The 72089-nt window shown below is 45.1% G+C and overlaps 2 protein-coding genes across 2 annotated transcripts; both read right to left on the reverse strand.

The window, feature by feature from the left end:
• Positions 1-1655: 1655 nt before the first annotated feature.
• On the reverse strand, positions 1656-27291 carry LOC121585940 (eukaryotic translation initiation factor 3 subunit H). Its single transcript, XM_041902292.2, has 8 exons — positions 27144-27291; positions 20944-21100; positions 17669-17836; positions 12394-12493; positions 11024-11173; positions 6191-6311; positions 2580-2712; positions 1656-2096 (listed from the first exon to the last, which is right to left on the reverse strand). The coding sequence occupies exons 1-8, from the start codon at positions 27249-27251 to the stop codon at positions 1999-2001; spliced, it is 1035 nt and encodes a 344-aa protein (XP_041758226.1). The 5' UTR covers positions 27252-27291; the 3' UTR covers positions 1656-1998.
• Positions 27292-29068: 1777 nt separating this feature from the next.
• Positions 29069-42913, reverse strand: LOC121585942 (double-strand-break repair protein rad21 homolog A). The gene is made up of 14 exons (XM_041902293.2): positions 42777-42913; positions 41845-42034; positions 41154-41283; positions 40747-40846; positions 40381-40487; positions 38267-38461; positions 37945-38070; positions 37470-37595; positions 35811-36034; positions 35403-35553; positions 34619-34764; positions 32818-33000; positions 31829-31909; positions 29069-30161 (listed from the first exon to the last, which is right to left on the reverse strand). The coding sequence occupies exons 2-14, from the start codon at positions 41986-41988 to the stop codon at positions 29970-29972; spliced, it is 1905 nt and encodes a 634-aa protein (XP_041758227.2). The 5' UTR covers positions 41989-42034; positions 42777-42913; the 3' UTR covers positions 29069-29969.
• Positions 42914-72089: the final 29176 nt, after the last annotated feature.

The following is a 72089-nucleotide window of genomic DNA, read 5'->3' on the forward strand; positions in this document are numbered from 1 at the left end:
AAAATATTTATTGACTCTCCAGTCAGACAATCAATTTTCTTTAATACACCAAGTTACTTGAACAAGACTAGATATCCAAAGTGCCATGCCAATAAAACAACACGTCTACTAAGTGCAGGTACAGACAACGTGTCAGGCTACCATCCAAGAACACTAAACTTAGTAAATGAGTATTTCCAAACTGTGCCCATCAGAGTTCCTGTCAAGGTCTAAAGAAAACTGACTTATGAAGAGAGGGTCTGTTTTTCAATTACACCAGTTCAGTAGCTGACTGGTAACTACTGTTCAACTCCTGCAGCGCTTCACACACACACATACAGTCAAGAACACAAGCCACACACACATACAGTCAAGAACACAAGACACACACACACACACAGTCAAGAACACAAGCCACACACACAGTCAAGAACAAGTCACACACACACACACACACACACACAGTCAAGAACATAAGCCACACACACACACACACAGTCAAGAACAAGTCACACACACATAGTCAAGAACACAAGCCACACACAGTCAAGAACACAAGTCACACACACATACACAGTCAAGAACACAAGTCACACACACACAGTCAAGAACACAAGACACACACACACACACAGTCAAGAACACAAGCCACACACACACACACAGTCAAGAACACAAGTCACACACAAACACACAGTCAAGAACACAAGCCACACACACATACAGTCAAGAACACAAGTCACACACACACACACAGTCAAGAACACAAGTCACACACACACAGTCAAGAACACAAGTCACACACACATAGTCAAGAACACAAGCCACACACAGTCAAGAACACAAGTCACACACACATACACAGTCAAGAACACAAGTCACACACACACACAGTCAAGAACACAAGTCACACACACATACGCAAACAGTCAACACAAGTCACACACACATACACACACAGTCAAGAACACAAGTCACACACATACGCAAACAGTCAAGAACACAAGTCACACATACACAAACAGTCAAGAACACAAGTCACACACACACAGTCAAGAACACAAGTCACACATAAGCTGAGTTATTGTCTCCACAACATATGACAAGTCCTACCTTTACTGCTGTGCCTCAGCTGGTGGTCAGTGTGTGTCGAATGTCAGCCTCTGTCGGAGTTGTGTAACACGGATTGTAACATTACAATATTCCAGCGGTTGGTGCTTTCGCAGTGCAGATAGTGTAGGTAGATAATTATTTAATGATCAACACGGCCTGACAGCTTCATTAAAACTGGGATCTATGTCCCAAACGGCACGCACTACGTTTGACCACAGTCCTGTGCACTACACAGTCATGTCCTGTTGCTTTGTAACCATCAGGACCAGGGTGTGATGTATTGGGTGATCAGTTAGCACCCCCTATCCCAGGAACAGAAAGAGGAGGAGGCTGCAGCTTCATAAACAGAAGGACATACCAGCATAATACTGTACAGGGAGGAAACATTGGTGTTATTGTAGTCAGCGTAGGCACCGTTATTCTATTGGACACACATACACTTATGGGCAGTTTCCCGGACACAGATGATGCCTAATACTGGACTTTGGAGAATCTCCATTGTAAGTGTGTTTCAGTCCGGGACAAGGCTTAATCTACATGGATAGACATACAGAGAGTCAAAATAATGGGGGGAGATGCAAAGCTTTTATTAAGTTACAATAATATTCAAACTCAAAATCTTTCTCTGGAGAACCTGGAATATGCTTTCTTAATAATGAATAATAATAATGTTGTTTTAAAAAAAACATGCAGGTTTTTTAACGTTTTTTTTTAAATCTCGCATCATCACATCAATCCTCCAGTCATAGGATGCGTCCCAAATGGCACCCTATTCCCTACATAGTGCACTAGTTTTGACTAGTAGTGCACCATAAATGGAATAGGGTACCATTTAGAACACAGGCCTATATTGATCATTCTGATTGGGTGGGAGGGGCATCTCCATCTCCTCCTCTTCCTCCTCTTCTAGCTGTTGTGTCCCTGAAGGGCCTCAGCCATGAAGAGCTTGCCAAGGTTCTGAGAGGTGAACTCCTTCACATTCTGGCAGTAATTGTTAATTTGCCCTGTTTGGTGGAAACACACACACAACAAATGAGTATGAATCACAGTAGGAGCACATCAGCAGTACTGCAGGTAAATTAGTTGAATGTTGTGACAACGGTCGTGTCCAAAAAAGTCATCATATCCCCTAAATAGTACACTACTTTTGACCAGAGCCCTATGGGTTTCCCTATGGACCGTAGTCAAAAGTAGTGCACTATAAAGTGAATAGGGTGCCATTTGGGACGTAACCAACCATCAGAGAGACAGCAGGCAGGCAGGGATGTTAGATGAAGTCTATAAAGATCAATGGAACTCTAACATAATGGAGAGATGAGGGAACAGAACAGAGGAGGGGATAGATACCTACCAGGGAGAGAACAGAACAGAGGAGGGGATAGATACCTACCAGGGAGAGAACAGAACAGAGGAGGGGATAGGTATCTGCTAGGAGGAGGGAAGGTGTGTGGGTGCGATTCTACAAAGTGAAGTGTGTGTGTGTGTACCTGCGATGAGGAGAGTGTCCATGCGAGGAGGGGGCTGGGGAGGTTTGAACATCTTGGTGACATCTTCCTCCGGTAGAGGAGTCTCTCCTCTGGTCTGTCTCTGTGCATTCTCCTGCTGGCGCCGCTGGGTATACTGGGGGGAGATAGAGAGAGAGAGAGAGAGAGAGGGGAGGAGAGAGAAGAGAGAGAGAAAGAGAGAGAGAGAGAGAGAACAGCTATAAAAATCTAACAGACAGGGATGGAGTGATTTGTGTTGGTATACGACAGTGTAAATCAGTGATGTGCTGCGTGTCAGAACCTAAAAGCCTTTTTAATTTGGGGAGGCAGAGCAGAGGACACAGGTTGGTGGTGGGGTGTAGATGGTAGGAATCTACAAGTACCTGGATACACATACAAAGCCTGTCAAGCCTGCCAGAAACTAACATCACAATATTCATGTATAACTAGGTTGACATATGAGAAATTACTTCTAGTTTGACATGAGAAATGACTTCTAGGTTGATATGAGAAATGACTTCTAGGTTGACATGAGCAATGACTTCTAGGTTGATATGAGCAATGACTTCTAGGTTGATATGAGCAATGACTTCTAGGTTGATATAATTTCAAATATTTTACTGAGTTACAGTTCATATATAGAAATCAGTCAATTGAAATAAATTCATTAGGCCCTAATCTATGGATTTCACATGACTGGGCATAGGCCCACCGACTTGGGAGCCAGGCCCACCCATTGGGGAACCAAGCACAGCCAATCAGAATACGTTTTTCCCCATAAAAGGGATTCATTACAGACAGAAACACTTTTCAGTTTCATCAGCTGTCAGGGTGGCTGGTCTTCTACGATTCCGCAGGAGAAGAAGCAGGATTTGGAGGTCCTGGGCTGGTGTGGTTACACGTGGTCTGCGGATGTGAGGCCGGTTGGACATACTGCCAAATTCTCTAAAATGACGTTGAGGCGGCTTATGGTAGAGAAATGAACATTCAATTCTCAAGCAACAGATCTGGTGGACATTCCTGCAGTCAGCATGCCAATTGCACGCTCCCTCATCTTGAGACATCAGTGGCATTGTGTTGTGGGACAAAACTGTACACTTTAGAGTGGCCTTTCACTGATCCCAGCACAAGGTGTACCTGTGTAATGATCATACTATTTAATCAGCTTCTTGATATGCCCCACATGTCAGGTGGATGGATTATCTTGGCAAAGGAGAAATCCTCACTAACAGGGATGTAAACAAATTTGTGCACAACATTTTAGAGAAATACACTTTGTGCATATGGACAATTTCTGGAATATTTTATTTCACTTGACATGTTGCGTTTATATTTTTCTTCAGTGTATATGAGAAATGACTTCTAGGTTGCTATGAGAAATGACTTCTAGGTTGCTATGAGAAATGTCTTCTAGGTTGCTATAAGAAATGTCTTCTAGGTTGATATGAGATATGCAAACTGGTGTTTAGTGCTCCATCACAAAAGGCACCATTCCATGCTCCAGCCACCTCTATATTGGGACCCTCACATTACATTGTATTCAGTAGCAGTAGCTAGTACCAAGCCTCCATCTCCCTGGTATAGTGGATAAATCAACAGTTATATTATATAGTAGCAAGCCTCCATCTCCCTGGTATAGTGGATAAATCAACAGTTATATTATATAGTAGCAAGCCTCCATCTCCCTGGTATAGTGGATAAATCAACAGTTATATTATATAGTAGCAAGCCTCCATCTCCCTGGTATAGTGGATAAATCAACAGTTATATTATATAGTAGCAAGCCTCCATCTCCATGGTATAGTGGATAAATCAACAGTTATATTATATAGTACCAAGCCTCCATCTCCCTGGTATAGTGGATAAATCAACAGTTATATTATATAGTACCAAGCCTCCATCTCCCTGGTATAGTGGATAAATCAACAGTTATATTATTTAGTACCAAGCCTCTGCCTCCCTGGTATAGTGGATAAATCAACAGTTATATTATATAGTACCAAGCCTCCATCTCCCTGGTATAGTGGATAAATCAACAGTTATATTATATAGTAGCAAGCCTCTGCCTCCCTGGTATAGTGGATAAATCAACAGTTATATTATATAGTAGCAAGCCTCCATCTCCCTGGTATAGTGGATAAATCAACAGTTATATTATATAGTAGCAAGCCTCTGCCTCCCTGGTATAGTGGATAAATCAACAGTTATATTATATAGTAGCAAGCCTCCATCTCCCTGGTATAGTGGATAAATCAACAGTTATATTATATAGTACCAAGCCTCCATCTCCCTGGTATAGTGGATAAATCAACAGTTATATTATATAGTACCAAGCCTCCATCTCCCTGGTATAGTGGATAAATCAACAGTTATATTATATAGTACCAAGCCTCCATCTCCCTGGTATAGTGGATAAATCAACAGTTATATTATATAGTACCAAGCCTCCATCTCCCTGGTATAGTGGATAAATCAACAGTTATATTATATAGTATCAAGCCTCCATCTCCCTGGTATAGTGGATCAATCAACAGTTATATTATATAGTAGCAAGCCTCCATCTCCCTGGTATAGTGGATAAATCAACAGTTATATTATATAGTACCAAGCCTCCATCTCCCTGGTATAGTGGATCAATCAACAGTTATATTATATAGTAGCAAGCCTCCATCTCCCTGGTATAGTGGATAAATCAACAGTTATATTATATAGTACCAAGCCTCCATCTCCCTGGTATAGTGGATCAATCAACAGTTATATTATATAGTAGCAAGCCTCCATCTCCCTGGTATAGTTGATAAATCAACAGTTATATTATATAGTACCAAGCCTCCATCTCCCTGGTATAGTGGATCAATCAACAGTTATATTATATAGTACCAAGCCTCCATCTCCCTGGTATAGTGGATCAATCAACAGTTATATTATATAGTAGCAAGCCTCCATCTCCCTGGTATAGTGGATAAATCAACAGTTATATGATATAGTAGCAAGCCTCCATCTCCCTGGTATAGTGGATAAATCAACAGTTATATTATATAGTAGCAAGCCTCCATCTCCCTGGTATAGTGGATAAATCAACAGTTATATTATATAGTAGCAAGCCTCTGTCTCCCTGGTATAGTGGATTTGGCCAGCAGCTTCCCTGCAGGACAGTCAGGACGAGTCCCAAATGACACCCCATCTCCTAAATAGAGCACTACTTTTGATCAAAACTCAATAGTCCTGGTCAAAAGTAGTGCACTACATAGGGAACAGGGTGCCATTTGGGACGCAGCCTCAGTCACAGAAGGCCTGGTTAGGGTGGTTCAGCAGAGAGGAGTGAGAGACTGGGGAGAGGGGGGAGCTAGGAGAACATGATGGATCATGGAAGTAACAGCAGGAAAGTTTAGAGGTGATGTTAGTGGCTCCCTCTCCTTTCATTCACCCTCCCTCTCTCCCTCCCTCTCTGGAGGAGAAGAGGATGAAAGGAGAGGACTCCCTGTGGACGCCCCTCTAATAGAATCACTGTGAATCACTGTATATTATCTCATTATCAACTACAATGTGTTGATTACATTCTCATCATGATAACAGAGATAATGTGTGTGTGTGTGTGTGTGTGTGTGTGTTACCTGGTGTTTCTGCTGCTGCTGCTTGCTGAGGTTACGGCTGTAGGTGTTGTACTTGACGATGTCCTGACTCATATCATCCACTCTGTCCATCAGGAGCTGAAGAGACTTCTCCAGGTGGTTACTGAGGGGAGATGGACAACACATGAGATTACATTCTCCAGGTGGTTACTGAGGGGAGATGGACAACACATGAGATTACATTCTCCAGGTGGTTACTGAGGGGAGATGGACAACACATGAGATTACATTCTCCAGGTGGTTACTGAGGGGAGATGGACAACACATGAGATTACATTCTCCAGGTGGTTACTGAGGGGAGATGGACAACACATGAGATTACATTCTCCAGGTGGTTACTGAGGGGAGAAGGACAACACATGAGATTACATTCTCCAGGTGGTTACTGAGGGGAGATGGACAACACATGAGATTACATTCTCCAGGCGATAACTGAGGGGAGAAGGACAACACATGAGATTACATTCTCCAGGTGGTTACTGAGGGGAGATAGACAACACATGAGATTAGTGGTTCTGTCCCAAATGGTACCCTATCCCCTATATAGTGCACTACTTTTTGACCAGAGCCCTATGGGGAATAGGTTGTAATTTGGGATACAACCCTTGTCATGTTCCCCAGTTGAACACTTTAACATGAACACGACAGGGGGAGACCATTGTTCATAACGCACTCGGTCTTCTGCATGTTTAATGAGGGACCACTGTCAATCAATAATGAAATATATACCGAGCATTCGTTCCAAATGGCACCCTGTTCCCTAGATAGGGCTCTCTGGTCAAAAGTAGTGCGCTATATAGGGAACAGGGTGCCATTTGGGACGCAGACAGCTCTAAATGGATCAAAGCACCTCAGGGGAATCTCCATTATCACAGTTAGAGAGGGAGTAGTGAGGGAAAATAGCTTTTTTTAAACACAGAAGTGCCTAGGAGTAGGGGGCAGGGAAGTGGTCCATTAGGGGTTCACTAAGTGGACTAAAACAAACATGGTTGGTAGTTTATCTACAAAGTGATCAGGAGGTAGTGCCAGTGTTTTCCATTAGCTACTTTTTCCACTTAAATTAACTAGGCAACTTTTCAATTCGCTAGCCAGAAAAAAGTCTGCAGAGCCCTCTCCCGCTAGAATGAACGATTTGCATCTTCTAGCGATCTATTGACAGGACAGGCGCCTGTCAGCCACAAAGTGAGCGATGACAGTCTGCCGTCTGTCCCGCCTCTCAGTACCTGGGTGCTCTGTGGTTGGTCAGATTTCTTCACACTGAGGGAGAAAGCATGACGCTCCATCGTCTCAGTGAATTTGCACGTCTCATTTAATGTGGTGACGATTAGTCTAAATCCTCTTATTGTTTTTCTGGATCATTCATTTATTTTCTTCCACGTGTTTCATATGCAGCCGCGAAAGCGTTGGCGTTATGAAGCGTTGGCGTTATGCTGTTTACTGTGCTTTGATTGATGAACAGCAAGCTTGACTAGTTTATTAAAAAGGTGTGGAACTGACTGAATAAAGTCGATCTCATATCCTTGCCATCCATAAATCACACAACGTAGTTACAGTATATATGTGTTCATGATATCGCAACGAGACAGTCAGCTAAAGATCTTGTTTGTATTTTCCATATGAAGTCCGTCAGGACTTAAAGTGAGTGACTGGTCAGTAACCGAATTGCATCGGTGAGAGAGACGTTCATTTGGCTCCCTAATTTTCTTACTGGTAGGCTTTTTGGCGATTATCTGCAGATAAATTATGAAAACATTCGATAAAGATGGTGAATCCTCCTCACTGCAGGAACAATACGTAGGCCTAGTGAAGAGAGCTTCGCTCTGGTCCAAAATATGATAAAATAAAACTGATTAAATCAATAGGCCTATATCAATATCTTTGAAAATACCATATAAGTATCATTAGCTTTTAAAATATTTTAATCTAACTTTTGACAATGGAACAGTCAACTGCTGCTTTCTGTGTAGCAAAGCCCATGTTAACATCTGTTTTATTCTTCAATCATACTTGTATTACAGATAGCTGAGAAAATGCCTCTTAAAAGTTAGTTTGAAGCCTGTGGAAGTCAGCAGACTCTTACATGATTCTTTAAGAATAAATCTGTGGGTCAGTTGCTAAACAAGTATTTTCTTTAAATAAATGACATACTGCAATTCAAAGAGTTGCAAACACGTGTTGAAATTCTTTCAGTAATTTAACTTCTCTTAACACATACAGTGCCTTGCAAAAGTATTCATCCTCCTTGGCGTTTTTCCTATTTTGTTGCATTACAACCTGTAATTTAAATGGATTTTTATTTGGATTTCATGTAATGGACATACACAAAATAGTCCAAATTTGTGAAGTGAAATGAAAAAAATAACTTGTTTCAAAAAATTCTAAAAAATAAATAACGGAAAAGTGGTGTGTGCATATGTATTCACCCCCTTTGCTATGAAGCCCCTAAATAAGATCTGGTGCAACCAATTACCTTCAGAAGTCACATAATTAGTTAAATAAAGTCCACCTGCGTGCTATCTAAGTGTCACATGATCTGTCACATGATCTCAGTATATATACACCTGTTCTGAAAGGCCCCAGAGTCTGCAACACCACTAAGCAAGGGGCACCACCAAGCAAGCGGCACCATGAAGACCAAGGAGCTCTCCAAATAGGTCAGGGACAAAGTTGTGGAGAAGTACAGATCAGGGTTGGGTTATAAAAAAATATCTGAAACTTTGAACATCCCACGGAGCACCATTGAATCCATTATTAAAAAATTGAAAGAATATGGCACCACAACAAACCTGCCAAGAGAGGGCCGCCCACCAAAACTCACAGACCAGGCAAGGAGGGCATTAATCAGAGGCGACAAAGAGACCAAAGATAACCCTGAAGGAGCTGCAAAGCTCCACAGCGGAGATTGGAGTATCTATCCATAGGACCACTTTAAGCCGTACACTCCACAGAGATGGGCTTTACGGAAGAGTGGCCAGAAAAAAGCCATTGCTTAAAGAAAAAAATAAGCAAACACGTTTGGTGTTCACCAAAAGGCATGTGGGAGACTCCCCAAACATATGGAAGAAGGTACTCTGGTCAGATAAGACTAAACTTGAGCTTTTTGGCCATCAAGGAAAACGCTATGTCTGGCACAAACCCAACACCTCTCATCACCCTGAGAACACCATCCCCACAGTGAAGCATGGTGGTGGCAGCATCATGCTGTGGGGATGTTTTTCCATCGGCAGGGACTGGGAAACTGGTCAGATTTGAAGGAATGATGGATGGCGCTAAATAAAGGGAAATTCTTGAGGGAAAACTGTTTCAGTCTTCCAGAGATTTGAGACTGGGACGGAGCTTCACCTTCCAGCAGGACAATGACCCTAAGCATACTGCTAAAGCAACACTTGAGTGGTTTAAGGGGAAATATTTAAATGTCTTGGAATGGCCTAGTCAAAGCCCAGACCTCAATGCAATTGAGAATCTGTGGTATGACTTAAAGATGGCTGTACACCAGCGGAACCCATCCAACTTAAAGGAGTTGGAGCAGCTTTGCCTTGAAGAAAGGGTAAAAATCCCAGTGGCTAGATGTGCCAAGCTTATAGAGACATACCCCAAGAGACTTGCAGCTGTAATTGCTGCAAAAGGTGGCTCTACAAAGTATTGACTTTGGGGGGGTGAACAGTTATGCACGCTCAAGTTCTGTTTTTTTGTCTCATTTCTTGTTTGTTTCACAATAAAAAATATTTGGCATCTTCAAAGTGGTAGGCATGTTGTGTAAATCAAATGATACAAACCCCCACAAAAATCCATTTTAATTCCAGGTTGTAAGGCAACAAAATAGGAAAAATGCCAAGGGGGGTGAATACTTTGGCAAGCCACAGTATGGACCCAGAACATACTTCAGCATCTGTTCTGTGTATTTTAGAGACCCATTTAGTCATTTAAAAAATGTGTTTGATTTAAAATGTTACCTTTAAGAAAATGTTTCTGTTTTTATAAAATACATATTTGAAGAACAAACAATTGTGGCAATTCATATCTTGCAGTAAAGTAATTAACCTTGAGAAGACACGGTTAAATGTTCAACCTTTTTTTAATGTTCTTACTTTGAAAATAGTCCTGAACAAATAGTCCTACGCGATATCCAAAACTACTAACAATACACCGAATTCATACATTTTCAGTCATTTTAATTGTAGACACAATACCACAACTATTTTTTCCAATCCGGGAGGTAAACTCAAAAGTATTCAATAATTTAGCTGTGTATTTCAGATGGAATCAAGGCATTAGAATGTACCAGAGGCCACCAAAATAGAGGTTGTTCGGTAAAAAGCCTGGCTGGCTATTTTTTATATTTGGCTGGCTACTCCATGTGCTTGTGGAAAACACTTGAGTGTAGGGGGGTCGAGTGTAGGGACTTTGGGTCAATTTGGGATTCAGAAGTGGACTAAGATGGACATGGTTGGTTAGATAATAGACAGTATGAGACAGCCAGAGCACAGCACCACGCCTTTACCTGCTGGACAATAAGACACTGACAGAAACAACGTTCACGTAGACTTCATAATTAACCCCTAGACACTAACCCCTACATATTTCCTAGAACTAGAAAACAAGCAAATCGACAGTGCCACCACTGACCTGCTGGACAATAAAAGTATGACGACCACAACGTTCAGACAGCTCTGTACTGACCGGCTGGAGAGGTTGAGCAGCTCGTGTTTGTCAAGTACAGTAGACTTCTCTAGCTCCCACATCAACCCCTAGCTCCTACCCCCTACCTTCTAGGGCACTAGGATAGACGGCTCCAGCACCAAGTCACGTACGTACCTGCTGGAGAGGTTGAGCAGCTCGTGTTTGTCGGCCACAGTTGACTTCTCCTCTAGCTCCCACATCAGAACGTTGATCAGATGGGAGTTCTTGATCACAATGGGAACCTCCTCAAACATGTGCTCAAAACCAATCATGGCCTTCTTCAATCTGGGGAGAGAAAATAATCAGTTCAGTTCAATTCAAAAGTCAATTACATTCAATTAAGTTCAATTCAATTCGATTTGATTGCCAGCTCTGAAATAAATTAGTTTAATGTACTAAATTTGCCATGTGCGTTTATAAAGCTGGATCCTGTTGACAGCAGTCGTGGTAAACTGAAGGTAGAGACAATTCAACAGGAAGTAGTGCCAGTCTCTCTTCCTGACTTTCATTTAAAGATCACAAAACACCAGCTTATAAAACATCAAATACCGCCACATGAAAGACACCATCATGGAAAAGTGAAGCACTTCTTTGAAATAATATATTATTCAGATTCTCCCCATAATAATGGTGGTGAAATGAGTCTTCAATAGGGGTGATATTGTCCTCCTGGCCTTTCAATCAGTAGCGTATTGAGAGACACTGATGAGGTAGGTAGGTAGGGGTGGGTGTGTGTGTGGGTGGTTAGGTAGGGGTGGGTGTTTAGGTAAGAGGGTGTGTGTGTGTGTAATTATCTTTGAAAGACAGGGTTGTTTATTTTTTGGCTGAGTTTATTTTATTTTAAAATCCTAAAGCTGTTATTTTCTGGTCAATTTAATACCAGTCTGCTGTGATTCCTTTTTATAAACTCAGATTGTGGGAACTCAGATCTTTTTCAAATGGCTCTCATTACGCATTATTCAGATGCAATTTAAAATCAATGGCCAACAGCCTGAGGGTCAAAGCCAGCCAGGCAGTGGATAAACACTGCAGTATAGTTGTTTGGCAGCCCCAACACACACTAGTAATAAACCACTATCACATCACTAACAGCTTCTGATGAGGCTCTCCTTGCCCATGGGGAAAATAACATCATGCATTTGAATCTTTTGAAGGGAGTTTCAAAAGCACAGCATTGATGCTGAATTCTTATTCGGAAAAGGTGCAGTTGGTATTTGTGCCTGTGTGTGTGTCTATGTGGTATGTGTGTGTGTCTGTGTGGTGTGTGGTATTGATGGCTTTTGGCAATTCTCATCCAGCTTCTGAAGTGGAGCCTGGTGCCTGTGTGTGTGCGTCTCAGTCGCTTCTCCAGGTGTGTGTGTGTGTGTCTGTCTCCGTGTGTGTTGGTGCATGTGTGTGCCACTGTGAATCCTCCTACCGTGTGTGTGTGTGTGTGTGTGTGTGTGTGTGTGTGTGTGTGTGTGTGTGTGTGTGTGTCTCTCTCGGTCTGTGGTGCCTGGGCTCACCCCTCAGCTGAGAAGTCCTTCTCTTTGCAGATCTCCATCAGTTTGGGTGTTAACCTGTAAGCCTTCAGGGACAGGGAGCCCTGGGCTGTCTTAATGGGATCTAGTGGGGGGGGGAGAGAGAGACAGAGAGAGAGAAGAGAGAGAGAAGCGAGAAAGAGAGAGAGAGAGAGATGTTAAGATTAAAACAAAGGTCTTTAACATTCTATCAATTCGGAACACCACACAATAAGACTTAACACATACACAACGTATAGGATCTAGAGAGGAGAGAAACACAACGTATAGGATCTAGAGAGGAGAGAAAAACAACGTATAGGATCTAGAGAGAGGAGAGAAACACAACGTATAGGATCTAGAGAGAGGAAAGAAACAATGTATAGGATCTAAAGAGAGGAGAGAAACAACGTATAGGATCTAGAGAGGAGAGAAACACAACGTATAGGATCTAGAGAGGAGAGAAAAACAACGTATAGGATCTAGAGAGAGGAGAGAAACACAACGTATAGGATCTAGAGAGAGGAGAGAAACACAACGTATAGGATCTAGAGAGGAGAGAAAAACAACGTATAGGATCTAGAGAGAGGAGAGAAACACAACGTATAGGATCTAGAGAGAGGAGAGAAACACAACGTATAGGATCTAGAGAGAGGAGAGAAACACAACGTATAGGATCTAGAGAGGAGAGAAAAACAACGTATAGGATCTAGAGAGAGGAGAGAAACACAACGTATAGGATCTAGAGAGGAGAGAAACACAACGTATAGGATCTAGAGAGATGACATAAACAACGTATAGGATCTAGAGAGAGGAGAGAAACAACGTATAGGATCTAGAGAGGAGAGAAAAACAACGTATAGGATCTAGAGGAGAGAAACAACGAGAGAGGAAAAACAACGTATAGGATCTAGAGAGGAGAGAGAAACACAACGTATAGGATCTAGAGAGAGGAGAGAGAAACACAACGTATAGGATCTAGAGAGATGACATAAACAACGTATAGGATCTAGAGGAGAGAAACAACGTATAGGATCTAGAGAGAGGAGAGAAACACAACGTATAGGATCTATAGAGGAGAGAAACAAAACGTATAGGATCTAGAGAGGAGAGAAACAAAACGTATAGGATCTAGAGAGATGACAAACAATGTATAGGATTCTAAAGAGAAACACAACGTATACGATCTAGAGAGGAGAGAAACACAACGTATAGGATCTAGAGAGAGGAGAGAAACACAACGTATAGGATCTAGAGAGAGGAGAGAAACACAACGTATAGGATCTAGAGAGAGGAGAGAAACAATGTATAGGATCTAGAGAGAGGAGAGAGAAACACAACATATAGGATCTAGAGAGAGGAGAGAAACAACATATAGGATTCTAAAGAGAAACACAACGTATAGGATCTAGAGAGGAGAGAAACACAACGTACAGGATCTAGAGAGGAGAGAGAAACACAACGTATAGGATCTAGAGAGGAGAGAAACACAACGTATAGGATCTAGAGAGAGGAGAGAGAAACAACATATAGGATCTAGAGAGAGGAGAGAGAAACACAACATATAGGATCTAGAGAGAGGAGAGAAACACAACGTATAGGATCTAGAGAGAGGAGAGAAACACAACGTATAGGATCTAGAGAGAGGAGAGAGAAACACAACGTATAGGATCTAGAGAGAGGAGAGAGAAACACAACGTATAGGATCTAGAGAGGAGAGAAACACAACGTATAGGATCTAGAGAGGAGAGAAACAACGTATAGGATCTAGAGAGAGGAGAGAGAAACACAACGTATAGGATCTAGAGAGAGGAGAGAGAAACACAACGTATAGGATCTAGAGAGGAGAGAAACAACGTATAGGATGCAACGTTCCACCCAGGGCTGCTGGCTGGCTAGTGGCTATTGCTACTGACTTTGTAACACCTTTTGCTTAGTTGTTTCGGTGGGCTGGCCCTCATCTGCTCTGTAAACAAAGTATTCCCATAGTTCGCATCTGGAACCAGTTATGTCAACTGGAGGTATGATGTTTCCGTTTGAAGAAGCCATGCTGCGGGAATTCTCTCTTCTTGTGCTGTCTCAGCTACATGAGCAAGGCCAAGTAGCCTGGCGAGCTCACTACTGCCGCTTTGAAGATGCATACAAACTACTAGACAGACTCCATCCTCTCAATCCTTATAGGACATAAGACACAAGTACCGAAAGTAACAAAAATGATAGTACCGAACCGTTTTTCATGTTCTAGTATTGAAAAAGGACAGAAGTTTTGGTATACCGTGCAACACTACTGACAAGTAAACAGAAACATTGTTTGTTTACTTCACCTCTGGGAAAGATCTAAGTTGACTTTGATTCATACATGTCAATGAACCCATTTGATTCATACACGTCAATGAACCAGTTTGAGTCATACATGTTAATGAACCAGGCGTTTAAAAAGCCTTTATCCCTCACTACTCCCTCTCTAACTGTGATAATGGAGATTCCCCTGAGGTGCTTTGATCCATTTAGAGCTGTCTGCGTCCCAAATGGCACCCTGTTCCCTATACAGCGCACTACTTTTGACCAGAGAGCCCTATATAGGGAACAGGGTGCCATTTGGAACGAATGCTCGGTATATACTTCATTATTGATTAACAGTGGTCCCTCATTAAACATGCAGAAGACCGAGTGAGTTACGAACTGCTGGCCTTCCTGACACAAAGGCAGGGAACATTAGTCTCTCCTGTCATGTTAAAGTGTTCAACTGTTAAACTGAGGAACATTTCCCCATAGAGCTCTGGTCAAACGTAGTGCACTATATCAGGAATAGGTTACCATTTGGGACAGAACCACGGTCATCCCTGAAGATGTCTGTGGACAGGGGACTAATGGAGGAAGATCTGTCAGAGCAATATCATGAGGATGTAATGTTCAAGTCTATCGTATTTAGACCATCATGAAGACTTCCTGAATCACAGCTCCTGACAGAGGAGCAGAGTACATGGCCTGGGTCATGTGATCAAACCTAATTGATGTACAGTGCCTTCACAACCCTTTACTTTATCCACATTTTGTTGTGTTACAGCTTGATGTTTTGTCAATGGCCTACACACAATACCCCCATAATGTCAAAGTGGAATGATCTTTTCTACACATTTTGCATGGATGTCTGTTACTTGAACTCTGTGAAGCATTTATTTGGGCTGTAATCTGATGTGCAGTTAACTCTAATTAACTTATCCTGTGTAGCAGAGGTAACTCTGGGTCTTCCTTTCCTGTAGCGGTCCTCATGAGAGCCAGTTTCATCATAGCGCTTGATCATTTTTGCGACTGCATTTGAAGAATATCAAATTTCTTGAAATGTTCCGGATTGACTGACCTTCTTGTCTTAAAGTAATGATGGACTGTCGTTTCTCTTTGCTTATTTGAGCTGTTCTTGCCATAATATGGACTTGGTCTTTTACCAAATAGGGCTATCTTCTGTATACCCCCCTACCTTGTCACAATACAACTGATTGGTTCAAACGCATTAAGATGGAAAGAAATTCCACAAATTAACTTTGAACAAGGCACACCTGTTAATTGAAATGCATTCCAGGTGACTACCTCATGAAACTGGTTGAGACAATGCCAAGAGTGTGCAAAGCTGTCAAGGCTACTTTGAAAAATCTCAAATATAGAGGAAAACTTGTCTCAGTCTGCTTTCCAACAGACACTGGGAGATGAATTCACCTTTCAGCACTAACACCTTGCTGCATCTTAACAGCAGTATCACTAACAACTTGCTGCATCTTAACAGCAGAATCACTAACACCTTGCTGCATCTTAACAGCAGTATCACTAACAACTTGCTGCATCTTAACAGCAGAATCACTAACACCTTGCTGCACCTTAACAGCAGAATCACTAACACCTTGCTGCATCTTAACAGCAGTATCACTAACACCTTGCTGCACCTTAACAGCAGAGACAACAGTATCACTAACACCTTGCTGCACCTTAACAGCAGAATCACTAACACCTTGCTGCATCTTAACAGAGACAGCAGTATCACTAACACCTTGCTGCACCTTAACAGCAGTATCACTAACACCTTGCTGCACCTTAACAGACACAGTATCACTAACACCTTGCTGCACCTTAACAGCAGAGACAAAAGATCACTAACACCTTGCTGCATCTTAACAGCAGAATCACTAACACCTTGCTGCATCTTAACAGCAGAATCACTAACACCTTGCTGCACCTTAACAGCAGTATCACTAACACCTTGCTGCACCTTAACAGCAGAATCACTAACACCTTGCTGCACCTTAACAGCAGTATCACTAACACCTTGCTGCATCTTAACAGCAGAATCACTAACACCTTGCTGCATCTTAACAGCAGTATCACTAACACCTTGCTGCACCTTAACAGCAGAGACAACAGTATCACTAACACCTTGCTGCACCTTAACAGCAGAATCACTAACACCTTGCTGCACCTTAACAGCAGAGACAACAGTATCACTAACACCTTGCTGCATCTTAACAGCAGTATCACTAACACCTTGCTGCACCTTAACAGCAGAGACAACAGTATCACTAACACCTTGCTGCACCTTAACAGCAGAGACAACAGTATCACTAACACCTTGCTGCACCTTAACAGCAGTATCACTAACACCTTGCTGCATCTTAACAGCAGAATCACTAACACCTTGCTGCACCTTAACAGCAGTATCACTAACACCTTGCTGCATCTTAACAGCAGAATCACTAACACCTTGCTGCATCTTAACAGCAGTATCACTAACACCTTGCTGCATCTTAACAGCAGAATCACTAACACCTTGCTGCACCTTAACAGCAGTATCACTAACACCTTTCTGCACCTTAACAGCAGTATCACTAACACCTTGCTGCATCTTAACAGCAGTATCACTAACACCTTGCTGCACCTTAACAGCAGTATCACTAACACCTTGCTGCACCTTAACAGCAGAATCACTAACACCTTGCTGCACCTTAACAGCAGTATCACTAACACCTTGCTGCATCTTAACAGCAGAGACAGGAGTATCGTGTGTGTCAGGGTGGATATGTCAGCTATGTGTGTCAGGACTGTGTGTGTGCGTCTCTCTGTGTGTGTGTGTGTGCGCGTGTGTCAGGTTGGATATGTCAGCTGTGTGTGTCAGGACTGTGTGTGTGTGTGTGTGTGTGTCAGAGGTGTGTGTGTGTGTGTGTCAGAGGTGTGTGTGTCAGAGGTGTGTGTGTGTGAGAGGTGTGTGTGTGTGTGTGACAGATGGATTACTTACCGTAAATGAGCACAACAGACTCCTCGATGGCGTGCTGGTAGCTGAACTGAGAGTCTAGCAGGGCCCGGCTGACAAATGATCCATAATAGGTTGACTGGTACCAGCCCACATGAAGATGGTCAATGTTCACATGACGTAGAGAACGCATCATCTCCATCTGGTACTGGACTAAAGGAGGAGAGGAGAGAGGGTGTGGGTGAGAAGGGGAGGTGGAGAGAGAGGGGAGGGAGGGAGAGATGGAGAGAGATGAGCTTGATCACCGGTCTGATGCAGCATAGTAGCTACATGGATGAAGCATGGTGGCTCCATAGCTGAAGCATTGTCACCTGTCTGATGCAGCATGGTGGCTCCATGGCTGAAGCATGGTGGCTCCATGGCTGAAGCATGGTCACCTGTCTGATGCAGCATGGTGGCTCCATGGCTGAAGCATGGTGGCTACATGGCTGAAGCATGGTGGCTACATGGCTGAAGCATGGTGGCTACATGGCTGAAGGATGGTCACCTGTCTGATGCAGCATGGTGGCTCCATGGCTGAAGCATGGTCACCTGTAGGATGCAGCATGGTGGCTACATCAATGAAGCACGATCACCTGCCATGGCTGAAGCATGATCACCTGTCTGATGCAGCATGGTGGCTACATGGCTGAAGCACGGTCACCTGTCTGATGCAGCATGGTGGCTACATGGCTGAAGCACGGTCACCTGTCTGATGCAGCATGGTGGCTACATGGCTGATGCACGGTCACCTGTCTGATGCAGCATGGTGGCTCCATGGCTGAAGCGTGGGGTTTCTCCTCTGCATTGTGAGCTAATGAGCTAATCATTAGCTAGATCCAGTGCTTCATTTGAGCCAGAGCCTGCCGGAACAGGATCCGGCATCTCTCAGTTTTGGACTTTCGTTCCGGAACCTATTTGCCAGGACCCAGTACCTCTCGTCGGTGAAACTGGAAAGCTTATTTAGGACTATAATTTCCTCATAAATTCGTCAGTTATTCTGCGCTCTGGCACACTCAGATGAGAGTGCTCTGAAATCGGAGTAGATAGCCAGAGCGAATTTACGACCGCACCCGTAGTATAAACCAGCCTTCAGCCTTGAAATGGTTGTTTAGTACATAGCCTCACATGTGAATCCTTAAAGAGATGGGTGGGGCTAAAGCTTAAGAGGGTGTGAACGATGCTGAATGGGTGTTGACAAAGAAGAGCTCTCCAGTATGTACCAAAACATTCAAGGGCCATTCTCTCAAAAGTGAGTTTACAAGTTTATAAACTTTCAAAGCAGAATTACTTTCCCATTGTTCCTCAACTGTAGTGTATGATATATCATTTACTTTTATCCAATGTAAAAAACACAATTTCAAATTTTGCTACATAAGACCGAATCGAGCCAGTCGGTCACATATACCAAAGAAAAAACGCCACCTGCTGGAGAAGACAGATTTTGGGGCCAGATATCCGGTCATGGCTAGAAGGGATCTAGCTTTTGTCAAATTAACATCAGATTTGACATTTCGTAGCAGGTTAGATGAATTTACGCAGCAGGTTAGAATTAACGTGGCATGTTAGGATAATTAGGTTAAGGTTAGGAAAAGGGTTAGGGTTAGCTTAAACGCAAAAACCATCAACTTCTCACATTAATTTGACAAAAGCTAGAACCTTTCTAGCCATCTCCCAGTTATCCCTCCCGCTGTGCCTCTTCCTCTCTGGTGTGACTCACACATTTCAGTTCATTACTAACGCGCCGCCCTTGGGCAAATCAGTTTCATTTAGTAAATGCCAGATCTCTATGGCAAGACGCATCATTCACCCAAGTTGCGTCAAAATTGGAGACCGATCCACAGTCCCCCTCCCCGATTTCATCGCAGGGGACAGTAATGCTGTAAGAGCTATCCTTGATTGTGGTTAGTGCTAACCGGGATCCTTGGTACGTCTCTACCCTAAATCCTAACCTTAACCCATATAAAGGTCAACTTCAAATGGGGTAATGTCAGAGTTGGGACATCCCAAGGATTCCGGATAGCAAGGACCTCGATTTTGTACCCTGTTGTGATTCACACCAAATATGTTGTCTTCTCACACTATTCAAACCCCACAATCAAATAAACAGCTTATTAAACTCTTAGCCTATAGATCACATATTGCAAACAAATAATCTGAACATCATGTCAGTACAAAACTCCACACATATTATGGCATTTATGTGCATCCTTGACAATCGCTAATCAATATCCAAAAATACCACGTTTTTTTCCAAGAACCTAAACATCATCATCTTCTCTCTATTGTGGCACCAATGTGAGGCTTTATGTCAGGGGAAACAGTGTTGCAGTAGTCTAGTGTGTGGGGTTATGGCAGGTGAAACAGTGTTGCAGTAGTCTAGTGTGAGGGGTTATGTCAGGGGAAACAGTGTTGCAGTAGTCTAGTGTGTGGGGTTATGGCAGGGGAAACAGTGTTGCAGTAGTCTAGTGTGTGGGGTTATGGCAGGGGAAACAGTGTTGCAGTAGTCTAGTGTGTGGGGTTATGGCAGGGGAAACAGTGTTGCAGTAGTCTAGTGTGTGGTGTAGGAATAACGACAAGCAAACCTGGGGTTTTGTGTTCACATTGTCCTCACAAAACTGGTCTGAAAGGACCAAGTATGAAAACACCTTAATAGTATGTCAAACTATTTGGTCTGTAGTGTACCAGTATGTCTTAGTGGAAGCATATCTAGCCAAGATGATATCAGAATACTGACACAGGGTTTCCCGGGGTCTGCTGCAGGGGAACCCCATAGGGGCCTTATTAACTAAGGGGAGTGGCAGAGACCAAATCCTACCAGATACCTCTGGATCACTGCTATACACTCACTAGTAGTCACTACCACACAGCCATTACTCCCTAGACAGCCCTACCAGATATCCCAGGGTCACTGTTCTACAGTCACTACTACTGACAGCCCTTTAATTGACTCCCTACCTACAATACATCCTTACCCCGATACTAACGACCTTCAGCAACCTTTCATGCTTTGGTATTTCCCAGAATTCAGGACAGTAGCTTGTTAGTGAGAGCCACGATTGGAGACTTCTCCCTTCCTATAGTCAGGCTACGCTGTCAGTCAGGTGAAGCAGCAGGGGCTCCGGTCAGAGGAATGCTCTCTGATGAGGTACTGACTGACACACAGACCTGACAGACAGGAGACATACTGAGAAACACTTGAACATTCAGAACACACACTCTAAGAAGAGCAGTAGGTTACCAATTCAAAGCACAAACACAAGGTCCTCTAGACCACGTACCTTCATCAAAGTCAGCGTCGTCCTCGGTGTGTTGAGGGAAGGGGAAACAGTTGGTGATCTCTAGCCGGTCCTCCACCACCAGGCCCAGTAGCACACCCTGAACCACCTCACTGCCCTGGCCCTCCTCCTGGTAATGCTTGATCATCTTCAGGACCACCTGTAGGAGGGGGGGGTGAGATGATTTCAGAAAGGGCAAGACAAAGTATTTCTAAGAAACCAGCCACTGTAGTGGATTATTGGTTTTCACTGGACTCAGAGAATCATTCTGACTGTGCTGCTACTAACACAACATGGACACGTTATCCCCAGCCTTGCATGGCTTCTCTGGAAGAGTTGGACAAAGAGCCAAATGAGAGATGCCCTTTTTGATGGAGTGCCAGATTTCAGCTCTCATACTGAATCAGAGACACCATGGATGGATGGCAGGGCAGAGGCCTGCTGCTATGTTGTTCCAGAGAGAACACACTGGGGATGAGGAAGATCAAGTGAAAAGTAAGGACAACAGTGTGAATAAACAAGAGTAACAAGCTGAAAACAACAAGTCAGGGAGTTTGTCAAGCATTGGAAGTAGCTAACTGAGGCTTCTACCCAGATTACCTGTTAATCTGGTGTAACGCTAAATAGAACTGTTGGTAGTGGCCTCCATGCAGGGCTGGGCCACACGGCCTCCATGCAGGGCTGGGCCACACGGCCTCCATGCAGGGCTGGGCCACACGGCCTCCATGCAGGGCTGGGCCACACGGCCTCCATGCAGGGCTGGGCCACACGGCCTCCATGCAGGGCTGGGCCACACGGCCTCCATGCAGGGCTGGGCCACACGGCCTCCATGCAGGGCTGGGCCACACGGCCTCCATGCAGGGCTGGGCCACACGGCCAAAATAATCATAGCTCAATTTTTTCTAATTCATGGGCGATTCACGAAATGCAAAAAAAAAACTGAACAAAAATATAAACGCAACATGTAAAATGTTGGTCCCATGTTTCATGAGCTGAAATCCCAGAAATGTTCCATACGCACAAAAAGCTTATTTCTCTCAAATTTTGTGCACAAATTTGTTGACATCCCTGTTCGTGAGCATTTCTCCTTTACCAAGATAATCCATCCACTTGACAGGTGTGGCATATCAAGAAGCTGATTAAACAGCATGATCATTATACAGGTGCACCTTGTGCTGGGGACAATAAAAGGCCACTAAAATGTGCAGTTGTGTCACAACACAATGCCACAGATGTCTCAAGTTTTGAAGGAGCGGGAAATTGGCATTCTGACTGCAGGAATGTCCACCAGAGCTGTTGCCAGAGAATTGAATGTTAATTTCTCTACCATAAGCTGCCTCCAAAGCCGCTTTAGAGAATTTGGCAGTACGTCCAACCGGCCTCACCACCGCAGACCAAGTGTAACCACGCCAGCCCAGGACCTCCACATCGGGCTTCTTCATGGGATTGTCTCAGACCAGCCACCCAGACAGCTGATGAAACTGAGCAGTATTTCTGTCTTTAATAGTCCTTTTGTGGGGAAAAACTCAGTCTGATTGGCTGGGCCTGGCTCCCCAGTGGGTGTGCCCCTGCCAAGTCATGTCAAATCCATAGATTAGGGCATCATTTATTTATATGAGCGTTTATGTCCGCTTGTTCTCATGTTGTATTTTTGGTCTCGTCTCCTTCGCTCCTTCTGTGCTGTGCACCTTCCCATTTACACCAGAGATCTGTATATAATGAAGAGATGCACCTCCCCATTTACACCAGAGATCTCTATATAATGAAGAGATGCACGTCTCCGCCCTAACAATGGGAGTCGTTGCCCCAAAGGCAGGCGACAAGCTTAGGTCCAAAATAAGCCCATAGAAACACATTGGCCTTATTTTGGACAGATTTTAGCGAGAGTAAAGCCTCTTGCTTCGCCTCTTCCTCTATGGTTTACACACACCAAGCCCCTCCCCCTGCCTCTCACGCCAACAAAGTTGAGAGATCACATCTTCGTCTCTGACGAGCGGTTTCAACTCGCTACTTGCATTTGAGGTTTGGTCCAACAGAAAATCTGTGATATGGACACCAAAACACAGAGACATTATTTTACTGTAATAGAGAAGTCAACATTTATAACGATACACTTTTTATGTCTCAACTGCTCAAATTGAGCACAGATCAGACACTACCAAAACGAAAGTATCAATGAACATTGATTCTGGGAAATTAATGCTCAGTTTGTCATACACAGCATTGGGGTACCACTAGCAGCATTTTAGCCAAAGACTGTTAAACTAGCTGTCTAGTCTGTGTTTTATAAATGTGCAATAAGCATAAAACAATTATTAGGAATTGGCAACTCGTTCTCATTCTGAGAAATAAGGTAGGCCACTTGATTTCAACATCTCAACAAAGTGGACAGGCTAACACGCTTTTCAAACAGTTGGAGACCGATTGATGGGTGTGTTCATAACAATTCAACTGTTTAACATTGTTTGCCAGCAAATACAGTGCATTGGGAAAGTATTCAGACACCTTGACTTTTACCTCTTTGTTACGTTACAGTCTTATTCTAAAATGGATTAAAGAAAAAAAAATTCCTCACCAATCTACACACAATACCCCATTATGACAAAGCGAAAAGAGGTTGTTATAAATTTTTGCACATTTATAAAATAAAATAAAAATACCTTATTTACATAAGTATTCAGACCCTTTGCTATGAGACTCAAAATTGAGCTCAGGTGTATCCTGTTTCCATTGATCATCCTTGAGATGTTACTACAACTTGATTGGAGTCCACCTGTGGTAAATTAAATTAATTGGACATGATTTGGTAAGGCACACACCTGTCTATATAAGGTCCCACAGTTTACAGTGCATGTCAGAGCGAAAACCAAGCCTTGAGGTCGAAGGAATTGTCCGTAGAGCTCCGACACAGGATTGTGTCAGGGCACAGATCTGGGGAAGGGTACCAAAAAATTTCTGCAGCATTGAGGTTCCCCAAGAACACAGTGGCCTCAATCATTCTTAAACGGAAGAAGTTTGGAAACACCAAGACTCTTCCTAGAGCTGGTCACCCGGCCAAACTGAGCAATCGGGGGAGAAGGGCCTTGGTCAGGGAGGTGACCAAGAACCAGATGGTCACTCTGACAGAGCTCTAGAGTTCCTCTGTGGAGATGGGAGAATCTTCCAGAAGGACAACCATCTCTGCAGCACTCCACCAATCAGGCCTTTATGGAAGAGTGGCCAGACAGAAGCCACTCCTCAGTAAAAGGCACATGACACGCTTGGAGTTTGCCAAAAGGCACCTAAGGGACTCTCAGACCATGAGAAACAAGATTCTCTGGTGTGATGAAACCAAAATTGAACTCTTTGGCCTGAATGCCAAGCGTCACGTCTGGATTAAACCTGGCACCATCCATAAGGTGAAGCATGGTGGTGGCAGCATCATGCGGTGGGGATGTTTTTCAGCGGCAGCTACTGGGAGACTAGTCAGGATTGAGGGAAAGATGAACGGAGCAAAGTACTGAGAGAACCTTGATGAAAACCTGCTTCAGAGCGCTCAGGACCTCAGACTGGGGCGAAGGTTCACCTTCCAACAGGACAACGACCCTAAGCACACAGCCAAGACAACGCAGGAGTGGCTTCGGGACAAGGTTCTGAATGTCCTTGAGTGGGCCAGCCAGAACCCAATCAAACACTTCTGGAGACCTGAAAATAGCTGTGCAGCGACGCTCCCCATCCAATCTGACAGAGCGGATCTGCAGAGAAGAATGGGAGAAACTCCCCAAATACAGGTGTGCCAAGCTTGTAGCGTCATACCCAAGAAGACTTGAGGCTGTAATCGCTGCCAAAGGTCCTTCAACAAAATACTGTGTAAAGGGTCTGAATACTTATGCCAAAAAACAATTTTTTATACATTTGCAAAAAAATCTAAAAACCTGTTTTTGCTTTGTCATTATGGGGTATTTTGTGTAGATTGATGAGGGGGGAAAACGATTTAATCCATTTTAGAATAAGGCTGTAATGTAACAAAATGTGGAAAAAGCCAAGGGTGAAGGGCGTGACATGCTGGATGCTTCTATGAAAATGTTGTTGATCAGTAGGCTAATATAAGTCCCACATGGAAGGCAAACAGATTGTCATCTGTAGCACCATAGACTCCACTGACCAGCCAAAATAACCTCAATAACTCAATGCATGACACACACTCCTATTGAATATGCATTCACCTGTATTGTGAGTAGGCCTACGCCATCTTAATTTACCCAGTTTATGAAGTGATTTACCATTCAAATAACATTATTACCATTATGTTGTTATGTACTTAGATTGGTACAAACAAAGTCACATGTGTTGTTTGGTTTTAAAATGGATGCATTAATGCATAACATGGCTGTCTCTGGGAAATGATGTCAAACATTTTCAAATGTATTGATGCTGAATATTGGCCATCGGCCTCTTTAACCCCCAAAAATCAATAGTTCTCTACTTATCTCCCTCACAGCAGTCAAGCAACGCATTCCACCAAGAGTCCTTCACAATATAGTTTGGTTGGACCACGACTAGACCTCGTTTCAAATGTATGAAGAGATATGAAAAATGTATGCACTCACTAAGAGCCAAACGTCCCATCACTACTCTGCGTCTGCACACTTTGTCAGACCCCCCACCTACACGATTAAAGTAGTTGACCTATTTTGAGATCAAAGTGGCAAATATCACCGAAAAGTTAAGTGTGAGCTTTTTTTGTTTGAGTAATGTGTGTTTTGTTCTGTGGACACAGTAGGGGCCACTTCTGGCACTGACTGTCAGTCGTGTGTTCTGTGTGATGCCTGGACATGAATGTGCCTCAAATTGACAGACATGGCAACATCTCTCTTTGAACTATGCATGTGTTCCCATGGCTACAGACTAGCTACATACAATGACCAGACCGCCTACAGGGAGGAGGTGAGGGCTCTGGGAGTGTGGTGCCAGGAAAATAACCTCTCACTCAATGTCAACAAAACAAAGGAGATGATCGTGGACTTCAGGAAACAGCAGAGGGTGCACCCCCCTATCCACATCGACGGGACCGCAGTGGAGAAGGTGGAAAGCTTCAAGTTCCTTGGCGTACGCATCACCAACAAACTGAAATGGTCCACACACGCAGACAGTGTGGTGAAGAATGCTCAACAGAGCCTCTTCAACCCCAGGAGGCTGAAGAAATTTGGCTTAGCACCTAAAACCCTCAAACTTTTACAGATGCACAATTGAGAGCATCCTGTCGGGCTGTATCACCGCCTGGTATGGCAACTGCACCGCCCACAACCGCAGGGCTCTCCAGAGGGTGGTGCGGTCTGCCGAACACATTACAGGGGGCAAACTACCCGCCCACCAAGACACCTACAGCACCAGATGTCACAGGAAGGCCAAAAATATCATCAAGGACATCAACCACCCGAGCCACTGCCTGTTCACCCCGCTATCATCCAGAAGGCGAGGTCAGTACAGGTGCATCAAAGCTGGGACCAAGAGAATGAAAAACAGCTTCTATCTCAAGGCCATCAGACTGTTAAATAGCCATCACTAGCACATTAGAGGCTGCTGCTGCCTATTGAAATCACTGGCCACTTTAAAAAATGGAACACTAGTCACTTTAATAATGTTTACATATCTTGCACTACTCATCTCATATGTATTTACTGTATTCTATAATATTCTACTGTATCTTAGTCCATGCCGCTCTGTCATTGCTTGTCCATATATGTATATATTCTTAAATTCCATTCCTACAGTTGTGTGTGTATTGGGTGTATGTTGTGTAATTGTTAGATATTACTGCACTGTCGGAGCTAGAAGCACAAGCTTTTCGCTACACCCGCTATAACATCTGCTAAAACACGTGTATGTGACAAATACAATTTGATTTGATTTGGTTTGAGATGGATATTCTGCCATATGGAAGGAGTCACATCACTTCTCCATCATTTTCTAGAGAAAATGGCTAACTACCTAACGTTAGCTACAAGACCGTGGTCATTGTCTGGCAATCGGGTTTTTGTCACAACAACAAATGTAGACAGTGATACTATCCAACCACATTTTACAGTTAGGACACATTCCATCCACCGCGCTTTTGTGTCCGCCATGATGCTAAAGCTAGCTAGACTAGCCAGACTTTCGAGCCTGCCTACCCTGTCCCACAGCCTCCAAAACAGAAAGAATGAACCTCCTAATTAACTCACCAGACCCTCGATCTGAATTTGCTTCACAGGAGAATCCAAAGTTGCTCCCGGAGACGTGGAAGCCATCGGGGCAGTTGGTGTCGAAGTTGATTCCTTGCGAGTAGCCATTCTAAAACACGCGAAAGGAGGGAAGAAAGAGCGGGTGGGACAGAGTGCACCGCCTTTCTACGCTTGGGTAAATGGCTACATAATAAATAGTTCCGAGAGGAGAGACATTATTCAGAGAGTAGATACAGTCTGATCTACATACAGTATTTCAAGATAGATACAAACTCCTTGTCAATGCTTTATTGCTGCCATCACATAACAATTAATTTCATAAGGAAAAGTTGTTCAACCTCTCTCTTTTCCATACCTATCAACAATAAGTTATCTTGAGGAGAAGAATTTGATGCCAAGTGCCCACTCCTCATCAGAGCCAGCCTTAGCCTTTCCCCCCCACCATGTGAGCAAAACATTTTAGCGGCCACCCTCTTTTTATTTATTTTACCTTTATTTAACTAGGCAAGTCAGTTAAGAACACATTTTTTTTACAATGATGGCCTACACCGGCCAAACCCGGAAGACGCTGCGCCGCCCTATGGGACTGCGAATCATGGCCGGTTGTGATATAGCCTGGAATCGAACCAGGGGGTCTGTCGTGACGCCTCAAGCACTGAGATGCAGTGCCTTAGACCGCTGTGCCACTCGGGAGCCCTCTTGACAGCTGAGAGGGAAAAAATCATACCATAGGGCAGTGAAAATGTTGCAGTTTTAAAGTTTGCTGTAAATCTACACATTTGCAGGAGAGATTATTTTTCAATTTTATAACTAATTTCTTGTAATTCTACTAATTTTGCCATGGGGCGGAGAGAAAAATTTGCAGTTTTACAGCTAATTCTACATGGTTTGCCATAGGGTGGAGAGATATGTTTGCCGTTTTTAATATACTGTATCTGAGTGAGAGTGACTAACAAAATGAATGCCCCCCCCGCCGGTAATTCGACCATGATTACTACAAGTTTAGATAGCTGGCCACTAGACTAATTTACCAATCTAAAAAACGTTTAGCTTACATGGGCTGATTGAGTGACTGTCAGTGACTAACATAAAAACTGTTGATGCACAACCAAATTTCTAAATTGCACCTTGTGTACTCTACTATTCTAACTCTCAACAGGAAGTTGTCTTTAGAAATTGATCCGCTGGACTACATTACAAGCCGCCAGTTGCCCATCCCTGCTCTAGACAGACGGGTTGCCTCCCACAATGTTCCAGGAGCACTGTTGCCTTAGGTCTGGGATTTCTGAGACTACTTGAGGAAGGTCTGATGCGCTTTAGGTAAAGATGAAGTAACTGTGCTTTAAGTGTATTCAGTGAATGCAGTATATTCACATGACTGATTCTAAGAACGTAGCCCATTTCGACCTCATACTTTGCTACAACAATAACCTCAGGAGTGTGAACTGGTGTTGTATAACAAGGTATTCCAGAAAGTAGGATTATTAAAGGGATACTTCGAGATTTTGGCAATGAAGGAGTTTAACTCGTGGATACCATTTTTATGTCTCAGACTGTGTCCAGTATGAAGGAAGCATGCTAGCTGTTCCCATAGACTTCCAGTCAATGCTCTAACGCTAGTTAACAACTTCCTTCAAACTGCACACAGAGACATAAACATGGTATCCACGAGTTCATAAGACTCTGGGGAAGAAGATAAACGGCTTCATTGCCAAAATCTTGAAGAATCCCTTTAAGTTAGCCATCTAACTTTGATTAACAGCCACAACTTGTTGTCGAGACAATTATTTTCAGTCCACATTTCTCAAAAAGATTAAATAATTTCAAGCAATTTTGGGCAGTTAGCTGGCAAACTCATTGATCCTGCTTTCTGGAACAGGCGCTTGATGTTATTTCACCCGACTGAATGGCTCAGAGCTAGTGTGTAACCAAGTAATTAAAACACTTTTATTTCAAATTCTTTACAGAAGTATCACAACAGCTAGTTAACCATTGACTAAAAACATGGGATCATCAACTTTCTTTGAAACATGTACAAGCATCTAGTTACTTTATGCAAAAAAAATAATAGCCGTAGAGGTACAAAATAAACGTGATGCACCATGAATAAATTGCCATTATTATACACCTAAAAAATACAATTCAATGCTAGTTGCAATGTAGCCAATTTATCAACAGAAATAACAACCTATAAAACAAAAATGGTTTTCATGAAAACCAGGATTTTATGTCAAGTGCAATGAGGAAGAACTTGAGGTGAAGAGCGCGTATTCAATTTCTCTCATGATATAACAATACCTGCAAACAGCATGTATGTAAATGTTCTTTAAAATTTGGGGAATTCTTGATCGGAGACTAAAATTTGTGGTGTTATCTTTTGATGAATTGTACCATTACAGAACACTGGGAAATGTATTGTTACAAATAAACAAAAATAAAACTAGTGTGGTTGAAAAGCTTTAAAAAATGAAAAAGAACTTGACCGGAAATATAAATACACTGAATATATATGCATTCCTCACTTAAAAACAACAATACTGCATGATTCCGTTGTGGTAGATACAGTACAATCCTTTTTAAAAGTTAGCATTTAGTCGCCCCCCCCCCAAAAAACGGCCAAAAATAACCACAAAAAAAACAGGCCAACAAAAACAGAAAAATAGATAAAATTGTGAAAAAGCCATTTCCAATGAGCCCGTCCCAAATGGCACCCTAGTTTCTATATAGTGCACTACTTTTGACCAGAGCACTAGGGTCTCATAGGGCTCTAGTCAAAAGTAGTGTGCTATATAGAAACTAGGGTGCCATTTGGACCTCAAGCAGTGTCTAAACGAGGTGGAATCTTGGTCCGGCTGTAGCAATAATGTCACTGTAAGGCTCGGTCTGGTTGAGCTCAATAGCCTGCTGTTTCTTCAGTACCAGGAAACTGTAGAACTTGGCGGCTGCCTGCTTCTTGTTGTTGTCTCGGCACAGCTCCAACAGGCTCACCTGTTCGGCTCCCGTCTTGGCCATGACGCGCTGTAGAGAGGAGAGAACAGAGAGAGGCACCTTACTGATCAATGGTCTGTTCAAATACAAAGCAGACTGACCCAGGGGAAAGGGGGTCGTCCAAATAGAAAGCAGACTGACCCAGGGGAAAGGGGGTCGTCCAAATAGAAAGCAGACTGACCCAGGGGAAAGGGGGTCGTCCAAATAGAAAGCAGACTGACCCAGGGGAAAGGGAGTCGTCCAAATAGAAAGCACACTGACCCAGGGGAAAGGGGGTCGTCCAAATACAAAGCAGACTGACCCAGGGGAAAGGGGGTCGTCCAAATAGAAAGCAGACTGACCCAGGGGAAAGGGAGTCGTCCAAATAGAAAGCAGACTGACCCAGGGGAAAGGGGGTCGTCCAAATAGAAAGCACACTGACCCAGGGGGAAAGGGGGTCGTCCAAATAGAAAGCAGACTGACCCAGGGGGAAAGGAGGTCGTCCAAATAGAAACAGACTGACCCAGGGGAAAGGGGGTCGTCCAAATAGAAAGCAGACTGACCCAGGGGAAAGGGGATCGTCCAAATAGAAAGCAGACTGACCCAGGGGGAAAGGGGGTCGTCCAAATAGAAAGCAGACTGACCCAGGGGAAAGGGGGTCGTCCAAATAGAAAGCAGACTGACCCAGGGGAAAGGGGGTCGTCCAAATAGAAAGCAGACTGACCCAGGGGAAAGGGGGTCGTCCAAATAGAAAGCAGACTGACCCAGGGGAAAGGGGGTCGTCCAAATAGAAAGCACACTGACCCAGGGGAAAGGGGATCGTCCAAATAGAAAGCAGACTGACCCAGGGGAAAGGGGGTCGTCCAAATAGAAAGCAGACTGACCCAGGGGAAAGGGGGTCGTCCAAATAGAAAGCAGACTGACCCAGGGGAAAGGGGATCGTCCAAATAGAAAGCAGACTGACCCAGGGGAAAGGGGATCGTCCAAATAGAAAGCAGACTGACCAAGGGGGTCATCCAAATAGAAACAGACTGACCCAGGGGAAAGGGGGTCGTCCAAATAGAAAGCAGACTGACCAAGGGGAAAGGGGGTCGTCCAAATAGAAAGCAGACTGACCCAGGGGGAAAGGGGGTCGTCCAAATAGAAACAGACTGACCAAGGGGGAAAGGGGGTCGTCCAAATAGAAACAGACTGACCAAGGGGAAAGGGGGTCGTCCAAATAGAAAGCAGACTGACCCAGGGGAAAGGGGGTCGTCCAAATAGAAAGCAGACTGACCCAGGGGAAAGGGAGTCGTCCAAATAGAAAGCAGACTGACCCAGGGGAAAGGGAGTCGTCCAAATAGAAAGCAGACTGACCCAGGGGAAAGGGGGTTGTCCAAATAGAAAGCAGACTGACCAAGGGGAAAGGGGGTCGTCCAAATAGAAACAGACTGACCAAGGGGAAAGGGGGTCGTCCAAATAGAAACAGACTGATCCAAGGGGAAAGGGGGTCGTCCAAATAAGAGATCATGGAATGACTGCTAAGGATGCTATGATATAAAGTGAGTCCGTCGCCACAGGACAACCAGATGAGGATGAAAACCCATTATCAGAATACTGCAACGGCACCGTTTTCCATTATAGCAATTTTCCACATGGCAATTTATTTGTGTAATATTCTGTACCTCTACTAATTTCAAACAGAACAGAATATTAGCATAGTTTGTTGTATTGTTTACCTGAAGGCCATGCAGCATCTGCTGGGTCCTCTTGTTCCATCTCTTCTCCTCCTGGTCCTGGGTTGGATCACCCTCCTCCTCCTGCAGACAGAAACACACTCACTCTGAAAACATGCAGGACCCCAAGGTGACTGGACACGACACAGTCCATTACAATCTACAAAAGGTAGTATAGATGTGTAGTACCCACAAATGTTACGTTTTCAGAGGTCCAATATGCAGGCAAGTTGAGGTGAAATTGTTGATGTGTTTATCAAGCTACGTGTCAAGTTAACCCCAAGTGTGACTACATTTAAAAAAAACACATCCTTTACACATCTTCTGAACTTAATTTCTAATCAGTTACATCCCTTAATTAAAACTGTCTCTTATTGTCACTATGACAACAGATAGATCCTGTGGCTTAATGCACCTAACCACCACCACCTGTCTCTACACTCCTCCTCCCCTATAAGCCCTCCCTGATGATAACTTGACACCACTCCCCTATAAGCCCTCCCTGATGATAACTTGACACCAATCCTCCTCTCCTATAAGCCCTCCCTGATGATAACTTGACACCACTCCTCCCTATAAGCCCTCCCCTGATGATAACTTGACACCACTCCCCTCCCCTATAAGCCCTCCCTGATGATAACTTGACACCAATCCTCCTCTCCTATAAGCCCTCCCTGATGATAACTTGACACCAATCCTCCTCTCCTATAAACCCTCCCTGATGATAACTTGACACCACTCCCCTATAAGCCCTCCCTGATGATAACTTGACACCACTCCCCTCCCCTATAAGCCCTCCCTGATGATAACTTGACACCACTCCCCTCCCCAATAAGCCCTCCCTGATGATAACTTGACACCAATCCTCCTCTCCTATAAACCCTCCCTGATGATAACTTGACACCACTCCCCTATAAGCCCTCCCTGATGATAACTTGACACCACTCCCCTCCCCTATAAACCCTCCCTGATGATAACTTGACACCACTCACCTCCTCATCACTGTCGTCCTTGTCCTTCTTCTCCTTGTCCAGCAGGTCCAGTTCAGGCACCAGCTGTGTGAGGTTGAGGCTCTCCTCTGGGGGCAGGTCTACCTGAGCCATGGAGAGGACTGACTGATCAGCCTGAGCCAACGAGAGGACTGAGTGATCAGCCTGAGGCTCCTGGGCTCCCATCTAATGGACAGGACGAGACAAGAGGGTTAGACGCTCATACAACTGGTCAGAGGTGGACAAAACCTTAACAATTTCATTGCTGGTTGTTGAATACATTTATATACCCTGCTGTTATTATTGGGTTTTTACACACATCGTTTTACATGTAGCAGACGCTCTGATCCAGAGACTTAAACTAGGTGCATTCAACTATAGTAGGTAAGACAACTGGTCACAGGAGATGGACAAAGCATGAATGATTCCATTGCTGGTTGTTCCATGTCCATTTTGATAGTGTTTTTACTAGGAGAGCTCGTGTGATTAAGACTTCAATGCACTATATTCATCACACATGGCAAATCAACTAACAGCTGTCGAGAAAAGGCTGATATCCCAATCAACTGTAACAGCTGTCGAGAAAAGGCTGATATCCCAATCAACTGTAACAGCTGTAGAGTTTGTGCTGTGGTGGAGACCTCTGTGGGCTATACTCGGCCTTGTCTCAGGATTGTAAGTTGGTGGTTGAGGATATCCCTCTAGTGGTGCGGGGGCTGTGCTTTGGCAGAGTGGGTGGGGTTATATCCTTCCTGTTTGGCCCTGTCCGGGGGTTTCTTCGGATGGGGCCACAGTGTCTCCGGACCGCTCCTGTCTCAGCCTCCAGTATTTATGCTGCAGTAGTTTATGTGTCGGGGGGCTGGGGTTAGTTGGTTATACCTGGAGTACTTCTCCTGTCTTATCCAGTGTCCTGTGTGAATTTAAGTATGCTCTCTCTAATTCTCTCGTTCTCTCTTTCTCTCTGAGAACCTGAGCCCTAGGACCATACGTCAGGACTACCGGGCATGCTGACACCTTGCTGTCCCCAGTCCGCCTGGCCTTGCTGCTATTCCAGTTTCAACTGTTCTGCCTGCGGTTACTGAAACCCCTACCTGTCCCAGACCTGCTGTTTTCAACTCTTAATGATCGGCTATGAAAAGCCAACTGAGAGACCTGAGCCCTAGGACCATACGTCGGGACTACCGGCCGTGGTGACTCCTTGCTGTCCCCAGTCCGCCTGGCCTTGCTGCTATTCCAGTTTCAACTGTTCTGCCTGCGGTTATGGAACCCCTACCTGTCCCAGACCTGCTGTTTTCAACTCTTAATGATCGGCTATGAAAAGCCAACTGAGATTTATTCCTGATTATTATTTGACCATGCTTGTCACTTATGAACATTTTTGAACATCTTGGCATGGTTCTGTTATAATCTCCACCCGGCACAGCCAGAAGAGGACTGGCCACCCCTCATAGCCTGGTTCCTCTCTAGGTTTCTTCCTAGGTTTTGGCCTTTCTAGGGAGTTTTTCCTAGCCACCGTGCTTCTACACCTGCATTACTAGCTGTTTGGGGTTTTAGGCTGGGTTTCTGTACAGCACTTCGAGATATTAGCTGATGTAAGAAGGGCTATATAAAATAAAATTGATTGAAAATTGATTGATAGAGAAAAGGCTGATATCCCAATCAACTGTAACAGCTGTGGAGAAAAGGCTGATATCCCAATCAACTGTAACAGCTGTAGAGAAAAGGCTGATATCCCAATCAACTGTAGCAGCTGTAGAGAAAAGGCTGATACCCCAGTCTCCTGAATGAAAGCAGTAGTACTCACAGGCAGGCCAGCCTCCTTGTCGTGGGCCTTGTGTTTGACTCCGTGTGGGGTGGATGGTGGTGGCATGACAGACTCATCCAGGGTGGTCCTACTGCCCTCCATGGCGGAGGCTTGCAGCATGCTGGGCTCCTCCATGATGGTCTGGTCTGAGGGGAGAGAGAGAGAGACACACACAGGGTTGGTTTGATAATGACAGAGGAATAACAAGATCATGGATATTACTCAGTTGTTTTCAATTCCTCACGTTCTCTCTCCTGGCCTCAATCTCAGAACGTATTGAAGGAGCGTCCGATGGGAGGGCATGAGGTAATCGAGGAGGAGCCATTGAGAAATAGATGGATGTTTGGGGAACGACATGTATCATATGAATAACTGTATGGTGGTCATGTGGGGTGAAACACTGAGGGGTGAGACAGGGAGAAAGCCTTCTCTAGGATTAGTATGTGAGAAATCCCTCTCTAGGGTTAGTATGTGTGGGGTGAGACAGGGAGAAAGCCTTCTCTAAGTTAATATGTGTGGGGTGACACAGGGAGAAAGCCTTCTCTAGGGTTAGTATGTGAGAAATCCCTCTCTAGGGTTAGTATGTGTGGGGTGAGACAGGGAGAAAGCCCTCTCTAGGGTTAGTATGTGTGGGGTGAGACCGGGAGAAAGCCTTCTCTAGGGTTAGTATGTGTGGGGTGAGACCGGGAGAAAGCCTTCTCTAGGGTTAGTATGTGTGGGGTGAGACAGGGAGAAAGCCTTCTCTAGGGTTAGTATGTGCGTGGTGAGAGTGAAGGTAACTTACCGATAACGTCTCTGCCAGACAGAGCCTCCTCTCTGGGTACCTCAGGGTTCTCCAGGTCCTTGAGGAACTCATCCAGGCTGTCTGCCTCACCTCCCTTCCTCCTCTTCCTCATCTCATCCGGCACCAGAGGGGTCAGGCAGCGTGTGAACATCTGACAACACAGGACATATTTCAGTCAATTCCATAAACTTCGGTCATCCCAGAGGGGCAGTTATTGCAGAGGGGCAGTTATTGAGACCTCTGTAACACGATCCCTAGCTCCAGACCAAAGCTTATTCAGAAGTCAAGACTCATCTATACCTAGTGAGATACAGTTAAAAAGGAAAATCGTTTCATTCATCTTATTTCAGTAGCTAAAATCGTCAAAGGCCATTGTTCTGAGTGTGTGTTGACGTCTGTCGCTCTCACCTTCAGCAGCTTGCTGTTCCAGAGAGGCTGTGCGGGGAGAGAGAACAGTTTCTCCACTCCCCCAGTCTCTTTCCACATCATCAGCTTCTTGGTGGGAGGGGCCAGGTCCAGCGTGGTCACGATGTCAGAGTAGTCGCTGAGCTGGGCGCGGATCGACTTACTGTCCAGCTCTTTCAGGTTGTCAACAATCAGCTTCCTCTTCCTCTTTGCCTTGGTCTCTTTCACTAGACAGAAGTGTGGATGTCATTTCCTTTCACTAGACAGAAGTGTGGATGTCATTTCCTTTCACTAGACAGAAGTGTGGATGTCATTTCCTTTCACTAGACAGAAGTGTGGATGTCATTTCCTTTCACTAGACAGAAGTGTGGATGTCATTTCCTTTCACTAGACAGAAGTGTGGATGTCATTTCCTTTCACTAGACAGAAGTGTGGATTTCATTTCCTTTCACTAGACAGAAGTGTGGATTTCATTTCCTTTCACTAGACAGAAGGGTGGATGTCATTTTCCCACTCATGACCGACAAATCACTATTTCTTTCACCATTTGGTTTCTTTCACCACAGACCGAGAAGGTTGATAGGTTAGCTGAAACATTAGCAGAATAGATAGAGGATTCTTTGCCAGCAGTGTGCAGGTGTACATTTCCATTATCATATGCAGCCATTCATAGAAAAAGCTATTCTTCAAAGCTCAAGTCCCTGTGGTGTCAATGTTCAACAATTTCATCAGCTTTGTGTCAGCATTTCATTCCAGAGGCAACTCAAGTTATTCTATTAGTTTCAGACAAGCTGAGACAAAAAGTATTTCCCCCCTTTCTGATTTTCTAAATTTTTGATACTGAATGTTATCTTCAACCAAAAACTAATATTAGATAAAGGGAACCTGTGGAGGAGTGTGATGGATTTGGGATGCTTTGCTGCCTCAGGACCTGGACGACTTGCCTTAATAGAAGGAGCCCTGAATTCTGCTCTGTATCAGAGAATGTCAGGCCATCCATCTGTGAACTGAAGCTGAAGCACAGCTGGGTCATGCAGCAAGACAAAGATCCAAAACACACAATCAAGTCGACATGAAAATGGTTAAAAAGCAACACATTTGAAGTTTTGGAATGTCAAAGTCCAGACCCAATCCCAATTGAGATGTTGTGGCAGGACTTGAAATGAGCAGTTAATGCTTGAAAACCCACAAATGTTGCCGAGTTGAAGCAGTTCTGCATGGAAGAGTGGGCCAAAATTCCTCCACCGTGATGTGAGAGACCGATCAACAACTACAGGAAGCATTTGGTTGCAGTCATCACAGCTAAAGGTGGCACAACCAGTTATTGAGTGCAAGGGGGCAATTACTTTTTCACACAGGGGAATTGGGTGTTGCATAACTTTGTTAATAAAATAAGTATATATTTATTTTGTTATTTGAAAAACTCAGGTTCCCTTTATCTAATACTAGGTTTTGGTTGAAGATCTGATAACATTCAGAATAAAAAAAATATACAAACACAGAGAAAATCAGAAAGGGGCCGAATACTTTTTCACAGCCCCTGTATCTCTAGCAGATTTCGATTTGAACAGTCAATGAAAGAGAAGCGCTCACCAGACAAGCTGAGAAAAGTGCTTTTGGTTGCGTTTCTACAGTATTCTGATAACGAATAGAGCTGCTCACCGGTGATGTCGATGGGCTCCAGGGCAAAGGCCTCCTCCTCATTGTGAACCAGGGTGGTCTGTTCGGTCTGGTCCTGCATGGCCGGCAGGGGCTCCACTGGGCCGGAGTCAGGACTGTCTGGACCAGCTGTGGGACAACATCACAAGACATCTTAATACGTACAGTAGGAGTGATGATGACACCGGTAATTAACTTCTAGCTAGTTTTAAATGGTGTCATGGTTTATCATCAATAACACACAAGCTTGTGATCAGGGTAGTGTTCAGTAGGGCGAAAACGTTTTGAAACAGGGAGGTACTACCTGAACTTGTCAAATAAGAACACAGATGTTTGTTTCTGCTGGAAAACGTATTGCTACGGTGTGCCCCAATGAACAACACACTGATTGTTATCCCATTCTTTCTGGCTCCTTGAAAATCTCTAGAGAGAGATCAACAGATGTAAATGAGGAAGTTGGTCTAGGTAAAGAACGTACGTGACTGTAGGTTGTCAAAGTCGTCCTCATCATCTCCATGGTCTGGGGGTGCCATCACACTCTCTGTGATGGCTGGAGGGTCGTCAAAGATACCACCTCCATCCTCCTGGGACAGCAGTTTATCCACTGGACAAACAAGAGTAACACGGTTCAGGCTCCGCGACAAACCATTTTGGGGTGGGATGATAAACATTGGACTGCCGTCATCCTATTAGTCTGACTTTAGAATAGTACTGTATTAGTCTTTCACACAAACACAAAGCTTTAGAGCACAGAGACAGTCAACACTATGGGGCGGTTTCCCAGCATCCCCCCCACCTACCCAGCATCCCTCCTTCGTTGTTCTCCATGGTGTCTCCAAAGTCGTCGTACTCTAGGTGGTTGGACTTGTCCGGCAGGTGAGCAGGCCCAGGCTCTGCCTCCAGCAGCAGATTAGAGGCTGTCGCTCCATGGATGATGTCCTCCTCAAAGCCTCCCTCTACCCTCATCATCTCACGGTCATCCATGCCAAAGTCAGCTGGGAGGGAGGGACACAGAGGGTTGTTAGATGGGAGGGAGGGACACAGAGGGTTGTTAATTTGGAGGGAGGGACACAGAGGGTTGTTAGATGGGAGGGAGGGACACAGAGGGTTGTTAGATGGGAGGGAGGGACACAGAGGGTTGTTAATTTGGAGGGAGGGACACAGAGGGTTGTTAGATGGGAGGGAGGGACACAGAGGGTTGTTAGATGGGAGGGAGGGACACAGAGGGTTGTTAATTTGGAGGGAGGGACACAGAGGGTTGTTAGATGGGAGGGAGGGACACAGAGGGTTGTTAGATGGGAGGGAGGGACACAGAGTTGTTAGAACACATAGAAAAGGAAAGACAAAGAGATGTGATGGTAATGTGATGCAAGGTAATATTTATGACAATATGTCTGCATATAAGTAATCTAATATATAGCTAGCATTATGAGAATGTCTGCATCTAAGTAATCTAGCTAGAATTATGCGAATATGTCCTCCAGCTAAGTAATCTAAGTAATATAGTTAGCATTCCCCAAATGTATGACAGATTCAGATCAGCATTCACAACAGAGTTAGATCAGCATTCACAATAGAGTTAGTTTTTACAGGGGAAATACAATATTCTGTATTATGAACATGACTTGCTGCTGCTGTAGCATATACAGTGCTAATCCATAACCCAGTTGAAGAGATTCTCTGGTACTTTGTATACTTTTCAGCCAGTAGTTCTGAAAGTAGCACTCACAAGCGATCCCCCACAAATGTGCAGATACGTGCACCACGTCATTGCTCTCTCTCTGCTGTGTCCACTGAGCCGTTGGGCCCCCCCCGAATAACGCTGGCAGACTGCTTGCTAGCTGTCACTCTCTCTGCTGTGTCCACTGAGCCTTTGGGCCCGCCCCGAATAACGCTGGCAGACCTCTTGCTAGCTGTCACTCAAATGCGAGGGGCTGAACCTCATTGGCTAGAACTCAAATTGCAAGGGGGCTGGCCCACGTGGGGGAAATGTAGGGAAAATGTGGCACGGTACAGTTTTTTTTTTAAACAGTCGCTTTCAAACTAGGGATTTCACGGCTAATTGAGTTATGAGTAATTCTGCTCATAGATTATGCATGTATAAACTACACATTGACACATCCAGTCCAAAGCGGGAGTTTTGGTGGAGCCTGTGCCATTAAACCCCTACAACTCATCCAGAACGCTGCAGCCCGTCTGGTGTTCAACCTTCCCAAGTTCTCTCACGTCACCCCACTCCTCCGCACACTCCACTGGCTTCCAGTTGAAGCTCGCATCTGCTACAAGACCATGGTGCTTGCCTACGGAGCTGTGAGGGGAACGGCACCTCCTTACCTTCAGGCTCTGATCAGTCCCTACACCCAAAGAGGGCATTGCTTTCTTCCACCTCTGGCCTGCTGGTCCCCCTACCTCTGCGGAAGCACAGTTCCTGCTCAGCCCAGTCAAAACTGTTCGCTGCTCTGGCACCCCAATGGTGGAACAAGCTCCCTCACGACACCAGGACAGCGGAGTCACTCACCACCTTCTGGAGACACTTGAAACCCTACTACCTCTTTAAGGAATACCTGGGATAGTACAAAAGTAATCCTTCTACACCCTCCCCCCTACAAAAAAATAAATAAATAATAATAATAATAAAAATATGTCTAAAAAAAAGTATATATATATATAAAAACGAGTTTGAAAAATATACTATAAAAATACAAAATGTGAAATTTAGAAAAATATAAATAAAACTATTTGTAAAGTGATTGTCCCACTGGCTATCATAAGGTGAATGCACCAATTTGTAAGTCGCTCTTGATAAGAGCGTCTGCTAAATGACGTAAATGTATAAAAATATATACTTTCTTGGTCGCCAAAGTACCGGAGCATGTCTAACAAAACACAGTAATATTGACTGACAGCTCCTTACCAAAGTCATTGTCCTGCATGAGGCTGAGGTTTCCCACCTCCTCTCTCATGGTGATCTCCTCCACTCTGCTCTGGTTCAGGGTGAACTGCTGGGCTACATCTATGTCACTGTGGAAACAGAGGTGGTGTTAGTGTTTAAATTCAGTTCATTATAGCTGCATACCACTGTTCCTTATGCCAGGTAGCCGAATAGAATCTGTATTTGGTTGGAAGGGACAGGGTCTCCTAAATGAGGAGAATACTGGTTTGTATAGTCATTAGCTGCCTGTTACAATAGCAACAGTTATCTTCCTGGGAGGGCTGTGTAGGGTTGTACTGGGAGGGAACGTCCTCCATAGACAATATATCATCTTTATCTAGGACTTACTCAAGGTCAGGTAAGGGTTGGTCAAAGTCATGGAAGTCCTCAGGTAGGGTGATAGCGTTGTAGGCCGCCTCCCTGTTCTCCTCAGGTAAATCCACCACACCTGGAGGGCACCCAGACAGAGTGGTGCGCAAATACATAAACAATTAGTAAGGCTGGGATCACACACACACTGTGGTCCTCTGTAGCTCAATTGGTAGAGCATGGCGCTTGTAACGCCAGGGTAGTGGGTTCGATCCCCGGGACCACCCATACGTAAAAATGTGTGCATACGACTGTAAGTCGCTTTGGATAAAAGCGTCTGCTAAATGGTATATTACTGGACCTGCTTTTCAATGGTGCGCTCAGCCGCTCACACTCCTGATCTCTTCCAAGTTTATTCCTAGTCCCATAAGACCCGAGCTACATACCTGGTCTGAAAGCCATCTTGATCTTGATGAAGGCTTCGTTACAGTCAGCCAGGAGGTACTTGGCCTTCCTGTTGTAGATCCTCACCACACCCAGCAGGAGGTGACCTGAGGTCCTCAGCGCCATCTTCACCTGGGGGAGACAGAACCATGGGTGTATTCAGTGTGGTGAACGCTGTGGTTGAAATAGAATGAATAGAGACTATATGATTCCCTATTCTGACAGAATCATTTCTGGCCTACAAAATATACTTTCCAATTGAACGTTCCGTAACATTGTGCCCTCCTGAACAGGTCCCATGGATCACATCAGGGAAGAGACTTCATAGGGAACATTACATCATCAGCTGTAGAACAGTCGACCACAAGCTTCATCCAGTAGCTGCTGTCACTAGCAAGGTAACATGATGCATGCAGTCTAAGTCAATCGGCCTGGTTCTAATCAGGTCACTACCTAGTTACAGCATTAGACCCTTGTTGACTTCTTCCACTCGTAGATCTGAAACTATTGGATTGGTCTAAGCAGGAACGCCATAAGATCTACAATGGCCAATGTGATGTCTAATGAACGGCCAAGGGATGAGACTGACTTCTCAAGACTGGACATTATGCAATGGACCTTCAAGTGGGGACATTTTGATTGACATTCAACAGAGACATGAATCATGATATCTGTTAGCCAGGTTTTCCTTACCTTGGGGCAGATGATGCTCTCCACGCTGCTCTCCAGGTTGCATTCAAACACATGAGCCTTGGTCAGCTTCTTGTCCCAGTGGGCCGCTAGCCAGATCTTGGCCAGAGGCCCACGTTTGGACAGCACGAAGTGGGCGTAGAACATTGCCCCGGTTGGTTGCTAGCTCTTGAATAACCGGGGGTAAGAGCACCTGGAAGAGAGAAAGCAGTATATAAAGCTATAAGATGGTATGTGAAATATAAACTTTTTTCAAATGTGTAGGTAGATAAGCTTTTGGGAAGAAAATTCGCCATGCAAAATAAGACGGTAGTTGTAACGTTAGCTAATATCCACAAATGAAGTGTGTAGCTTTGAATTGGAGAGCAGACTCTTGACTTTTTGGATGATAGGAGACCAATAAATCAGAAATATCCGCATTACAATCTAATAAATAACTTAGTTAGCTAATTACTGTACTGGTTGAAATGAGATGATTCATATAGTTAGTAGCTCATGTTCAAGTACTGGTGGACTTGCGAACTAAACGTTGTCCGAGAAATCAACTACTTGGGGCTTTGATTAAACAAGGCTAGGCTAGCTTGCTAACATGTTAGCTCACACTAGCTGTTTAGTTAGCAAGAGAGCTAGTTAGCTAGCTTGAAATCCTAGCTACAATTTTGGAAAATATATCAAAGTAAACAAAATAAGAAGAGAAGCATGATGATACATAATCATAATGTATCAAAAACGGGAATGCATTATTTCACGCTAACAGCTATTGTAGCTAACTAGCGACTGTGCTGGGCGCGCGTGCAAAACTGCAAATACTTTTTTTCCGCTAGCGGTTAGCAAGTAGGAGGGCCCCGGCACAGAAAGCATCGGCGTGCATGCTAATTTCTCATCACAAAACTCACAAATCAATTTTTAAATAAAGTATTATATATTTAACTTACCGATTTTACCCCCCTTTCAAAATAAATATCAATGATTATGCAATTACTCCCAGCGGTTCTCTTCCTGTTGTACTCATTAAAAGAGTCAAGATGGCGCCAGTAGCCTTCCTCCCGCTCAGTGTCCTTTTAAAATCAGCAGGACGTTCACAGACAGAACATTACAAAGGGAGGAGTCTGTTCGTGTTGACAGCCAGCTGCAAATGGCAATGCATATGCGTTGACCAATGATAGCGGGCGAGATTGTTTAAATTCGATTATTGCAATTGAAAATATGCCATCTGATTAATACAAGTGTGTGTGTTGCTCAGTTGGTAGAGCATGGCGCTTGCAACGCCAGGGTTGTGGGTTCGATTCCCACGGGGGGGCCAGTATGAAAAAAAAAAATGTATGCACTCACTAACTGTAAGTGGCTCTGGATAAGAGTGTCTGCTAAATGACTAAACATTTTTAAAAAATGTAAATGTACGAAAATGTATGCACTAGCTACTGTAAATTGCTCTGGATAACTGACTAAAATGTATGTGTGTGAAAGATAGAGAATGGTGAGACGCTTTGTTCCAGAGACACACTTTAAAATGTGCTATGGCCCCTGACGTGAATGGGCAAAAGTCAAATCAAATACATTTTTATTTGTCACATGCTCCTAATACAACAGGTGTATACTTTACCGTGAAATGCTTATGTACAAGCCCTTCCCCAACAATGAAGAATTAAAATGTAAAAACTATTAGCTAAAAAGATAATAGTAACACAATAATAAAATAACAATAATGAGACTATATACAAGGAGGACCGAGTCACTGTGCAGGGGTACGAGGTAGTAATGAGACTATATACAAGGAGTACCAGTACCAAGTCACTATGCAGGGGTACGAGGTAGTAATGAGACTATATACAAGGAGTACCAGTACAGAGTCAGTGTGTAGGGGTATGAGGTAGTAATGAGACTATATACAGGAGTACGGTGCGAGTCACTGTGCGGGGTCGAGGTAGTAATGAGACTATATACAAGGAGTACCAGTACAGAGTCAGTGTGTAGGGGTATGAGGTAGTAATGAGACTATATACAAGGAGTACCGGTACCGAGTCACTGTGCAGGGGTACGAGGTAGTAATGAGACTATATACAATGAGTACTGGTACCGAGTCACTGTGCAGGGGTACGAGGTAGTAATGAGATTATATACAAGGAGTACCAGTACCGAGTCACTGTGCAGGGGTACGAGGTAGTAATGAGATTATATACAAGGAGTACCAGGATCGAGTCACTGTGAAGGGGTATGAGGTAATTGAGGTAAGATGAACAACTAGGTACAGTGAGGGAAACAAGTATTTGATCCCCTGCTGATTTTGTACGTTTGCCCACTGACAAAGAAATGATCAGTCTATAATTTTAATGGTAGGTTTATTTGAACAGTGAGAGACAGAATAACAACAAAAAATCCAGAAAAAACGCATGTCGAAATGTTATAAATTGATTTGCATTTTAACGAGGGGAAATAAGTATTTGACCCCCTCTTAATCAGAACGATTTCTGGCTCCCAGGTGTCTTTTATACAGGTAACGAGCTGAGATTAGGAGCACACTCTTAAAGGGAGTGCTCCTAATCTCAGCTTGTTACCTGTATAAAAGACACCTGTCCACAGAATAATATAATAATAATAATATGCCATTTAGCAGACGCCTTTATCCAAAGCGACTTACAGTCATGCGTGCATACATTTTTTTTTTTGTGTATGGGTGGTCCCGGGGATCGAACCCACTACCTTAGCGTTACAAGCGCCGTGCTCTACCAGCTGAGCTACAGAGGACCAAGAAGCAATCAATCAATCAGATTCCAAACTCTCCACCATGGTCAAGACCAAAGAGCTCTCCAAGGATGTCAGGGACAAGATTGTAGACCTACACAAGGCTGGAATGGGCTACAAGACCATCGCCAAGCAGCTTGGTGAGAAGGTGACAACAGTTGGTGCGATTATTCGCAAATGGAAGAAACACAAAATAACTGTCAATCTCCCTCAGCCTTGGGCTCCATGCAAGATCTCACCTCGTGGAGTTGCAATGATCATGAGAACGGTGAGGAATCAGCCCAGAACAACACGGGAGGATCTTGTCAATGATCTCAAGGCAGCTGGGACCATAGTCACCAAGAAAACAATCGGTAACACACTACGCCGTGAAGGACTGAAATCCTGCAGCGCCCGCAAGGTCCCCCTGCTCAAGAAAGCACATATACAGGCCCGTCTGAAGTATGCCAATGAACATCTGAATGATTCAGAGGAGAACTGGGTGAAAGTGTTGTGGTCAGATGAGACCAAAATTGAGCTCTTTGGCATCGCCGTGTTTGGAGGAGGAGGAATGCTGCCTATGACCCCAAGAACACCATCCCCACTGTCAAACATGGAGGTGGAAACATTATGCTTTGGGGGTGTTTTTCTGCTAAGGGGACAGGACAACTTCACCGCATCAAAGGGACGATGGACGGGGCCATGTACCGTACATCTTGGGTGAGAACCTCCTTCCCTCAGCCAGGGCATTGAAAATGGGTCGTGGATGGGTATTCCAGCATGACAATGACCCAAAACACACGGCCAAGGCAACAAAGGAGTGGCTCAAGAAGAAGCACATTAAGGTCCTGGAGTGGCCTAGCCAGTCTCCAGAACTTAATCCCATAGAAAATCTGTGGAGGGAGCTGAAGGTTCGAGTTGCCAAACGTCAGCCTCGAAACCTTAATGACTTGGAGAAGATCTGCAAAGAGGAGTGGGACAAAATCCCTCCTGAGATGTGTGCAAACCTAGTGGCCAACTACAAGAAACGTCTGACCTCTATGATTGCCAACAAGGGTTTTGCCACCAAGTACTAAATCATGTTTTGCAGAGGGGTCAAATACTTATTTCCCTCATTAAAATGCAAATCAATTTATAACATTTTTTACATGCGTTTTGTTGTTGTTATTCTGTCTCTCACTGTTCAAATAAAATAAACCTACCATTAAAATTATAGACTGATCATTTCTTTGTCAGTGGGCAAACGTACAAAATCAGCAGGGGATCAACAACCTCTCCCTCAACATGACCAAGACAAAGGAGATGATTGTGGACTACAGGAAAAAAAAAGAGGACTGAGCACGCCCCCATTCTCATCGACGGGGCTGTAGTGGAACAGGTTGAGAGCGTCAAGTTCCTTGGTGTCCACATCACCAACAAACTATCATGGTCCAAACACACCAAGACAGTCGTGAAGAGGGCACGACAAAGCCTATTCCCCCTCAGGAGACTGAAAAGATTTGGCATGGGTCCTCAGATCCTCAAAAAATTCTACAGCTGCACCATCGAGAGCATCCTGACTGGTTGCATCACCACCTGGTATGGCAACTGCTCGGCCTCCGACCGCAAATCACTACAAAGGGTAGTGCGTACGGCCCAGTACATCACTGGGGCCAAGCTTCCTGCCATCCAGAACCTCTATACCAGGCGGTGTCAGAGGAAGGCCCTCAAATTGTCAAAGACTCCAGCCACCCTAGTCATAGACTGTTCTCTCTGCTACCGCACGGCAAGCGGTACTGGAGTGCCAAGTCTAGGTCCAAAAGACTTCTCAACAGCTTCTACCCCCAAGCCATAAGACTCCTGAACAGCTAATCATGGCTACCCGAACTATTTGCACTGCCCCCCCACCCCCACCCCGCTGCTGCTACTCTGTTAATTATTTATGCATAGTCACTTTAACTTTACCCACATGTACATATTACCTCAACTACCTCAACTAGCCAGTGCCCCCGCACATTGACTCTGCACCGGTACCCCCCTGTATATATAGCCTCCCTACTGTTATTTTATTTTACTTCTGCTCTTTTTTTCTCAACACTTTTTTGTTGTTGTTTTATTTTACATTTTTTATAAAAAAATTAATGAATTGTTGGTTAAGGCCTGTAAGTAAGCATTTCACTGTAATGTCTACACCTGTTGTATTCGGTGCATGTGGCCAATCAAATTTGATTTTATTTGAAATATTTTTCTCCCTCACTGTAGGTGTAAAAGTGACTAGGCAATCAGGATAGATAATGAACAGACTAGCAGCAGCGTGTGAGAGTGTGAAAGTGTGTCTATGTGTGTGTGTGTGTGTGTGTGTGTGTGTGTACAGTGGGGAAAAAAAGTATTTAGTCAGCCACCAATTGTGCAAGTTCTCCCACTTAAAAAGATGAGAGAGGCCTGTAATTTTCATCATAGGTACACGTCAACTATGACAGACAAAATGAGGAAAAAAAATCCAGAAAATCACATTGGAGGATTTTTTATGAATTTATTTGCAAATTATGGTGGAAAATAAGTATTTGGTCAATAACAAAAGTTTCGCAATACTTTGTTATATACCCTTTGTTGGCAATGACACAGGTCAAACGTTTTCTGTAAGTCTTCACAAGGTTTTCACACACTGTTGCTGGTATTTTGGCCCATTCCTCCATGCAGATCTCCTCTAGAGCAGTGATGTTTTGGGGCTGTCGCTGGGCAACACAGACTTTCAACTCCCTCCAAAGATTTTCTATGGGGTTGAGATCTGGAGACTGGCTAGACCACTCCAGGACCTTGAAATGCTTCTTACAAAGCCACTCCTTCGTTGCCCGGGCGGTGTGTTTGGGATCATTGTCATGCTGAAAGACCCAGCCACGTTTCATCTTCAATGCCCTTACTGATGGAAGGAGGTTTTCACTCAAAATCTCACGATACATGGCCCCATTCATTCTTTCCTTTACACAGATCAGTCGTCCTGGTCCCTTTGCAGAAAAACAGCCCCAAAGCATGATGTTTCCACCCCCCATGCTTCACAGTAGGTATGGTGTTCTTTGGATGCAACTCAGCATTCTTTGTCCTCCAAACACGACGAGTTGAGTTTTTACCAAAAGGTTCTATTTTGGTTTCATCTGACCATATGACATTCTCCCAATCCTCTTCTGGATCATCCAAATGCACTCTAGCAAACTTCAGACAGGCCTGGACATGTACTGGCTTAAGCAGGGGGACACGTCTGGCACTGCAGGATTTAAGTCCCTGGCGGCGTAGTGTGTTACTGATGGTAGGCTTTGTTACTTTGGTCCCAGCTCTCTGCAGGTCATTCACTAGGTCCCCCCGTGTGGTTCTGGGATTTTTGCTCACCGTTCTTGTGATCATTTTGACCCCACAGGGTGAGATCTTGCGTGGAGCCCCAGATCGAGGGAGATTATCAGTGGTCTTGTATGTCTTCCATTTCCTAATAATTGCTCCCACAGTTGATTTCGTCAAACCAAGCTGCTTACCTATTGCAGATTCAGTCTTCCCAGCCTGGTGCAGGTCTACAATTTTGTTTCTGGTGTCCTTTGACAGCTCTTTGGTCTTGGCCATAGTGGAGTTTGGAGTGTGACTGTTTGAGGTTGTGGACAGGTGTCTTTAGACTGATAACAAGTTCAAACAGGTGCCATTAATACAGGTAACGAGTGGAGGACATAGGAGCCTCTTAAAGAAGAAGTTACAGGTCTGTGAGAGCCAGAAATCTTGCTTGTTTGTAGGTGACCAAATACTTATTTTCCACCATAATTTGCAAATAAATTCATAAAAAATCCTACAATGTGATTTTCTGGATTTTTTTCCCTCAATTTGTCTGTCATAGTTGATGTGTACCTATGATGAAAATTACAGGCCTCTCTCATCTTTTTAAGTGGGAGAACTTGCACAATTGGTGGCTGACTAAATACTTTTTTTCCCCACTGCATGTGGCGTCAATATGCATGTGTGTGTGAGCGTATGCAGTGTGTGTGTATGTGTGTGTGTGTTGGAGTGTCAGTGTAGTATATGTGAGTGTGTGGGTAGAGTCCAGTGAGTGTGCATAGAACCGGTGCAAGAGAGTCAGTGCAAATAAAAAGGGGGTCAATGCAAATAGTCAGGGTAGCCATTTGGTTAACTGTTCAGCAGTTTTATGGCTTGGGGATAGAAGCTGTTCAGGAGCCTTTTGGTCCCAGACTTGGCGCTCCGTACCGCCTGCCATGCAGTAGCAGAGAGAACAGTCTATGACTTTAGTGGCTGTGGTCTTTGACCATTTCTAGGCCCTTCCTCTGACACTGCCTGGTATAGAGGTCCTGGATGGCAGGGAGCTCAGCCCCAAGGATGTACTGGGCCTTACGCACTACCCTCTGTAGCGCCTTATGCTTGGTTGCCAAGCAGTTCCCCTACTAAGCGGTGATCCAGACAGTCAAGATGCTCTCAATGGTGCAGCTGTATAACCTTTTGAGGATCTGAGGGCCCATGCTAAATCTTTTCAGCCTCCTGGGGGGGAGAGGCTTTGTCGTGTCCTCTTCACGACTGTGTTGACTGTGTTTGGACCATGATAGGTCCTTAGTGATGTGGACACCGAGGAACTTGAAGCTCTCGACCCGCTCCACTACAGCCCCGTCGATGTGAATAAGGCCGTGCTCGGCCCTCCGTTTCTTGTAGTCCACGATCAGCTCCTTTGTCTTGTTGACGTTGAGGGAGAGGTTGTTGTCCTGTTACCACACTGCCAGGTCTCTAAACTTCCCTATAGGCTCTCTCATCGTCTTTGGTGATCAGGCCTACCACAGTCGTGCCCCCGTGTTGAGGCTCAGCGTGGCGGATGTGTTGTTGCCTACCCTTACCACCTGGGGGCGGCCCATCAGGAAGTCCAAGATCCAGTTGCAGAGGGAGGTGTTCAGTCCCAGGGTCCTTAGCTAAGTGATGAGCTTGGAGGGTGCTATGGTGTTGAATGCTGAGCAGTATGAATGAACAGCATTCTCGCATAGGTGTTCCTCTTGTCAAGGTGGGAAAAGGCAGTGTGGAATGCAATAGAGACTGCGTCATCTGTGGATCTGTTGGGTCTGTATGCGGATTGGAGTGGGTCCAGGGTGTCTGGGACGATGGTGTTGATGTGAGCCATGACCTGCCTTTCAAAGTATTTCATTGCTACAGATGTGAGTGCTATGGGGCGATAGTAATTTAGACAGATTATCTAGGCGTTCTTGGGCACATGGTGGTCTGCTTGAAACATGTAGGAATTACAGACTGGGTCAGGGAGAGGTTGAAAATGTCAGTGAATACACTTGCCAGCTGGTCAGCGCATGGTCTGAGTATGCGTCCTGGTATTCCGTCTGGCCTTGCGGCCTTTCGAATGTTAACCTGTTTAAAGGTCTTACTCACATCGGCTACGGAGAGCGTGATCACACAGTCGTCCGGAACAGCTGGTGGTCTCATGCATGATTCAGTGTTGCTAGCCTCGAAGCGAGCCTAGAAGGCATTTAGCTCGTCTGGTAGGCTTGCGTCAGTGGGCAGCTCGCGGCTGGGTTTCCCTTTGTAATCTGTGATAGTTTGCAAGCCCTGCCACATCCGATGAGCGTCAGAGCCGGTGTAGTAGGATTCGAACTTACTCCTGTATTGATGCTTTGCCTGTTGGGTGGTTCGTCGGAGGGAGTACCGGGATTTCTTATAAATTCTGGATTTGTGTCCTGCTCCTTGAAAGAGGCAGCTCTAGCCTTTAGCTCAGTGCTGATGTTTCCTGTAATCCATGGCTTCTGGCTTGGGATATGCATGTACGGTCACTGTGGGAACGATGTCGTAATCTCCCCAATGTTATCGGATAAATCCCCGAACATATTCCAGTCTGTGCTAGCGAAACGGTCTTGTAGTCTAGCATCCGCTTCATCAGACCACTTCCGTATTGAGCACATCACTGGTACTTCCTGTTTGAGTTTTTACATGTAAGCAGGAATCAGGAAGATAGAGTTATGGTGGAGGGCGAGGGAGAGCTTTGTGAGTGTCTCTGTGTGTGGAATAAAGGTGATCTAGAGTTTTTCGCCTCTAGTTGCACAGGTGACATGCTGGTAGAAATTAGGTAAGAAGGATTTCCATCACTAGGAGCGCCACCTCTGGGTGAGCATTTTCGTATTTTCTTATGGCCCTATACAGATCGTTGAGCATGGTCTTAGTGACAGCATCAGTATGTGGTGGTAAGTAGACAGCTACGGAAAATATAGATGAAAACTATTTTGGTAAATAGTGTGGTCTACAGCTTATTATGAGGTAATCTAACTCAGGCGAGCAGAACCTCGAGTCTTCCTTAATATTAGAGATTGCGCACCAGCTGTTGTTAACAAAGAGACCCCCCGAGTATGCCCGACGTTGGCGTTCTGTCCTGCCGATGTATAGAAAAACGAGCTTTGTATTTTCCATGTTCAGCCACAACTAGGAGAAACACAGGATATTACAGTTCTTCAGATCACGTTGATAGGATAGTCTCGAATGGAGCTTGTCCAGTTTGTTTCTCTAGTGATTGTACGTTCACCAATAGAACGGAGGGTAGATGCGGTTTATTTACTCGTCGACGTAAATAGACTCGTCAGGGAACTCGCTCGCTTGCCTCTCTTCCACCGTCTCTTCCTCTTTCTAGTTCCGGGGTGAGCAGTACATCCTGGTCCGGGGTGAGCAGTACATCCTGGTCCGGGGTGAGCAGTACATCCTGGTCCGGGGTGAGCAGTACATCCTGGTCCGGGGTGAGCAGTACATCCTGGTCCGGGGTGAGCAGTACATCCTGGTCCGGGGTGAGCAGTACATCCTGGTCCGGGGTAAGCAGTACATCCTGGTCCGGGGTGAGCAGTACATCCTGGTCCGGGGTGAGCATGTAACGCCCTGGCATTGAGAGGCCGGTTGTCTTTAGTTGGTTTGGTCAGGGCGTGAGGATCTATGTTAGTATTTCTATGTTTAGGATCTAGATGTGTTTTTCTAGGTTTGGCCGGGTGTGATTCCCAATCAGAGGCAGCTGTCTCTCGTTGTCTCTGATTGGGGATCATACTTTAGTAGCCTGTTTGCCTACCTTAGTTGTGGGATCTTGTTCCGTGTTTAGGCTTGTATGTGTATAGCCTGAGGATTTCACGTTACGTTGTTTCTTGTTTTGTTTATTGAGTTTAATAAACATGTTCGCATACCACGCTGCACCTTGGTCTGACCCGTCTCTCAATGTTCGTGACAGAAGATCCCACCACAAAAGGACCAAGCAGCGTGCCCAGAAGGATCAAACGCCTGGTACTCAACAGGAGACCGTCCGTTACGGTAAGGCAATGAAGGAGGAAGCCCGGGTAGGAGAGGATCAACGGCGACATCAACGAAGCCGACAGAAGAGGAAGCCCAAGAAGCAGCCCCAAGAAAATGTTGAGGGGGGGCTCACAGGGTGGATGACGAGGCAGCAGGAGGCCGGGAAAGGGCTGACTAGAGAGGAGGAGGACGCTATTTTAGAGGTCCTCCAAGACCTGCGGATTGAGAGAGAAGAGCCCCGACCACTGCACCCGGTGGATGACGACGACGACGATGAGTTTCTGTTCCCTAGCTCGTGGGGGCTCCCGGAGGAGTCCTCACTGGAGGAGGATTGGGCGCGGAGAGAGAAGGACTGGAACAGTCGTACATATCCAACGCCAGTTCCCGTTCCAGGACAGAAACACACACCTAAAATGGAGTCAGCAGGGACAGTCGGTCCATCCGGATCTTGGGAGGAACATATTCAACGGCAGGCGAGCAGGATCCAGGAGCTCGGCAGCGCAATGGTGCGCGTGGTGAGTACTATGGAGCGATAGGAGAGAGGTGGCGTTTCTACACCTTCTCCAGCCACACAACTCACCCGACCTCCAGCAACAGTCCCCTGCAGGGAGCACTTTAGCGTGTCGATGCCCAGTCTGGGGCCGGCAACCAGCCCAACTACAGGGTTGGAAACCACCTCTGCGTCGGTGCCCAGGGTGGGCACGACGTACAGCCCCGTTTTGGAGCAGGAGCTCCTAAACGTGTCGGTGCCCAGTCTGGGGCCGGCAACCAGTCCGATTACAGGCCTGGAATTTTCCTCTGCATCGGTGCACAGGCTGGGCACGGCGTTTAGTCCTGCTCCAGAGATGGGGATGGATACGGGTCCAGAAGTTTGCTCCACTCCGGAGCCAGAGCAATCCACTCTACCGGTGCCTGATCCTACTCCGGTCGGTTGCTCCACTCCGGAGCCAAAGCAGTCCGCTCCACCGGTGCCTAGTTCAGCTCCGGTCAGCGGCTCCATTCCGGAGCCAGAGTAGTCCGCTCCACCGGTGCCCAGTTCAGCTCCGGTCAGCGGCTCCATTCCGGAGTCAGAGCATTCCGCTCCACCGGGGTCCAGTCCAGCTCCAGTCAGCGGATCCACTCCGGAGCCAGAGTAATCCGCTCCACCGGTGCCTGATCCAGCTCCGGTCAGCTGCTCTACTCCGGAGCCAGAGCAGTCCAGTTCGGTACGGCCCGTACCAGCTCCTCGCACCAAACCAGTGGTGCGCGTTTCCAGTCCAGTAAGCCCCCGTAACTGCTCCCCCTCACCAAACCTGTGAGTGCGTGTATCCAGTCCGTGCGGCCCGATGCCAGCTCCGCACCAAACCAGTGGTGCCTGTCGCCAGCCCGGTAAGCCCGTACAGCTCTCGCACCAAACCAGTGGTGCGTGTATCCAGTCCAGTAAGCCCCGTAACTGCTCCCCGCACCAAACCTGTGGTGCGTGTATCCAGTCGGTACGGCCCGGGCCAGCTCCTCGCACCAAACCAGTGGTGCCTGTCGCCAACCCGGCACGCCCGTGACTGCTCCCCGCACCAAACCAGTGGTGGCGTATCCAGTCCGGTACGGCCCGTACCTGCTCCCCGCACCAAACCAGTGGTGCGTGTCGCCAGCCCGGTACGCCCGTACCTGCTCCCCGCACCAGGCCAGTGGTGCATGTTCCCCAGTCTGGCCCGGCCCGTTCCTGCTCCTCGCACCAGACCTGTGGTGCGTGTCCCCAGTCCGGCCCGGCCTGTTCCACCGGTGCCTGGTCCAGCAACGGTCAGCGGCTCCACTCGGAGTCAGAGCAGTCCGCTCCACCGGGGTCCAGTTCAGCTCCTCAGGGTAGCAGAGATCCTCGGGGTCCAGTTCAGCTCGGTCAGCGGCTCCACTCCAGACCCAGAAATCAGCCCCTCTCCAGGGTCGGGGCCTCCCACACCAGGGTCCAGACAGGGCTTGGTGCATCGTGGGGGGATTGTCGATCCAGGCCCAGACGTCAGCACCTCTCCAGGTTCGGGGTCTCCCACACCAGGGTCCAGACAGGGCTTGGTGCATCGCGGGAGGATTGCCGATCCAGGCCCAGACATCCACCCCTCTCCAGGTTCGGGGTCTCCCACACCAGGGTCCAGACAGGGCTTGGTGCATCGTGGGAGGAAGGAGAGGGGAAGCATCGCACCGAGGTCCAGACCAGACCAAGGGCGCAACGGGGAGGCAGAGAGGGAGAGGTCGTCACGCCCGGAGCCGGATCCGCCTCCGAAGCTGAATGCCCACCCGGACCCTCCCCTAATGAGTCAGGTTGGTGTGGCCCTGGCCTTGAGGCCGGTTGTCTTTAGTTGGTTTGGTCAGGGCGTGAGGATCTATGTTAGTATTTCTATGTTTAGGATCTAGATGTGTATTTCTAGGTTTGGCCGGGTGTGATTCCCAATCAGAGGCAGCTGTCTCTCGTTGTCTCTGATTGGGGATCATACTTAAGTAGCCTGTTTGCCTACCTTAATTGTGGGATCTTGTTCCGTGTTTAGGCTTGTATGTGTATAGCCTGAGAACTTCACGTTACGTTGTTTCTTGTTTTGTTTATGCTTATTGAGTTAAATAAACATGTTCGCATACCACGCTGCACCTTGGTCTGACCCGTCTCTCAACGTTCGTGACAGAGCAGTACATCCTGGTCCGGGGTGAGCAGTACATCCACAGTTTCAGATCACGTTAATATCTAGAACGGAGCTTGTCCAGTCTATTCTCCAGTTATTGCACGTTCACCAACAGAACGGAGGGTAGAGGTGGTTTATCCACTCGCCGACGTAGTCTAGTCAGGTATCCTGCACGCCGGCCTCTATAATGGCGCCTCTTACTTCTTCTAGGTCTGGGATGTCATTTGCCTGCGACTCATTGAAGTAGAAATCATCGTCGAAATCGTTGTTAGTGATCGCTGTTCTGAGCATCCAGAAGCTGTTTTCGGTAATGATGGTGGAAACATTATGTAAGAAAAAGGTAAGATCAGCCTCCATCGCCAAGTGGTATCTATCTATATGATATATACTATCTAAAGTGGTAAGGGAGGAGCACCCTTTTCAAATCGAACAATCTGCGCCGCTCGGCCATGTTGTTATCAAGGCAGCATGGTGCACCGTTCAGAAACATACAACTCTCTTTTCCATAAAATACACTGAGTGTAAAAAACATTAGGAACACCTGCTCTTTCCATGACAGACTGACCAGGTGAATGCAGGTGGAAGCTATGATCCCTTATTGATGTCACTTGTTAAATCCACTTCAATCAGTGTAGATGAAGGGGAGGAGACAGGTTAAAGAAGGATTTTTAAGCCTTGAGACAATTGAGACATGGATTGTGTATGTGTGCCATTCAGAGGGTGAATGGGCAAGACAAAATATTTAAGTGCCTTTGAACGTAAGTCGCTTTGGATAAAAGCGTCTGCTAAATGGCATATTATTATTTATTATTATTAACGGGGTATGGTAGTAGGTGCCAGGCGCACCAGTTTGTGTCAAGAACTACAACGCTGCTGGGCTTTTCCACGCTCAACAGTTTCCTGTGTATATCAAGAATGGTCCACCACCCAAAGGACATCCAGCCAACTTGACACAACTGTGGGAAGCATTGAAGTCAACATGGGCCAGCACTCCTGTGGAACTATTTTGACACCTTGTAGAGTCCATGCCCTGATGAATTAAGGCTGTTCTGAGGGCAAAAGGGGGTGCAGCTCAATATTAGGAAGGTGTTCCTAATGTTTTGTACACTCAGTACTTCCATTTTCAGATTAGTTTTCATTAGGAAGGCAGATAAAGCGTTTCTTTCAAAAGCAATCACTTCTGCATGTGAAAACACAGAATCCTACTCATTACTCCACACGCTTTAACCTTTAAAAGTATAAGCTGTTGGGGGAGGGAGGAATTTTTTTAACATGGTCATACCATGGAACAATTAGCTATTTGATTTAGAATTTTAGGACCCCTTTTGGTATATATAAAAAACAAATCAACAATTATTTGATAAAATATTGAATTTGGCCTTTAATAATATAGCCCATAGAAACGCATTGAATAACACATTCATAAATGCAAAACAGACAGCAGTAGCGGTGCGTGGGTAAAATCACTGGGGAAGCCAAGCCAGGAAAAAAGCCATATTTGAACCTTTGGGTTGTTTGCTCTATAACCCATTCGTTCATACGCCACTGTGATATACAATAAGGCCATGACAACAGTCACACAGTGGAGGAATAAATTAAACTACATACACAGTACCAGTCAAAAGTTTGGACACACCTACTCATTCAAGGGTTTTTCTTTATTTTTACTATTTTCTATATTGTAGAATAATAGTGAAGACATCATCAAAACTATGAAATAGCACATATGGAATCATGTAGTAACCAAAAAAGTGTTAAACAAATCAAAATATAATTTATATTTGAGATTCTTCAAAGTAGCTGCCTTGATGACAGCTTTGCACACTCTTGGCATTCTCTCAACCAGCTTCATGAGAAATGCTTTTCCAACAGCCTTGAAGGAGTTGCTACATATGCTGAGCACATGTTGGCAGCTTTTCCTTCACTCTGCGGTCCAACTCATCCCAAACCATCTCAATTGGATTGAGGTCGGGTGATTGTGGAAGCCAGGTCATCTGATGCAGCACTCCATCACTCTCCTTCTTGGTCAAATAGCCCTTACACTGCCTGGAGGTGTGTTTTGGGTCATTGTCCTGTTGAAAAACAAATGATAGTCCCACTAAGCCCAAACCAGATGGGATGGCGTATCGCTGCACAATGCTGTGGTAGCCATGCTGGTTAAGTGTGCCTTGAATTCTAAATAAATCACAGACAGTGTCACCAGCAAAGCACCCCCACACCATCACACCTCCTCCTCCATGCTTCACGGTGGGAACCACACATGCAGAGATCATCCGTTCACCTACTCTGCATCTCACAAAGACACAGCAACACATTTGGACTCATCAGACCAAAGGACAGATTTCCACCAGTCTCATGTCGATTGCTCGTGTTTCTTGGCCCAAGCAAGTCTCTTCTTATTATTGGTGTCCTTTAGTAGTGGTTTCTTTGCAGCAATTCGACCATGAAGGCCTGATTCACGCAGTCTCCTCTGAACAGTTGATGTTGAGACGTGTCTGTTACTTGAACTCTGTGAAGCATTTATTTGGGCTGCAATCTGAGGTATAGTTAATTCGAATGAACTTATCCTCTGCAGCAGAGGTAACTCTGGGTCTTCCTTTCCTGTGGTGGTCCTCATGAGAGCCAGTGTCATCATAGCGCTTGATGGTTTTTGCAACAGCATTTAAAGAAACTTTAAAAGTTCTTGAAATTTTCCGGATTGACTGATCTGCAGCCCATCAACACAAGCAGACCAGAAACAGAAACGTTTTTCTGACAATGATGATGTTTTGCTTAGGATGTGATTTGATTGGTGTGAAGCCTCCCTTGGGGGGCGTTTTGCTGCATCAGGACAACCCACAGTTGATATCAGCTCAATGCTGATTGGCTAATTATTTTATATATCTTTTATCAAGGGAGGCCAAATGCTTGCTGGCATCAATCAATCAAATGCTACAGCGGCAACATGTCATACTCTTTTGTTCCAGACAGAATCAGATACATGGGCTACATATACTGAGACAGAGGGGCGCTGTTTCCCTCGCTATGATGATTTCTCTGGTCAGATTCAGCCACTAGCAAATTGACGGAAAATGAAAAACACAAAAGAGACGAAAGAGAAATGATTTTATAATAAAAAAATGTATTGGTCAAATATTATAATTTAGATTTTTTTTATTGGTCAAATATTTGGGGAAGCCTGGCTTCCCTTGGCACCCAAGAATACGCCACTGAAAGACAGTCAAAAAAAAGTTGGGCAAAACATTTTTGGTGGTCTGACAAACCCTGGTGTAGCTGTAGGTCAACCACCTTCCACCACAGATATGGAAGGTCGACATAGGAGGATGTGGTGACACGTGACTTCCGTCTCGCTTCCGCATTGTCTCCGTGCTGCTGTGCTGTTTGTTGCTACTTGGCTACCTGCCAAACTATTCACGTTTTACTTTTAATAAACGTTTAATCAATCTCTGTGTTCAACAAATTTACCAACTTTTTAGTTTTGTCCTCACTCATCTTTTTTCGTTAAACTTTTTCACCCGGACGTTTTTATCCCGAGACAGAAGAGTCATTTTCCTGTGCGTTTTAGCTGCCAATTTTACTTTATTTTCCTTTTTTCCATCGCAACTTTTTTCCCTTATTCAACTTTTTCCTCCGGACGCTTTATCTGGACATGGTTCGTCAACATCTTCAACAGCCGAAGCTAAGTAGTAACATTAACATGATGTCTTCTAATTGCAGTCGCTGTACTCATAATATACAGGAGAACGATCGCCTTCTGGCGAGAATAGCTGTGCTACAAGCCCAGCTTCAGACGCAATCGTTAGGCAAGGGTAATTTCAGTGTAGGAAAGGAAGAAACAGCGTCTGTGCCACCAGTAAGTACAGACAGTAACGTTAGTATAAATCCCCCGCACAGTCCCCGCAGCCGGACAACTTTCTCATGGCTTCTGGAGGGAAATACTGTTGGAATGCTCAACCGGTGTCGCTCATTCAGCCGACAGAAACCTTCAACCGGTTTTCCCCATTATGTAGCGAGTCGGAGTCTGAGTCTTCTCTTGTCTCTACTCCTCCCGTTACGGGGTCTGAGACGCCGAAGGCTCCCACCATTAGCTCTGACAAATTGAAAACCCTAGTCATTGGCGACTCCATTACCCGCAGTATTAGACTTAAAACGAATCACCCAGCGATCATACACTGTTTACCAGGGGGCAGGGCTACCGACGTTAAGGCTAATCTAAAGATGGTGCTGGCTAAAGCTAAAACTGGCGAGTGTAGAGAGTATAGAGATATTGTTATCCACGTCGGCACCAACGATGTTAGGATGAAACAGTCAGAGGTCACCAAGTGCAACATAGCTTCAGCGTGTAAATCAGCTAGAAAGATGTGTCGGCATCGAGTAATTGTCTCTGGGCCCCCTCCCAGTTAGGGGGAAGTGACGAGCTCTACAGCAGAGTCTCAGCACTCAATCGCTGGTTGAAAACTGTTTTCTGCCCCTCCCAAAAGATAACATTTGTGGATAATTGGCCCTCTTTCTGGGACTCACCCACAAACAGGACCAAGCCTGACCTGCTGAGGAGTGACGGACTCCATCCTAGCTGGAGGGGTGCTCTCCTCTTATCTACCAACATAGATAGGGCTCTAACTCCTCTAGCCCCACAGTGAAATAGGGTGCAGGCCAGGCAGCAGGCTGTTAGCCAACCTGCCAGCTTAGTGGAGTCTGCCAATAGCATAGTCAGTGTAGTCAGCTCAGCCATACCCATTGAGACTGTGTCTGTGCCTCGACCTAGGTTGGGCAAAACTAAACATGGCGGTGTTCACCCTAGCAATCTTATTAGGATAAAGACCTCCTCCATTCCTGCCATTATTGAAAGAGATCGTGATACCTCACATCTCAAAATAGGGTTACTTAATGTTAGATCCCTCACTTCAAAGGCAGTCATAGTCAATGAACTAATCACTGATCATAATCTTGATGTGATTGGCCTGACTGAAACATGGCTTAAGCCTGATGAATTTGCTGTGTTAAATGAGGCCTCACCTCCTGGTTACACTAGTGACCATATTCCCCGTGCATCCCGCAAAGGCGGAGGTGTTGCTAACATTTACGATAGCAAATTTCAATTTACAAAAAAAAAAATGGCGTTTTCATCTTTTGAGCTTCTAGTCATGAAATCTATGCAGCCTACTCAATCACTTTTTATAGCTACTGTTTACAGGCCTCCTGGGCCATATACAGCGTTCCTCTCTGAGTTTCCTGAATTCCTATCAGACCTTGTAGTCATAGCAGATCATATTCTAATTTTTGGTGATTTTAATATTCACATGGAGAAGTCCACAGACCCACTCCAAAAGTCTTTCGGAGCCATCATCGACTCAGTGGGTTTTGTCCAACATGTCTCTGGACCTACTCACTGCCACAGTCATACTCTGGACCTAGTTTTGTCCCATGGAATAAATGTTGTAGATCTTAATGTTTTTCCACAAAATCCTGGACTATCGGACCACCATTTTATTACGTTTGCAATCGCAACAAATAATCTGCTCAGACCCCAACCAAGGAGCATCAAAAGTCGTGCTATAAATTCTCAGACAACACAAAAATTCCTTGATGCCCTTCCAGACTCCTTCTGCCTACCCAAGGACGTCAGAGGACAAAAATCAGTTAACCACTTAACTGAGGAACTCAATTTAACCTTGCGCAATACCCTAGATGCAGTTGCACCCCTAAAAACGAAAAACATTTGTCATAAGAAACTAGCTCCCCTGGTATACAGAAAATACCCGAGCTTTGAAGCAAGCTTCCAGGAAATTGGAACGGAAATGGCGCCACACCAAACTGGAAGTCTTCCGACTAGCTTGGAAAGACAGTACCGTGCAGTACCGAAGAGCCCTCACTGCTGCTCGATCATCCTACTTTTTCCAACTTAATCGAGGAAAATAAGAATAATCCAAAATTTCTTTTTGATACTGTTGCAAAGCTAACTAAAAAGCAGCATTCCCCAAGAGAGGATGGCTTTCACTTCAGCAGTAATAAATTCATGAACTTCTTTGAGGAAAAGATCATGACCATTAGAAAGCAAATTACGGACTCCTCTTTGAATCTGCGTATTCCTCCAGGGCTTAGCTGTCCTGGATCTGCACAGCTCTGCGAGGGCCTGGGATCGGGAGAGACACTTAAGTGTTTTAGTACTATATCTCTTGACACAATGATGAAAATAATCATGGCCTCTAAACCTTCAAGCTGCATACTGGATCCTATTCCTACTAAACTGCTGAAGGAGCTGCTTCCTGTGCTTGGCCCTCCTATGTTGAACATAATAAACAGCTCTCTATCCACCGGATGTGTACCAAACTCACTAAAAGTGGCAGTGATAAAGCCTCTCTTGAAAAAGCCAAACCTTGACCCGGAAAATATAAAAAACTATCGGCCTATATCGAATCTTCCATTCCTCTCAAAAATTTTAGAAAAAGCTGTTGCGCAGCAACTCACTGCCTTTCTGAAGACAAACAATGTATACGAAATGCTTCAGTCTGGTTTTTAGACCCCATCATAGCACTGAGACTGCACTTGTGAAGGTGGTAAATGACCTTTTAATGGCGTCAGACCGAGGCTCTGCATCTGTCCTCGTGCTACTAGACCTTAGTGCTGCCTTTGACACCATCGATCACCACATTCTTTTGGAGAGACTGGAAACCCAAATTGGTCTACACGGACAAGTTCTGGCCTGGTTTAGATCTTACCTGTCGGAAAGATATCAGTTTGTCTCTGTGAATGGTCTGTCCTCCGACAAATCAACTGTACATTTCGGTGTTCCTCAAGGTTCCGTTTTAGGACCACTATTGTTTTCACTATATATTTTACCTCTTGGGGATGTTATTCGAAAACATAATGTTAACTTTCACTGCTATGCGGATGACACACAGCTGTACATTTCAATGAAACATGGTGAAGCCCCAAAATTGCCCTCGCTAGAAGCCTGTGTTTCAGACATAAGGGAAGTGGATGGCTGAAAACTTTTTACTTTTAAACTCGGACAAAACAGAGATGCTTGTTCTAGGTCCCAAGAAACAAAGAGATCTTCTGTTAAATCTGACAATTCATCTTGATGGTTGTAAAGTCGTCTCAAATAAAACTGTGAAGGACCTCAGGCGTTACTCTTGACCCTGATCTCTCTTTTGACGAACATATCAAGACTGTTTCAAGGACAGCTTTTTTCCATCTACGTAACATTGCAAAAATCAGAAATTTTCTGTCCAAAAATGATGCAGAAAAATTAATCCATGCATTTGTTACTTCTAGGTTAGACTACTGCAATGCTCTATTTTCCGGCTACCGGATAAAGCACTAAATAAACTTCAGTTAGTGCTAAATACGGCTGCTAGAATCCTGACTAGAACCAAGAAATTTGATCATATTACTCCAGTGCTAGCTTCCCTACACTGGCTTCCTGTTAAGGCAAGGGCTGATTTCAAGGTTTTACTGTTAACCTATAAAGCGTTACATGGGCTTGCTCCTACCTATCTTTCCGAGTTGGTCCTGCCGTACATACCAATACGTACGCTACGGTCACAAGACGCAGGCCTCCTAATTGTCCCTAGAATTTCTAAGCAAACAGCGGGAGGCAGGGCTTTCTCCTATAGATCTCCATTTTTATGGAACAGTCTGCCTACCCATGTGAGAGACGCAGACTCGGTCTCAACCTTTAAGTCTTTACTGAAGACTTATCTCTTCAGTAGGTCATATGATTGAGTGTAGTCTGGCCCAGGAGTGTGAAGGTGAACGGAAAGGCTCTGGAGCAACGAACAGCCCTTGCTGTCTCTGCCGGGCCGGTTCCCCTCTCCACTGGGGTTCTCTGCCTCTAACCCTGTTGCAGGGGCTGAGTCACTGGCTTGCTGGTGCTCTTTCATGCCGTCCCTGGGAGGGGTGCGTCACTTGAGTGGGTTGAGTTACTGACGTGATCTTCCTGTCTGGGTTGGCGCCCCCCCTTGGTTTGTGCTGTGGTGGAGACCTCTGTGGGCTATACTCGGCCTTGTCTCAGGATTGTAAGTTGGTGGTTGAGGATATCCCTCTAGTGGTGCGGGGGGCTGTGCTTTGGCAGAGTGGGTGGGGTTATATCCTTCCTGTTTGGCCCTGTCCGGGGTTTCTTCGGATGGGGCCACAGTGTCTCCGGACCGCTCCTGTCTCAGCCTCCAGTATTTATGCTGCAGTAGTTTATGTGTCGGGGCTGGGGTTAGTTGGTTATACCTGGAGTACTTCTCCTGTCTTATCCAGTGTCCTGTGTGAATTTAAGTATGCTCTCTCTCTAATTCTCTCGTTCTCTCTTTCTCTCTGAGAACCTGAGCCCTAGGACCATACGTCAGGACTACCGGGCATGATGACACCTTGCTGTCCCCAGTCCGCCTGGCCTTGCTGCTATTCCAGTTTCAACTGTTCTGCCTGCGGTTACGAAACCCCTACCTGTCCCAGACCTGCTGTTTTCAACTCTTAATGATCGGCTATGAAAAGCCAACTGAGAGACCTGAGCACCTAGGACCATACGTCGGGACTACCGGCCGTGGTGACTCCTTGCTGTCCCCAGTCCGCCTGGCCTTGCTGCTATTCCAGTTTCAACTGTTCTGCCTGCGGTTATGGAACCCCTACCTGTCCCAGACCTGCTGTTTTCAACTCTTAATGATCGGCTATGAAAAGCCAACTGAGATTTATTCCTGATTATTATTTGACCATGCTTGTCACTTATGAACATTTTTGAACATCTTGGCATGGTTCTGTTATAATCTTCACCCGGCACAGCCAGAAGAGGACTGGCCACCCCTCATAGCCTGGTTCCTCTCTAGGTTTCTTCCTAGGTTTTCGCCTTTCTAGGGAGTTTTTCCTAGCCACCGTGCTTCTACACCTGCATTACTAGCTGTTTGGGGTTTTAGGCTGGGTTTCTGTACAGCACTTCGAGATATTAGCTGATGTAAGAAGGGCTATATAAAATAAAATTGATTGATTGATTGGTGGTCTGACAAACCCTGGTGTAGCTGTAGGTCAACCACCTTCCACCACAGATATGGAAGATCGACATAGGAGGATGTGGTGGTCTGACAAACCCTGCTGTAGCTGTAGGTCAACCACCTTCCACCGCAGATATGGAAGGTCGACATAGGAGGATGTGGTGGATTGAGACGCAGCCCATGAAAAAAAAATCTTAAACTGACGGACTTTAACTGGGATTTTTTTGTATTATGTTGCTTAGATTGACGCACGGGTGCATCAATACTCTTTAAGGATGAATTACATCACTTTTGTTTTGAGCCGATTTCGCCGTGGGCTTTGAACGGGGCACCTGGCTGAATCCAGGGTGGCAGCCCGGTTCCAAAACTAATTACATCAACTTTCACCCGGGGCATAACACGCCTACCCGAGACAGATTAATTGAATCCTTTCATTCAAACCACCCTACTGCAACAAAAAACGATTGGAATGAGAAGGAGAAAACATGTTGGGTGAAGACTGAATCATCAGGAAGCGAACGACTAGTCGGCATCTGTTGCAGTTGCTGCTCAGCAAAACACAGTGTGTTCCTGGTTTATTTTCTGCTCCATGGGGTCCGGGGGAAATTCAGCTAAATGTTCAATATCATTTGTGCATGCCAGTTTACAGAGCAATAAACGTGGATTTGTTTATCTATTTCATTACCATTTTCATTAATGTTATAGTCCTCTCTGTAAAGCAACTGAGAGGAAAGCTACAAGTCAGAACCCACTGTGAAATGATAAATGATGAGCTACGTTTTTTATGTGAATAATTGGGATATAGGATGACTGAAAATGTTATTTATTCAGGTGAGATAGAGGGCCAAAATTACAATATTCCCCAAATGAGTTCAGACAAACTCTCCCAAGTTGAAACATTCTAGATGAACAGATTACAGTGCTTCTGTGGATCCCAGCCGCCCACACACCTGGTTATTGATACAGTAATAGTATGATAATACAGATTGAGAGAGTCAGGATGAGACTTGGCCTCAGACTTGGCCTCAGACTTGTCAGGAGAAGCTCAGTTTGTGATGTTCATAAATGAGGAGATCATCTGGTCTGTACAAGAGGGTCCAGACTGCTGACTGCAACATGGCTACCGGGGATAAATCATCTGGTCTCACTAGCTCTGCACAAGAGGTTCCAGACTGCTGACTGCAACATGGCTACCGGGGATAAATCATCTGGTCTCACTAGCTCTGCACAAGAGGGTCCAGAGTGCTGACTGCAACATGGCTACCGGGGATAAATCATCTGGTCTCACTAGCTCTGTACAAGAGGGTCCAGAGTGCTGACTGCAACATGGCTACCGGGGATAAATCATCTGGTCTCACTAGCTCTGTACAAGAGGGTCCAGACTGCTGACTGCAACATGGCTACCGGGGATAAATCATCTTCTTACATTACAGATGGAGACAGTAAACCTTCGCCGTAACCATTCCGTAATAGGAATCTTATGACTACATACATATTCATGGTGTGTAATCATAATCATATCAGCTCCTCTGCAGTTGTATAACAGGATGTGTGAGGGCTCACTAAAGATCTGGTGGTTAAGGAAAAGGAAAGTGTAGCTGCATTTTTAAACACATCTTGCCAAGCTCAGGGTGTCAATTTGCAGTGGGAGAAATGTAGCTCTTTTCTGCATTCTTCTCTGGCTGTTGTAGCATACATGGAGCAGAGCATGACACACTAGACCATCTGTCGAGAGGGAGTTTGGTGCAGATAACTTGATCACCGCAGTTTCTACAGTAGATTGCGTCCCTCTAAAAGGCCTGGTCGTACTTTGTATCGGACATACAGTATACCATCCTCTGTGGACAGGGGTTCCCTACTCTACTCTACATATATTATTTGTATTTGACATACAGTATACCATCCTCTGTGGACAGGGGTTCCCTACTCTACTCTACATATAGTATTTGTATTTGACATACAGTATACCATCCTCTGTGGACAGGGGTTCCCTACTCTACTCTACATATAGTCTTTGTATTTGACATACAGTATACCATCCTCTGTGGACAGGGGTTCCCTACTCTACTCTACATATAGTCTTTGTATTTGACATACAGTATACCATCCTCTGTGGACAGGGGTTCCCTACTCTACTCTACATATAGTCTTTGTATTTGACATACAGTATACCATCCTCTGTGGACAGGGGTTCCCTACTCTACTCTACATATAGTCTTTGTATTTGACATACAGTATACCATCCTCTGTGGACAGGGGTTCCCTACTCTACTCTACATATAGTATTTGTATTTGACATACAGTATACCATCCTCTGTGGACAGGGGTTCCCTACTCTACTCTACATATAGTATTTGTATTTGACATACAGTATACCATCCTCTGTGGACAGGGGTTCCCTACTCTACTCTGCATATAGTCTTTGTATTTGACATACAGTATACCATCCTCTGTGGACAGGGGTTCCCTACTCTACTCTACATATAGTCTTTGTGGAAATCTCCCTCGGCAAGGGACTCACTAATGAGGTGAGTGAAACAGAGTTTTATCTATGCAAATATTCAGAGATAACTCCCGCTTTCCTTAATCTCATGATGCATATTGCTAATAGCCTCCTAATGCGTTTAATCTTAATATATTCAATTATGATCCTAACCCAGTGGAGTTGTCAATCCTCCAGACAGTGAGATACCTTCCTGGAGCTTCTGTGTGTTGTGTATTGTGTGTATGTTAGAGCGGAGATGTCCTCATTAAATCCCCCACTGCATGTTGGGTAGTCTGCTCTGGAGCCGATAGAGAGAGAGGATGTTTTAGTTTGCCCCACAGCCATTTAACTGTCATCCTGCAGTAGCTGGCCCACAGCCATTTAACTGTCATCCTGCAGCAGCTGGCCCACAGCCATTTAACTGTCATCCTGCAGCAGCTGGCCCACAGCCATTTAACTGTCATCCTGCAGCAGCTGGCCCACAGCCATTTAACTGTCATCCTGCAGCAGCTGGCCCACAGCCATTTAACTGTCATCCTGCAGCAGCTGGCCCACAGCCATTTAACTTGTCATCCTGCAGCAGCTGGCCCACAGCCATTTAACTGTCATCCTGCAGCAGCTGGCCCACAGCCATTTAACTGTCATCCTGCAGCAGCTGGCCCACAGCCATTTAACTGTCATCCTGCAGCAGCTGGCCCACAGCCATTTAACTGTCATCCTGCAGCAGCTGGCCGACAGCCATTTAACTGTCATCCTGCAGCAGCTGGCCCACAGCCATTTAACTGTCATCCTGCAGTAGCTGGCCCACAGCCATTTAACTGTCATCCTGTAGTAGCTGGCCCACAGCCATTTAACTGTCATCCTGCAGCAGCTGGCCCACAGCCATTTAACTGTCATCCTGCAGCAGCTGGCCCACAGCCATTTAACTGTCATCCTGCAGTAGCTGGCCCACAGCCATTTAACTGTCATCCTGCAGCAGCTGGCCCGCAGCCATTTAACTGTCATCCTGCAGCAGCTGGCCCACAGCCATTTAACTGTCATCCTGCAGCAGCTGGCCGACAGCCATTTAACTGTCATCCTGCAGCAGCCGGCCCACAGCCATTTAACTGTAATCCTGCAGCAGCTGGCCCACAGCCATTTAACTGTCATCCTGCAGTAGCTGGCCCACAGCCATTTAACTGTCATCCTGTAGTAGCTGGCCCACAGCCATTTAACTGTCATCCTGCAGTAGCTGGCCCACAGCCATTTAACTGTCATCCTGCAGCAGCTGGCCCACAGCCATTTAACTGTCATCCTGCAGCAGCTGGCCCACAGCCATTTAACTGTCATCCTGCAGCAGCTACAGTACTACAGAGATCTACCTTAACAGAGGTTGATGTGTTCCAGATAGACTAATTCATCCCAGAACATCAGATCTGTACAACATCTGGAGAGGTGTCACATCTCACAAACCACATCAGCATGATATGATGATGATCCTGTAATAAGCCTGGGCAGATTTGGTGATTTGTGTATCTGGAAGCCACCCAATATCAGGGCATTGAGTCCAGTCCAGAGGTGGGTGGTTGCTGGCTGTGGTACCACTATGGGATCAGCGTGGATAGATAGATGGATGCTGTTATTTATGTCTAAACCGATCGCTGCCTCGCTCCCAGACTGATGTACACAGCTGCTGTTTGGCATGGGGCTCAGCACACACACACACACACACACACAGGAGACAAGCAGCGGTATAATTTAGTCTGGCTCGCCCGGTGACGCCCACTGTTCCACCTAACATGCAAAGTATGCTTGGGAATGATGCTCTGCCAATGTCAGAGTGCCTGATTTACAAGAGGATGTGAGGGGAAATGAGGAACTTTCCTGCCGCAGGAAATGTCCAGATGGATTATTTAATAAATTATAACTACTGCTATTTATCTGTGTAGTGGTATTAGCCTGTCTAAGTGTGTTAAGAGCAGTGGGGGTGGTGGAACTTTGGCATCCAATGGCTAGTAGGGTAGATTCTAGGCCTACAGATTCAATACACATGAACACATCAATACAACACATGAAGGAAACATAACAACAAATGTATCCATTTTATTTTTTATTTTATTTTTATAAAATCGCTTTACAAAATGGTGATTTTTTCTATTTTAATCTTCATCTCTATAAAAATGAATCTGTAATTACGGGGGTAGAGGAAGAGAACAGGCATAGAGTAGCGAAACATAAATTGGTCTGATAAATACCAACATACAGTGGGGGAAAAAAGTATTTAGTCAGCCACCAATTGTGCAAGTTCTCCCACTTAAAAAGATGAGAGAGGCCTGTAATTTTCATCATAGGTACACGTCAACTATGACAGACAAAATGAGAAAAAAAATCCAGAAAATCACATTGTAGGATTTTTAATGAATTTATTTGCAAATTATGGTGGAAAATAAGTATTTGGTCAATAACAAAAGTTTCTCAATACTTTGTTATATACCCTTTGTTTTTAATGACACAGGTCAAACGTTTTCTGTAAGTCTTCACAAGGTTTTCACACACTGTTGCTGGTATTTTGGCCCATTCCTCCATGCAGATCTCCTCTAGAGCAGTGATATTTTGGGGCTGTCGCTGGGCAACACGGACTTTCAACTCCTCCAAAGATTTTCTATGGGGTTGAGATCTGGAGACTGGCTAGGCCACTCCAGGACCTTGAAATGCTTCTTACGAAGCCACTCTTCGTTGCCCGGGCGGTGTGTTTGGGATCATTGTCATGCTGAAAGACCCAGCCACGTTTCATCTTCAATGCCCTTGCTGATGGAAGGAGGTTTTCACTCAAAATCTCACGATACATGGCCCCATTCATTCTTTCCTTTACACGGATCAGTCGTCCTGGTCCCTTTGCAGAAAAACAGCCCCAAAGCATGATGTTTCCACCCCTATGCTTCACAGTAGGTATGGTGTTCTTTGGATGCAACTCAGCATTCTTTGTCCTCCAAACACAACGAAGTTGAGTTTTTACCAAAAAAGTTATATTTTGGTTTCATCTGACCATATGACATTCTCCCAATCCTCTTCTGGATCATCCAAATGCACTCTAGCAAACTTCAGACGGGCCTGGACATGTACTGGCTTAAGCAGGGGGACACGTCTGGCACTGCAGGATTTGAGTCCCTGGCGGCGTAGTGTGTTACTGATGGTAGGCTTTGTTACTTTGGTCCCAGCTCTCTGCAGGTCATTCACTAGGTCCCCCGTGTGGTTCTGGGATTTTTGCTCACCGTTCTTGTGATCATTTTGACCCCACGGGGTGAGATCTTGCGTGGAGCCCCAGATCGAGGGAGATTATCAGTGGTCTTGTATGTCTTCCATTTCCTAATAATTGCTCCCACAGTTGATTTCTTCAAACCAAGCTGCTTACCTATTGCAGATTCAGTCTTCCCAGCCTGGTGCAGGTCTACAATTTTGTTTCTGGTGTCCTTTGACAGCTCTTTGGTCTTGGCCATAGTGGAGTTTGGAGTGTGACTGTTTGAGGTTGTGGACAGGTGTCTTTTATACTGATAACAAGTTCAAACAGGTGCCATTAATACAGGTAACGAATGGAGGACAGAGGAGCCTCTTAAAGAAGAAGTTACAAGTCTGTGAGAGCCAGAAATCTTGCTTGTTTGTAGGTGACCAAATACTTATTTTCCACCATAATTTGCAAATAAATTCATTAAAAATCCTGCAATGTGATTTTCTGGATTTTTTTTCTCAATTTGTCTGTCATAGTTGACGTGTACCTATGATGAAAATTACAGGCCTCTCTCATCTTTTTAAGTGGGAGAACTTGCACAATTGGTGGCTGACTAAATACTTTTTTCCCCACTGTAGGTGAGGTCTGTCTGAATTAGCCTGGTCCCAGATCAGTTTGTGCTGCGCTACAATGACCATAGCAGGAGTTGGCAAGACAGTACAAAACAGATCTGGGACCAGGCTATGACTGAACCAACAGAGGCCCCATAATGTTCCTACTAAACAAAGGCAGGAATGTCTGTTACAGATCAGACGTAGTCCAGTGTTAGACAATAAGGTCACCTAAACAGCAGCTACTGCACGTGTCTGTGTTATTGGACACAGAGATCAACTAAACTAAATGGGAACTTGCTCCTCTGTTAAAGGCAACAATACAATCATTCTGAAGTGGCTTTCTTTAAAGGCACATTCATTTCATCCTAGAACAGCGTTCAGGGGAATCAGAGGCTTCGTCCCAAATGGCACCCTATGCCCTTTATAGTGCACTACTTTTGACCAGGGACCATAGGGAATAGGGTGCCATTTTGGACGCATCCAGAGAATGAGAATAGGATCAGAGAGACCTTTTAGATTTCTCCTCAAACACATATTGCACCATGAGAGTTAGCCCATAGGGTTCTGACACACACACACACACACACACACACACACACACACACACACAGGAGCCATGTGATTCTATTAATGCTGAGATATCTCATCTGTTGTCTGTCACGTTGCCCACTAGCTCTGGTCCAGGGTGTTAGTGCAGCCGTTTCAGGAGGCTGAGCGTTAGCGAGCAGCACTAATGCCCTGGACCAGAGCTAGTGGGCTACACCCTGGACTGTCACACTACACAGACACCAACAAGCAGTTATTCTGCTGTCACACAGCTCTCACCTACAGTCACACAGCTCTCACCTACAGTCAAAACAAGGGAACATTCTTTAAGCTAGGGATGTGAAATCATGGAAGATTAAAACTTTGGACTGTTGGCACAATAAGAGAAATGTAATGTTAATAATTAATCTATATACAGTTGAAGTCGGAAGTTTACATCCATTTAGTTTGGAGTCATTAAAACCCGTTAATCAACCACTCCACAAATAGTTTTGCCAAGTCGGTTAGGACATCTACTTTGTGCATGACTCAAGTAATTTTACAGACAGATTATTTCACTTATAATTCACTGTATCACAATTCCAGTGGGTCAGAAGTTTACATACACTAAGTTGACTGTGCCTTTCAACAGCTTGGAAAATTCCAGAAAATGATGTCATGGCTTTAGAAGCTTCTGATAGGCTAATTGACATAATTTGAGTCAATTGGAGGTGTACCTGTGGATGTATTTCAAGGCCTACCTTCAAACTCAATGCCTCTTTGCTTGACATCATGGGAAAATCAAAATAATTCAGCCAAGACCTCAGAAATAGAACTGTAGACCTCCACAAGTCTGGTTCATCCTTGGGAGCAATTTCCAAACACCTGAAGGTACCACGTTCATCTGTACAAACAATAGTACGCAAGTATAAACACCATGGGACCACGCAGCCATCATACCGCTCAGGAAGGAGACGCGTTCTGTCTCCTAGAGATGAACGTACTTTGGTGCGAAAAGTCAAATAAATCCCAGAACAGCAAAGGACCTTATTTTTTATATTTTTTATTTTTTATATTTAGCAGACGCTCTTATCCAGAGCGACTTACAGGAGCAATTAGGGTTAAGTGCCTTGCTCAAGGGCACATCGACAGATTTTCCTTGTGAAGATGCTGGAGGAAACAGGTACAAAAGTATCTATATCCACAGTAAAACGAGTCCTATATCGACATAACCTGAAAGGCCGCTCAGCAAGGAAGAAGCCACTGCTCCAAAACCGCCATAAAGAAGCCAGACTACGGTTTGCAACTGCACATGGGGACAAAGATCGTACCTTTTGGAGAAATGTCCTCTGGTCTCATGAAACAAAAATAGAACTGTTTGGCCATAATGACCATCGTTATGTTTGGAGGGAAAAGGGGAAGGCTTGCAAGCCGAAGAACACCATCCCAACCGTGAAGCATGGGGGTGGCAGCATCATGCTGTGGGGGTGCTTTGCTGCAGGAGGGACTAGTGCACTTCACAAAATAGATGGCATCATGAGGAAGGAAAATTATGTGGATATATTGAAGCAACATCTCAAGACATCAGTCAGGAAGTTAAAGCTTGGTCGCAAATGGGTCTTCCAAATGGACAATGACCCCAAGCATACTTCCAAAGTTGTGGCAAAATGGCTTAAGGACAACAAAGTCAAGGTATTGGAGTGGCCATCACAAAGCCCTGACCTCAATCCTATAGAACATTTGTGGGCAGAACTGAATGAAGCGTGTGCAAGCAAGGAGTCCTACAAACCTGACTCAGTTAAA

The sequence above is a fragment of the Coregonus clupeaformis genome, chromosome 17 (assembly GCF_020615455.1).
Source record: "Coregonus clupeaformis isolate EN_2021a chromosome 17, ASM2061545v1, whole genome shotgun sequence".
Lineage (NCBI taxonomy): Eukaryota > Metazoa > Chordata > Actinopteri > Salmoniformes > Salmonidae > Coregonus > Coregonus clupeaformis.

Coding starts and splice junctions, on each gene's coding strand:
- LOC121585942 (XM_041902293.2), bottom strand. CDS start 41,988: ATGTTCTACGCCCACTTCGTGCTGTCCAAACGTGGGCCTCTGGCCAAG. Junction 41,284..41,844: donor AGAGCATCATCTGCCCCAAG/GTAAGGAAAACC, acceptor TGTCTCCCCCAG/GTGAAGATGGCGCTGAGGAC. Junction 37,596..37,944: donor CTTTGACAACCTACAGTCAC/GTACGTTCTTTA, acceptor GTTGTCCCACAG/CTGGTCCAGACAGTCCTGAC.
- LOC121585940 (XM_041902292.2), bottom strand. CDS start 27,251: ATGGCTACTCGCAAGGAATCAACTTCGACACCAACTGCCCCGATGGCT. Junction 21,101..27,143: donor AAATTCAGATCGAGGGTCTG/GTGAGTTAATTA, acceptor CCCCTCCTACAG/GTGGTCCTGAAGATGATCAA. Junction 17,837..20,943: donor CGACGCTGACTTTGATGAAG/GTACGTGGTCTA, acceptor CTCCTCCTTTAG/TCCAGTACCAGATGGAGATG.